Genomic DNA, 72,089 nt, shown 5'->3' with positions numbered 1-72,089 from the left:
CCCGATCTACGGAGATGTTTATTAGCCCCGATCTATGGAGATGTTTTATAGCCCCGACCTATGGAGATGTTTTATAGCCCCGACCTATGGAGATGTTTTATAGCTCCGATCTATGGAGATGTTTTATAGCCCCGACCTACGGAGATGTTTTATAGCCCCGATCTACGGAGATGTTTTATAGCCCCGACCTACGGAGATGCTTTATAGCCCCGAACTGCGGAGATGTTTTATAGCCCCGATCTACGGATATGTTTTATAGCCCCGATCTACGGAGATGTTTTTTAGCCCCGATCTACGAAGATGTTTTGTAGCCCCGACCTACGGAGATGTTTTATAGCCCCGACCTATGGAGATGTTTTATAGCCCCGATCGACGGAGATGTTTTATAGCCCCCATCTGCGGAGATGTTTTTTTGCCCCAATCTACGGAGATGTTTTATAGCCCCGATCTACGGAGATGTTTTATAGCCCCGACCTTAGGAGATGTTTTATAGCCCCGACCTACGGAGATGTTTTATAGCCCCGATCTACGGAGATGTTTTATAGCCCCGATCTACGGAGTTTTCTTATAGCCCCGATCTACGGAGATAATTTATAGCCCCTACCTATGGAGATGTTTTGTAGCCCCGACCTATGGAGATGTTTTATAGCCCCGACCTACGGAGATATTTTATAGCCCCGACCTACGGACATGTTTTATAGCACCGATCTACGGAGCTGTTTTATAACCCCGACCTAAGGAGATGTTTTATAGCCCCGATCTACGGAGATGTTTTATAGCCCCGATCTACGGAGATGTTTTATAGCCCCGATCTACGGAGATGTTTTATAGCCCCGATATACGGAGATGTTTTATAGCCCCGATCTACGGAGATGTTTTATAGCCCCGATCTACGGAGATGTTTTATTGCCCCGACCTAAGGAGATGTTTTATAGCTCCGATCTATGGAGATGTTTGAGAGCCCCCATCTGCGGAGATGTTTTTTTGCCCCGATCTACGGAGATGTTTTATAGCCCCGATCTACGGAGATGATTTATAGCCTCGATCTACGGAGATGTTTTATAGCCCCAAACTATGGAGATGTTTTATAGCCCCGATCTACGGAGTTTTCTTGAAGCCCCGATCTACGGAGATAATTTATAACCCCGAAATATGGAGATGTTTTGTAGCCCCGACCTATGGAGATGTTTTATAGCCCCGACCTACGGAGATATTTTATAGCCCCGACCTACGGACATGTTTTATAGCCCCGATCTACGGAGCTGTTTTATAGCCCCGACCTAAGGAGATGTTTTATAACCCCGATCTACGCAGATGTTTTATAGCCCCGATCGACGGAGATGTTTTATAGCCCCGATCTACGGAGATGTTTTATAGCCCCGATATACGGAGATGTTTTATAGCCCCAATCTACGGAGATGTTTTATTGCCCCGACCTAAGGAGATGTTTTATAGCTCCGATCTATGGAGATGTTTGAGAGCCCCGATCTACGGAGATGTTTTATAGCCTCGACCTACGGAGATGTTTTATAGACCCGACCTACGGAGATGTTTTATAGCCCCGACCTATGGAGATGTTTTAGTGCCCCGACCTACGGAGATGTTTTATAGCCCCGATCTACGGAGATGTTTTATAGCCCCGATCTATGGAGATGTTTTATAGCCCCGACCTATGCAGATGTTTTATAGCCCCGACCTATGGAGATGTTTTATAGCCCCGACCTATGGAGATGTTTTATAGACCCGATCTCCGGAGATGTTTTTTCGCCCCGATCTACAGAGATGTTTTATAGCCTCGATCTACGGAGATGTTTTATAGCCCCGACCTATGGAGATGTTTTGTAGCCCCGACCTACGGAGATGTTTTATAGCCCCGATCTACGGAGATGTTTTATAGCCCCGATCTACGGAGTTTTTTTATAGCCCTGATCTACGGAGATGTTTTATAGCCCCGATATACGGAGATGTTTTATATCCCCGAACTACGGAGATGTTTTATAGCCCCGATCTACGGAGATGTTTTATTGCCCCGACCTAAGGAGATGTTTTATAGCCCCGATCTACGGAGATGTTTTATAGCCCCGATCTACGCAGATGTTTTATAGCCCCGATCTACGGAGATGTTTTATAGCCCCGATCTACGGAGATGTTTTATAGCCCCGATATACGGAGATGTTTTATAGACCCGACCTACGGAGATGTTTTATAGCCCCTACCTATGGAGATGTTTTATAGCCCCGACCTATGGAGATGATTTATCGCCCCGACCTACGGAGATATTTTATAGCCCCGACCTACGGACAGGTTTTATAGCCCCGATCTACGGAGATGTTTTATAGCCCCGACCTACGGACATGTTTTATAGCCCCGATCTACGGAGATGTTTTATAGCCCCGATATATGGAGATGTTTTATAGGCCCGATCTACGGAGATGTTTTATAGCCCCGATCTACGGAGATGTTTTTTTGCCCCGACCTAAGGAGATGTTTTATAGCTCCGATCTATGGAGATGTTTGAGAGCCCCGATCTACGGAGATGTTTTATAGCCTCGACCTACGGAGATGTTTTATAGCCCCGACCTACGGAGATGTTTTATAGCCCCGACCTATGGAGATGTTTTATTGCCCCGACCTACGGAGATGTTTTATAGCCCCGATCTACGGAGATGTTTTATAGCCCCGATCTATGGAGATGTTTTATAGCCCCGACCTATGCAGATGTTTTATAGCCCCGACCTATGGAGATGTTTTATAGCCCCGACCTATGCAGATGTTTTATCGCCTCGATCTACGGAGATGTTTTATAGCCCCGATCAACGGAGATGTTTTATAGCCCCGATCTACGGAGATGTTTTATAGCCCCGATCTATGGAGATGTTTTATAGCCCCGATCTATGGAGATGTTTTATAGCCCCGACCTACGGAGATGTTTTATAGCCCCGATCTACGGAGATGTTTTATAGCCTCGAGCTATGGAGATGTTTTATAGAACCCGACCTACGGAGATGTTTTATAACCCCGACCTACAGAGATGTTTTATAGCCCCGATCTACGGAGATGTTTTATAGCCCCGATCTACGGAGATGTTTTATCGCCCCGATCTACGGAGATGTTTTATAGCCCCGATCAACGGAGATGTTTTATAGCTCCGATCTACGGAGATGTTTTATAGCCCCGATCTACGGAGATGTTTTATAGCCCCGACCTACGGAGATGTTTTATAGCCCCGATCTGCAGAGATGTTTTATAGCCTCGAGCTATGGAGATGTATTATAGCCCCGACCTACGGAGATGTTTTATAGCCCCGATCTACGGAGATGTTTTATAGCCCCGATCTACGGAGATGTTTTATAGCCCCGATCTACAGAGATGTTTTATAGCCCCGATTTACGGTGAAGTTTTATAGCCCCGACCTACGGAGATGTTTTATAGCCCCGATCTACGGAGATGTTTTATCGCCCCGATCTACGGAGATGTTTTTTGCCCCGATCTACGTAGATGTTTTATAGCCCCGATCTACGGAGATGTTTTATAGCCCCGATCTACGGAGATGTATTATAGCCCCGATCTATGGAGATGTTTTATAGCCCCGACCTACGGAGATGTTTTATAGCCCCGATCTACGGAGATGTTTTATAGCCCCGATCTATGGAGATGTTTTATAGCCCCGATCTACGGAGATGTTTTATAGCCCCGATCTACGGAGAAGTTTTATAGCCCCGACCGATGGAGATGTTTTATAGCCCCGATCTACGGAGATGTTTTATAGCCCCGATCTACGGAGATGTTTTATAGCCCCGATCTACGGAGATGTTTTATAGCCCCGATCTACTGAGATGTTTTATAGCCCAGATCTCTGGAGATGTTTTATAGCCCCGATCTACGGAGATGTTTTATAGCCCCGACCTATGGAGATGTTTTATAGCTCCGATCTATGGAGATGTTTTATAGCCCTGATCCAAGCAGATGTTTTATAGACCTGACCTACGGAGATGTTTTATAGCCCCGATCTACGGAGATGTTTTTTAGCCCCGATCTACGGAGATGTTTTATAGCCCCGATCTACGGAGATGTTTTTTAGCCCCGACCGATGCAGATGTTTTATAGCCCCGATCTACGGAGATGTTTTATAGTCCCGGCCTATGGAGATGTTTTATAGCCCCGACCTACGGAGATGTTTTAAAGCCCCGATCTATGGAGATGTTTTATAGCCCCGATCTACGGAGTTTTCTTGAAGCCCCGATCTACGGAGATAATTTATAGCCCCTACTTATGGAGATGTTTTGTAGCCCCGACCTATGGAGATGTTTTATAGCCCCGACCTACGGAGATATTTTATAGCCCCGACCTACGGACATGTTTTATAGCCCCGATCTACGGAGCTGTTTTATAGCCCCGACCTAAGGAGATGTTTTATAACCCCGATCTACGCAGATCTTTTATAGCCCCGATCTACGGAGATGTTTTATAGCCCCGATCTACGGAGATGTTTTATAGCCCCGATATACGGAGATGTTTTATAGCCCCAATCTACGGAGATGTTTTATAGCCCCGAGCTACGGAGATGTTTTATTGCCCCGACCTAAGGAGATGTTTTATAGCTCCGATCTATGGAGATGTTTGAGAGCCCCGATCTACGGAGATGTTTTATAGCCTCGACCTACGGAGATGTTTTATAGACCCGACCTACGGAGATGTTTTATAGCCCCGACCTACGGAGATGTTTTATTGCCCCGACCTACGGAGATGTTTTATAGCCCCGATCTACGGAGATGTTTTATAGCCCCGATCAATGGAGATGTTTTATAGCCCCGACCTATGCAGATGTTTTATAGCCCCGATCTACGGAGATGTTTTATAGCCCCGACCTATGGAGATGTTTTATAGCCCCGATCTACGGAGATGTTTTTTCGCCCCGATCTACAGAGATGTTTTATAGCCTCGATCTACGGAGATGTTTTATAGCCCCGACCTATGGAGATGTTTTGTGGCCCCGACCTACGGAGATGTTTTATAGCCCCGATCTACGGAGATGTTTTATTGCCCCGACCTAAGGAGATGTTTTATAGCTCCGATCTATGGAGATGTTTGAGAGCCCCGATCTACGGAGATGTTTTATAGCCTCGACCTACGGAGATGTTTTTTAGACCCGACCTACGGAGATGTTTTATTGCCCCTCCCTATGGAGATGTTTTTTTGCCCCGACCTAAGGAGATGTTTTATAGCTCCGATCTATGGAGATGTTTGAGAGCCCCGATCTACGGAGATGTTTTATAGCCTCGACCTGCGGAGATGTTTTATAGCCCCGACCTACGGAGATGTTTTATAGCCCCGACCTATGGAGATGTTTTATTGCCCCGACCTCCGGAGATGTTTTATAGCCCCGATCTACGGAGATGTTTTATAGCCCCGATCTATGGAGATGTTTTATAGCCCCGACCTATGCAGATGTTTTATAGCCCCGATCTACGGAGATGTTTTATAGCCCCGACCTATGGAGATGTTTTATAGCCCCGATCTACGGAGATGTTTTATAGCCCCGATCTATGGAGATGTTTTATAGCCCCGATGCACGGAGATGTTTTATAGTCCCGACCTATGGAGATGTTTTATAGCCCCGACCTATGGAGATGTTTTATAGCCCCGATCTATGGAGATGTTTTATAGCCCCGACCTACGGAGATGTTTTATAGCCCTGATCAACGGAGATGTTTTATAGAACCCGACCTACGGAGATGTTTTATAGCCCCGACCTACAGAGATGTTTTATAGCCCCGATCTACGGAGATGTTTTATAGCCCCGATCTATGGAGATGTTTATAGCCCCGACCTACGGAGATGTTTTATAGCCCCGATCTACGGAGATGTTTTATAGCCTCGAGCTATGGAGATGTTTTATAGAACCCGACCTACGGAGATGTTTTATAGCCCCGACCTACAGAGATGTTTTATAGCCCCGATCCACGGAGATGATTTATAGCCCCGATCTACGGAGATGTTTTATCGCCCCGATCTACGGAGATGTTTTATAGCCCCGATCAACGGAGATGTTTTATAGCCCCGATCTACGGAGATGTTTTATAGCCCCGATCTTCGGAGATGTTTTAAAGCCCCGATCTATGGAGATGTTTTATAGCCCCGACCTACGGAGATGTTTTATAGCCCCGATCTACGGAGATGTTTTATAGCCCCGATCTACGGAGATGTTTTATAGCAACGATTTACAGTGAAGTTTTATAGCCCCGACCTACGGAGATGTTTTATAGCCCCGATCTACGGAGATGTTTTATCGCCCCGATCTACGGAGATGTTTTATAGACCCGAGCTATGGAGATGTTTTATAGCCCCGACCTACGGAGATGTTTTATAGCCCCGATCTACGGAGATGTTTTTTGCCCCGATCTATGAGATGTTTTATAGCCCCGATCTATGGAGATGTTTTATAGCCCCGATCTACGGAGAAGTTTTATAGCCCCGACCGATGGAGATGTTTTATAGCCCCGATCGACGGAGATGTTTTATAGCCCCGATCTACGGAGATGTTTTATAGCCCCGATCTACGGAGATGTTTTATAGCCCCGATCTACGGAGATGTTTTATAGCCCCGATCTACGGAGATGTTTTATAGCCCCGATCTACTGAGATGTTTTATAGCCACGATCTACGGAGATGTTTTATAGCCCAGATCTCTGGAGATGTTTTATAGCCCCGATCTACGGAGATGTTTTATAGCCCCGACCTATGGAGATGTTTTATAGCTCCGATCTATGGAGATGTTTTATAGCCCTGATCCAAGCAGATGTTTTATAGACCTGACCGACGGAGATGTTTTATAGCCCCGATCTACGGAGATGTTTTATAGCCCCAATCTACGGAGATGTTTTTTAGCCCCGATCTACGGAGATGTTTTATAGCCCCGATCTACGGAGATGTTTTTTAGCCCCGACCGATGGAGATGTTTTATAGCCCCGATCTACGGAGATGTTTTATAGTCCCGGCCTATGGAGATGTTTTATAGCCCCGACCTACGGAGATGTTTTAAAGCCCCGATCTATGGAGATGTTTTATAGCCCCGATCTACGGAGTTTTCTTGAAGCCCCGATCTACGGAGATAATTTATAGCCCCTACCTATGGAGATGTTTTGTAGCCCCGACCCATGGAGATGTTTTATAGCCCCGACCTACGGAGATATTTTATAGCCCCGACCTACGGACATGTTTTATAGCCCCGATCTACGGAGCTGTTTTATAGCCCCGACCTAAGGAGATGTTTTATAACCCCGATCTACGCAGATGTTTTATAGCCCCGATCTACGGAGATGTTTTATAGCCCCGATCTACGGAGATGTTTTATAGCCCCGATATACGGAGATGTTTTATAGCCCCAATCTACGGAGATGTTTTATAGCCCCGATCTACGGAGATGTTGTATCGCCCCGACCTAAGGAGATGTTTTATAGCACCGATCTATGGAGATGTTGAGAGCCCCGATCTACGGAGATGTTTTATAGCCTCGACCTACGGAGATGTTTTATAGGCCCGACCTACGGAGATGTTTTATAGCCCCGACCTATGGAGATGTTTTATTGCCCCGACCTACGGAGATGTTTTATAGCCCCGATCTACGGAGATGTTTTATAGCCCCGATCTATGGAGATGTTTTATAGCCCCGACCTATGCAGATGTTTTATAGCCCCGATCTACGGAGATGTTTTTTCGCCCCGATCTACAGAGATGTTTTATAGCCTCGATCTACGAAGATGTTTTATAGCCCCGACCTATGGAGATGTTTTGTAGCCCCGACCTACGGAGATGTTTTATAGCCCCGATCTACGGAGATGTTTTATAGCCCCGATCTACGGAGTTTTTTTATAGCCCCGATCTACGGAGATGTTTTATAGCCCCGATATACGGAGATGTTTTATAGCCCCGAACTACGGAGATGTTTTATAGCCCCGATCTACGGAGATGTTTTATTGCCCCGACCTAAGGAGATGTTTTATAGCCCCGATCTACGGAGATGTTTTATAGCCCCGATCTACGCAGATGTTTTATAGCCCCGATCTACGGAGATGTTTTATAGCCCCGATCTACGGAGATGTTTTATAGCCCCGATATACGGAGATGTTTTATAGCCCCGATCTACGGAGATGTTTTATAGCCCCGATCTACGGAGATGTTTTATTGCCCCGACCTAAGGAGATGTTTTATAGCTCCGATCTATGGAGATGTTTGAGAGCCCCGATCGACGGAGATGTTTTATAGCCTCGACCTACGGAGATGTTTTATAGACCCGACCTACGGAGATGTTTTATAGTCCCTACCTATGGAGATGTTTTATAGCCCCGACCTATGGAGATGTTTTATCGCCCCGACCTACGGAGATATTTTATAGCCCCGATCTACGGAGATGTTTTATAGCCCCGATCTACGGAGATGTTTTATAGCCCCGATATATGGAGATGTTTTATAGGCCCGATCTACGGAGATGTTTTATAGCCCCGATCTACGGAGATGTTTTTTTGCCCCGACCTAAGGAGATGTTTTATAGCTCCGATCTATGGAGATGTTTGAGAGCCCCGATCTACGGAGATGTTTTATAGCCTCGACCTACGGAGATGTTTTATAGCCCCGACCTACGGAGATGTTTTATAGCCCCGACCTATGCAGATGTTTTATTGCCCCGACCTACGGAGATGTTTTATAGCCCCGATCTACGGAGATGTTTTATAGCCCCGATCTATGGAGATGTTTTATAGCCCCGACCTATGCAGATGTTTTATAGCCCCGATCTACGGAGATGTTTTATAGCCCCGACCTATGGAGATGTTTTATAGCCGCGATCTACGGAGATGTTTTATAGCCCCGATCTATGGAGATGTTTTATAGCCCCGATGCACGGAGATGTTTTATAGTCCCGACCTATGGAGATGTTTCATAGCCCCGACCTATGGAGATGTTTTATAGCCCCGATCTATGGAGATGTTTTATAGCCCCGACCTACGGAGATGTTTTATAGCCCCGATCAACGGAGATGTTTTATAGAACCCGACCTACGGAGATGTTTTATAGCCCCGACCTACAGAGATGTTTTATAGCCCCGATCTACGGAGATGCTTTATAGCCCCGATCTACGGAGATGTTTTTTAGCCCCGATCTGCGGTGATGTTTTATAGCCCCGATCTACGGAGATGTTTTATAGCCCCGACCTATGGAGATGTTTTATAGCCCCGACCTATGGAGATGTTTTATAGCCCCGATCTACGGAGATGTTTTATAGCCCCGATCTACGTAGATGTTTTATAGCCCCGATCTACGGAGATGTTTTATAGCCCCGATCTACGGAGATGTTTTATAGCCCCGATCTACGGAGATGTTTTATAGCCCCGATCTATGGAGATGTTTTATAGCCCCGACCTATGCAGATGTTTTATAGCCCCGATCTACGGAGATGTTTTATAGCCCTGACCTATGGAGATGTTTTATAGCCCCGATCGACGGAGATGTTTTATAGCCCCGATCTATGGAGATGTTTTATAGCCCCGATCTACGGAGATGTTTTTTAGCCCCGATCTACGGAGATGTTTTATACCCTCGACCTACGGAGATGTTTTATAGACCCGAACTACGGAGATGTTTTATAGCCCTTACCTATGGAGATGTTTTATAGCCCCAACCTATGGAGATGTTTTATCGCCCCGACCTACGGAGATATTTTATAGCCCCAACCTACGGACATGTTTTATAGCCCCGATCTACGGAGATGTTTTATAGCCCCGACCTACGGACATGTTTTATAGCCCCGATCTACGGAGATGTTTTATAGCCCCGATCTACGGAGATGTTTTATAGCCCCGATCTACGGAGATGTTTTTTTGCCCCGACCTAAGGAGATGTTTTATAGCTCCGATCTATGGAGATGTTTGAGAGCCCCGATCTACGGAGATGTTTTATAGCCTCGACCTACGGAGATGTTTTATAGCCCCGACCTACGGAGATGTTTTATAGCCCCGACCTACGGAGATGTTTTATAGCCCCGATCTATGGAGATGTTTTATTGCCCCGACCTACGGACATGTTTTATAGCCCCGATCTACGGAGATGTTTTATAGCCCCGATCTACGGAGATGTTTTATAGCCCCGATCTACGGAGATGTTTTTTTGCCCCGACCTAAGGAGATGTTTTATAGCTCCGATCTATGGAGATGTTTGAGAGCCCCGACCTACGGAGATGTTTTATAGCCCCGACCTACGGAGATGTTTTATAGCCCCGATCTATGGAGATGTTTTATTGCCCCGACCTACGGAGATGTTTTATAGCCCCGATCTACGGAGATGTTTTATAGCCCCGATCTATGGAGATGTTTTATAGCCCCGATCTACGGAGATGTTTTATAGCCCCGACCTATGCAGATGTTTTATAGCCCCGATCTACGGAGATGTTTTATAGCCCCGACCTATGGAGATGTTTTATAGCCCCGATCTACGGAGATGTTTTATAGCCCCGATCTATGGAGATGTTTTATAGCCCCGATGCACGGAGATGTTTTATAGACCCGACCTATGGAGAAGTTTTATAGTCCCGACCTATGGAGATGTTTTATAGCCCCGATCTATGGAGATGTTTTATAGCCCCGACCTACGGAGATGTTTTATAGCCCCGATCAACGGAGATGTTTTATAGAACCCGACCTACGGAGATGTTTTATAGCCCCGACCTACAGAGATGTTTTATAGCCCCGATCTGCGGAGATGTTTTATAGCCCCGATCTATGGAGATGTTTTTTAGCCCCGATCTACGGTGATGTTTTATAGCCCCGATCTACGGAGATGTTTTATAGCCCCGACCTATGGAGATGTTGTATAGCCCCGATCTACGTCGATGTTTTATAGCCCCGATCTACGGAGATGTTTTATAGCCCCGATCTACGGAGATGTTTTATAGCCCTGACCTATGGAGATGTTTTATAGCCCCGACCTATGGAGATGTTTTATAGCCCCGACCTATGGGGATGTTTTATAGCCCCGATCTACGGAGATGTTTTATAGCCCCGATCTACGTCGATGTTTTATAGCCCCGATCTACGGAGATGTTTTGTAGCCCCGATCTACGGAGATGTTTTATAGCCCTGACCTGCGGAGATGTTTTATAGCCCCGACCTATGGAGATGTTTTATAGCCCCGATCTACGGAGATGTTTTATAGCCCCGACCTATGTAGATGTTTTATTGCCCCAACCTATGGAGATGTTTTATAGCCCCGATCTCTGGAGATGTTTTATAGCCACGATCTACGTTGATATTTTATAGCCCCGATCTACGGAGATGTTTTATAGCCCTGATCTACGGAGATATTTTATAGCCCCGACCTACAGAGATGTTTTATAGCCCCGACCTACGGAGATGTTTTATAGCCCCGATCTACGGAGATGTTTTATAGCCCCGACCTACGGAGATGTTTTATAGCCCCGACCTACGGAGATGTTTTATAGCCCCGATCTACGGAGATGTTTTATAGCCCAGACCTATGGAGATTTTTTATAGCCCCGATCTACGGAGATGTTTTTTGCCCCGACCTATGGAGATGTTTTATAGCCCCGACCTATGGAGATGTTTTATAGCCCCGATCTACGGAGATGTTTTATAGCCCCGATCTATGGAGATGTTCTCTAACAGGTCGGTGTGGCCCACGATGTCCCAGGGCCCGGCGCTCCAGTCATGGGCAACCCCGACCTGTGTGCCTACATACATGACAAGATTGACTACACCTCAAAAAGCACTTCACGGCTTGTGATGGAGCAGCATAAGTTCACCAGTTGTCAGAGCATTTCAATTACAGCGGAGATTTGTTTGGTCCAAGGCTTTGGAGGCCACTGTCACTGCCTTCACTACCCACTGAATTCATGGGGAAATTAAACACAAGACCAACCAGCTTATGACTTGGACCTTTCCCCTTTTAGTTGTGAGTAGGGATGTGTATCAGTTGTCATGGGTTGTCCCAAGGCAATGGATGATGTGAGCTACCTATTGAACGAGTGCAGTGGAAGTTGCACAATTGAAGGGCAGCAGACACGAGACTCCGAAAGCAAGCACACTACTCAGAACTCCTTCACGGCAAGCAAGCCCCAGGTGGGCAGAGGAAACGTTACAAAGACACCCTCAAAGTCTCCCTGATAAAGTGCAACATCTCCACCGGCACCTGGGAGTCCCTGTCCTAAGTGGAGGAAGTGCATAGAAACATAGAAACATAGAAAATAGGTGCAGGATTAGGCCATTCGGCCCTTCTAGCCTGCACCGCCATTCAATGAGTTCATGGCTGAACATCTGGGAGGGTGCTGAGCACCTCGAGTCTCATCGCCGAGAGCATGCAGAAAACAAGCGCAGGCAGCGGAAAGAGCATGCAGCAAACCAGTCCCACCCACCCTTACCCTCAGCGACTATCTGTCCCACCTGTGGCAGGGACTGTGGTTCTCGTATTGGACTGTTCAGCCATCTAAGGACTCATTTTTAGAGTGGAAGCAAATCTTCCTTGATTCTGAGGGACTGTCTATGATGATGATGACAATATTGTGCACATACTGTGATCCATTTTGTGTAATATTAAATGCTCCCGCAACTCGTCTCTCATTAATCGGACAGCCCTTCAAGGCTACATGAATGCCATTGTATTAACGTAGGTATGTGTAATACTTTTAACTTCAGAGGAGAAACAAGGAACTCACGTTTCATGTTCTCAGCATGTCCCAAAGTACTTCATCGCCAATTAAGCATTTCTGACGTAGAGTCACTGTTATTTGGGAGGCAAATATTACAGCCAATTTGCAATCAGCAAGACCCGACAAACAGAAGCAAGATGAATGATCAGTTAATCTGTTTTTGGTGGTGTTGGTTGAGGACACCAGGCAAACTCCTCTGTTCTTCTTCAAATAGTTTCCTGGGATCTTTTAGGTTTGAGAGAGCAGACGAGGCCTCAGTTTAACGTCTCATCTGAAAGACGGCACCTCCAACAGTACAGCACTCCATCAGCACTGCACTGGAATGTCAGCATGGACTATGCGATCACGGATGAACCCACATCCTTCTGACCCAGAATTGAGAGTGTTGCTACTCAGCCAATTGAGAGCAATTAAACAGAGACAAAGCAAAACGGGTCAAATTTCCTCTGTTTGATGAGTGTAGCAAAAACAGAGTCCTCATAAAGGGGTTTACAATTTCGCAACACACACATGCACACAGCTCCGAGAGGGAATCTTCCCCAGTGTTGTCGAGATTGCAAAACACATCAGTGGATTCATCCAAATATTTACATCCTTTAGAACATTCCAGGCGTGACTCCTTCTGCCACATAATGAATCCTGTCTGCATCATTTCTGTTGCTATCCCTATATAGTTTGTATAAAATTTTGTTTTGTCTGAGCTCTAACAATTCAATGTTTCAGATTGCACCTCAGGTCATGTCGAACTCCAAGAGCTATTGGAGACCTAAAGGAGCTTCACCGATCACTGGTTGATTTAATTGCTTTTGGACGCTTAAGGCTGGATTTTCAGATGCGATCATCTTAGTGCATGGGCGATGCCTAAAACGAGTTGTTTGGTGCTAAACGAGGAAAAAGAAATTTAGCGCCGGGGTGGAATTTTCGACATTGTTTTTGTGGCGGCGCTAAAACTTAGCGCCCGCCCGATATTTTGAGCGGTTGGATGACGTCAATCATCGTGCAACACTGCGCTAGCGCCCCGGGTGGAACTTTCGAGCATCGCGCCCCATTTAGCATCCGCCCGGGAACCTGCCAGCAAAAAGCAGTCGGACCCTGGGCGCACCCGATGCTAACGCTGCCAACTTGAAAACCGAGGATATCGAGTTTAATGGTGTGTTGTAAGGATGTAAAGTTGATGAAGTTTAAAAAAAATATATAACTTTACTATAGAGGTGATCTTTTTTTCTGTAACTCAAAACCTGAGTAGATCCTTGGCATTTGGAAGGAATAGATAATGTCACTTTTTACCTTGACTAATGACATGTGGTTAAATGTTCTGTTCTGAGCCAAGCTTTTCTTGTGTTTATGGATCACACTGTCAAACAGTTGCTTTTCTGGGCTATTTTCGTCTCTTCAAAGCCAGTTATGGCTCACCACATCCTGGCCGAGATCAGCAAATGTCACGCAGGCAATTGGGCTCAGCCTAAGATCTTGATGATCTGCAGACACCGACTGTTCCATTTCCTTCACCTAGTGAAAGTGAGTGGAGGGGTAGGGAAAGGCACGTCCAGGCACAGCCTGTTCTCACTCATTATCCACACGTGTGCAATTTCTAGAAGGTTCACTAAACCTGTCACTGTCTTGGGACATATGTTGGCCATTGCTGTCTTGACTAATTCAGTATCGAAAAGGATTCGGAGAAACAGGCTGCGTAAATGATATGAAGTTAATAGTTTACCGTTTACAATTGTCAGGTTATAGTTCATTGTAAAGGACATTTTAAAAGATGGGGGCTATACTATGTCAACCATTATTCCTGGCTGCAATATTTATACAGCATCGAGCTGGAAGAAGGCTTATTGATGATCATTTTGAACGTAATCGAAGAGGTCGCAGATGTAGGGGGAGGAGTCTTACCCCCAACGAGTTTATAGGGAACAGTGCTCATACCTGCAGCTTTCTGAGGCACAGTGTGTTAGAAGGCTGCACTTCCGAAAAGAAGTGCTGACAGAGATTTTCCAGCTCACAAATGCAGAGCTACAGCTTACCAGCAGCAACAGGACTGCACTGCCCATCGAGGTGACGGTGACTGTGGCACTTGCCTTCTATGCCTCCAGCTCCTTCCAAGCATCAGTGGGGGACATATGCTCCATCTCGCAGCATGCTACACATTGCTGCGTTCGCCAGGTGGCTACTGCACTGTACGCATGCAGGATGGACTTCATAAACTTCTCAATGACCAAGGAGGCCTAAAATGAGAGGCCTGTAGTTTTTGGATGATTTGCTGCCTTCTCCAAGGTTCACATGTACATCGCCCTGTGAGCACCTTTACACAATCAACATGTTTACCAAAACTGAAAGGGATTCCACTCCCTGAACGTACAGATTGTCTGTGACCACTTAGCACATCATGGCAGTCAATGCCCAATATTCAGGGAGCATCTATGATGCTTTCATTTTGTGTGAGAGCAATGTCTCATGCATGTTCCAGCACCAACCACAAGGCCAGAGCTGGATGCTGAGGGACAAAGGTTACGGCCTTGCCACCTCGTTTATGACCCCTCTCCGGAACCCTGACAGAAGCCAAGCATCGCTGTAATGAGAGCCATGCAGCCACACGCAACATCATCGAACAGACAATTGGAGGTGCTGAAGCAGCACTTCCGATGCCTGGATCACTCTGGAGGCAGCCTGCAATACTCCCCTCAGCAGGTGTCCGAGTTCATTGTGGTGTGCTGCATGCTACAAAACTTAGCCATCATGTGGGGACAGGAATTTCCAATGGGGATTGCAGAACCAATTGAGGAGAGGGGGGGAGGAGGAGGAGGAAGATAAGGAAGAGGAGCCTGGCGAGGAAGCCATGCCACCACAGCCAAGGGGAGGCATCGTGGATATTTTGCGCTGCAAAAGCCTTACGTTGGCAATTGATAATTGAACGCTTTGCTTGAAGAGTGAACGGCAGGTTTGAGCGTTGCCTGCCCACTCTATCCCACCACGTTGACTATTCCCCCTCCTTTTCTGCAAATGAGACACTACACAGGAATGGTTAAGTAAAGAACAGATTTTCTGAAAAATCTAAACTTTTCCAACTTTTAAACTTTAAAACAAACTTTAATAAATATTGAAAACTTTGATAACTTAACATTAAGATAATTTGAAAACTTTAAAAACTTTAATAAATCAACAACAACAACACCAACAACACAACAACCCTTACCCCAATGTCTTTTAGCACCAGGTCTTCCACACCTTACCCTTACCTTTACCCCGGGCTCAGCACCCCCATGGGCAGTTGCCCGACCATCGGCGCTGATGAGGCCTGCCACTCACTGTTCTACGTGCGTGAATGGCAGGGTGTGAACCCGACCACCACCTGTGCATCACTGCTCCCGCTGATTGTACGCCCTCTTTGCTTGTGGAGATGAAAATGGGAATGTTTACCAGATGGACAGCAAAGCATTTATACCATATTGTCTGAATGTAATAGAGTCATCTGTTTAATGGCCTTGGAAGTTGCACGTGGTTCATCAGGAGGACATCGAAGTGCGGAAACATCTTATGAGATCACAGAAAACAATCTTAATAATTTGTAAAGATCGTTCATGGCAAATAGGGTGCTGAACTAAGCCTACCTTAGTCCGGGCAATGAGCTGAGACCCAGCAACAGCATCAGAACAAATAGTGTGTCAGATTAATAATTTCAGTAATGAAGGAGTGTATGAATGAAAATGGTACTCACTCTGACGATGCTCGTGAGATCGTTAATTTTTTTTCTACATTGTTCGGCTAGCTGTGGCACATTTCCTGAGGCAGAGACCTCCTCAGGGATCTCCCCCCAGTTTCTGCTAAATGATGCTTGAAGGGATCAACTTCCCCCCCCCCGCACCTCTACATAGATCTCCCCATCGACTCTCCGCTGCAGTGATCAGTGTGTCATTCCCTTCCAAAGTAAACCTTCTGGCCCATTGCCTCTCTTCCTCCAACTCTCTCTGCTGCTCCATTGTCAAAATCAAAAGTGAAATAGCTGATTCAGCCTCGGGTGTTGGAAGGTGTAGAGGGGATTTGAGGGGGGGCTTCTTTACGCAGAGTGTTGTGGGGATCTGGAACTCACTGCCTGGAAAAGTGGTGGATGCAGAAACCCTCACCATTTTTATGGTTGGATGGGCACTTATAGTGCCGTAACCTGCAGGGTTATGGACCTAGAGCTGGTAATTGGGATTAGACTGGATGACCTTTTGTTGGCCGGCGCAGATACGATGGTAAGTACTGCTGGGAATAGAATACGGCCAGGGTGATCTCCTGGACTAATTTCGATCGCCTGGATGGGTCGGAGAGGAATTTTCCCAGATTTTTTTCTCCCTAATTTGACCTGGGTTTTTATCTGGTTTTGCCTCTCCCAGGAGATCAGATGGCTCCGGTTAGGGTGGAGTGTAGAATGTTTCGGTGCAAGGGGTGTCGCAGTTGTGTGGGGCAGACTGGTTGGGCCGGGTGCTCTTTACCTTTCCGCCATTGTTCATAGTTCATAGGTTTATATATAACCTTCAGGGCTGCTGACCGAGGGCCGTGTGGCTCTATGTCGGCCGGCACGGACACAATGGGCCGAAATGGCCTCCTTCTGCGCTGTAAATTTCTATCTTTCTATGTTTCGGGTGTACTGCACATGCGCGCGGGCACTCCCTGCCTGCATTAGCGTTTGCAATTGGGCAGCTGACCACAAGTTCAGGAAGAAGAAGAAAAAGTTTTGCGCATGCGCAGAAGGGCCAATTTTTTTTCGCCAGCAGAACTTTCTGCTCCGGCGTGCAAAATCTCTTGTGTAACACCGGAGTTAGCGATAATGCTAACGCTCATTGCTGTTTGGCAAAAGTTGCGCGATCCAGCACGAATGCTAGCCCGCCGCTAAAAAAATGTTTTTTCCCGCAATTTGTGCCCAAAAATGGGCGAAATCGCAAATACCCGAAAATCCAGTCGATTGTGCTCATAGACAGCACTCCCCCTGCCCCTGCCCTAAGACTGCCAGTTGTTAGCAATCTTGCCTGTAGATCTAACGTGGGTTGGTGGCCATTGGGGGTTGCAAGTGTTTAGTGAATGAGCAGGGGATGGGCAGATAAGAGCCAATGACTCTGAACCATGGCTCAGTGGGTAGCACTCTTAGTCAGAAGGTCAAGGGCTTAAATCCCCCTCTGGGCACTTGAGCACATAATCTAGGCTGACATTTTAATGCAGTATGGAGGGAGTGCTGCATTGTCAGAAGTTCTGACTTTCGGATGAGACATTAAACTGAAGCCCCGTCGGCCCTCTCAGATGGACGTAAAAGAACTCACAGCACTATTTTGAGGAAGAGGGGTTCTCCTGCTGCCCTGGCCAATGTTTTTTCCCCCAACCCACACCATTAAAAACAGGTCATCTGGTCATTATCTCATTGCTGTTTGTCATTGCTGTGCGCAAATTGGCTGCCTCATTTCTAACATTATAACAGTGACTGCACTCCAAAAGTACTTCATTGGCTCCAAAGTGCTTTGGGACATCCTGAGGTCATGAAAGGCACTATATCAATGCAAGTTTTCTCCCCATATTGACTGCGAGATGTGTTGCACAGGATCGAGTTGAGCAGGAGCCCTGCAGTCAGGAGTCCAGCCTGATTGGATCGGTGCTTTCTTCTCGGAGTAATTGTTTGCATGAAAGCAAGTTCAGAAATGAATGAAGCTAAATTGGCTAGCCCCCAAAAACTGGTGCAAGGATCGCGAAGTGCGATTCACCCGCACTAGTTGTTTCAAATACAGGCAGCACGCCAACTTCATGCTGTCTGCTCATTGCAATGATTTCTGCGAGCAGCCAGTGACAACTGTGCTGTTCATTGGCTTGAAGCATCAACAGGGGGCCAATATCGTAATTGACTAGCACCAGTTAAAGCTAGCTTGCACTGCTTAAAGCTAGTCTGCACTTCTTAAAGGGGAGGCGCATTGTGGCTGGGAGTTGTGCAGGGAGTGAATCTGACTTGGGAAATAGTGAAGAATGGCACAACATGGGAGAGCGCGGGTTCCAAGTTTTTCGCACACTGCACCAGAGGCCTTGGTGGAGGATGTGGAAAGTAGGAGGGATGTGCTGTATCCACAGAGGGCCAGGAGGTCCTCCAGACACTTGCTCAGAAGGCAGTGGGAGCAGATAGCCGTGGAGGGCAATGCCAGGAGTCAAGCCCTGAGATCTTGAATGCAGTGTCGCAAGAAGTTCAATGACCTCACAGGGATGGTCAAGGTCAGTAAATGCATCTTCAAAGGTAATATCCCACCTACCACACCAGTAGCTACAGCCATTGTTCAAAAAAAAAAGGCCTACACAACCAACGGATATCTCAAAGCGCTTTACAGCCAATTAAGTACTTTTGGAGCAGAGTCACTGTTGTAATGTGGGAAACGCATGTGGGCAGCCAATTTGCGCACAGCAAGCTCCCACAAACAGTGATATGATAACGACCAGATAATCTGTTCTTGTTATGTTGAGCGATAAATATGGACCAGGACACTGGGGATAACTCCCTTACTCTTCTTCGAAATAGTGCCAGGGGTTTTTTATGTCCACCTGAGAGAGCAGATGTCTCATCTGAAAGTTGGCACTCCAACAGTGCAGCAGTCCCTCAGCACTGCACTGGGAGTGTCAGCCTAGATTTATGTGCTCCAGTCCCTGGAGTGGGACTTGAACTCACAAACTTCAGACTCAGAGGTGAGGGTACTATCCATCGATCTACAACTGACGCTGTTCAATTAACCACACCCCATCACTAACCTACCAACACTCTCTATCAATCAGGACTCACACACTCAGCACTGCAGCAAGCCTCACACCCACATCTCATACCTTGCACACACTTCCAGCTATTCAACCATGACAACCACATCACACAGACAGATTGCATGACACTCACTGACACAGTTCCCTCTCTCTTGCAGAACAAATTGCCGCACAACCGGAGATAACCAGAGAGGTCAAGCACGGTTGCATGTTTTAATCCCCATGGAGGAGACAGTGCTGGCCATTATTGGGATGGCCATTGCTGTGCCTGTGGCCAGTAGCAGGGCTGAAACCATCAAAGATGACGGCATCCTCATACCTACTCCGCCTTCTCGCAACCCACTCTGCCCTCATTCCACGTGATTTACAAGCTGTAGATGATGTAAGCATGCACCTCTTTCTTCCCCACCCCCCCGCCTCCCCTCACCACAACCCTACCCTTGAGCCTTTCTATGTTCAGATACCCAAGAACTGCAACCTGCCCAGCCAGTGGTGCAGGGGTAAGAAGGCAATGCTGATGAAGACACAGCGACACTCGGTTTCACATACACAGATGAGGATTTCGATGGGGCAGGCTACAACAACAACCTGTATTTATATAGCACCTTTAAAGTAAAAAAATAATTCCAGGGTGCTTCACAGACGCATTATAAAACAAAATTTAACATCAAGCCATGTAAGGAGATATTAGGGCTGATGACCAAATGTTTCGTCAAAGAGGTAGGTTTTAAAGAGAATCTTAATGAGGTGGAGAGGTTCAGGGAGAGAATTCTAGAGCTTAGGGCCGAGGAAACATAGAAACATAGAAAATAGGTGCAAGAGTCGGACATTCGGCCCTTCGAGCCTGCATCACCATTCAATAAGATCATGGCTGATCATTCACCTCAGTACCCCTTTCACGCTTTCTCTACATACCCCTCGATCCATTTAGCCATAAGTGCCATATCTAACTCCCTCTTGAATATATCCAATGAACTGGCATCAACAACTCTCTGCGGCAGGGAATTCCACAGGTTAACAACTCTCTGAGTGAAGAAGTTTCTCCTCATCTCAGTCCGAAATGGCCTACCCCTTATCCTTAGACTGTGTCCCCTGGTTCTGGGCTTCCCCAACATCGGGAACATTCTTCCTGCATCTAACCTGTCCACTTTCATCAGAATATTATAGGTTTCTATGAGATCCACTCTCATCCTTCTAAACTCCAGTGAATACAGGTCCAGTCGATCCAGTAGCTCCTCATATGTCAGTCCTGCCATGCCGGCAATCAGTCTGGTGAACCTTTGCTGCATTCCCTCAATAGCAAGAACGTCCTTCCTCAGATTAGGAGACCAAAACTGAACACAATATTCCAGATGAGGCCTCACTAAGGCCCTGTACAACTGCAGTAAGACCTCCCTGCTCCTATACTCAAATCCCCTAGCTACGAAGGCCAACATACCATTTGCCTTCTTCACCGCCTGCTGTACCTGCATGCCAACTTTCAATGACTGATGTACCATGACACCCAGGTCTCGTTGCACCTCCCCTTTTCCTAATCTGCCGCCATTCAGATAATATTCTGCCTTCGTGTTTTTGCCACCAAACTGGATAACCTCACATTTATCCACATTATGCTGCATCTGCCATGCGTTTGCCCACTCACCTAACCTGTAAGTCACCCTGCAGCCTTTTAGCATCCTCCTCACAGCTCACACTGCCACCCAGCTTAGTGTCATCTGCAAACTTGGAGATATTACACTCAATTCCCGCATCCAAATCATTAATGTATATTGTAAATAGCTGGGGTCCCAGCACTGAGCCCTGCAGCACCTCACTAGTCACTGCCTGCCATTCTGAAAAGGACCCGTTTATCCCGACTCTCTGCTTCCTGTCTGACAACCAGTTCTCTATCCGCATCAGTACACTACCCCCAATATCATGTGCTTTAATTTTGCACACCAATATCTTATGCGGGATCTTGTCAAAAGCCTTTTGAAAGTCCAAATACACCACATCCACTGGTTCTCCCTTGTCCACTCTACCAGTTACATCCTCAAAAAATTCCAGAAGATTTGTCAAGCAGGATTTCCCTTTCATAAAGCCATGTTGACTTGGGCCAATCCCGTCACTGCTTTCCAAATGTGCTGCTATTTCATCTTTAATAATTAATTCCAACATTTTCCCCATTACTGATGTCAGGCTAACCAGTCTATAATTACCCGTTTTCTCTCTCCCTCCTTTCTTAAAAAGTGGTGTTACATTAGCTATCCTCCAGTCCATAAGAACTGATCCCGAGTCGATAGACTGTTGGAAAATGATCACCAATGCATCCACTATTTCAAGGTCTACTTCCTTAAGTACTCTGGGATGCAGACCATCAGGCCCCGGGGATTTATTGGCCTTCAATCCCATCAATTTCCCTAACACAATTACCTGCCTAATAAGGATTTCCTTCAGTTTTGCCTTCTCACTAGACTTTTCGGGAGGTTATTTGTGTCTTCCTTCGTGAAGACAGAACCAAAATATTTGTTTAACTGGTCTGCCATTTCTTCTTTCTCCATTATAAATTCACCTGAATCTGACTGCAAGGGACCTACGTTTGTTTGCACTAATCTTTTTCTCTTCAGTGAAAACAAATATAGGTCCATAGAAACATATAAAATTCTAACGGGACGGGACAGGTTAGATGCAGGAAGAATGTTCCCGATGTTGGGAAAGTCCAGAACCAGGGTACATAGTCTAAGGATAAGGGGTAAGCCATTTAGGACTAAAATGAGAAGAAACGTCTTCACTCAGAGAGTTGTTAACCTGTGGAATTCCCTACCGCAGAGAGTTGTTGATGCCAGTTCATTGGATGTATTCAAGGGGGAGTTAGATAAGACCCGTATGGCTAAAGGGATCAAGGGGTATGGAGAGAAAGCAGGAAAGGGATACTGAGGTGAATGATCAGCCATGATCTTATTGAATGGTGGTGCAGGCTCGAAGGGCCGAATGGCCTGCTCCTGCACCTATTTTCTATGTTTCTATGTTTCTATGTCCCTTGCAGTCAAATTCAGCTGAATGCACGGCCACCAGCGTCAGCACAATTAAAATCAGGGATGCTCAACAGGCCAGAATTATAAGAGCGCAGATATTTTGGAGGGTTTTGGGGTTGGAGGAGATTACAGAGATAGGGAGGGGTGAGGCCATGCAATGATTTGAAAATAAGGATGAGAATTTTAAAATCAAAGTGTTGCTTAACTGGGAGCCAAATGTAGGTTAGTGAGCACCGGGGTGATGGGTGAGTGGGACTTGGTGCGTGTTCGGACACAGCAGAGTTTTGGATGACCTCAAGTTTACGGAGGGTAGAATGTGGGAGGCCAGCCAGGAGTGGGGTGGAATAGTCCAGTCTAGAGGTAACAAAGGCACGGATGGGGTTTCAGCAGCAGATGAGCTGACGCAGGGGCCTAGTCAAGCAATGTTCCGAAGATGGTAATCGGCGGTCTTAATGGTGGCACGGAAATGTGGTCGGTAGCTCATCATGTGGTCAAACAAATGTTCCCTTTGCGCTGATCCAGTTAGCGCTGCTGACTGCACTAATGGAGCATGGACTGTGACACGGCACGTCCGCGCCATGCTGATGTGCTGAGCGCCGTGCGAACACTCCGTTAGCACAACAAACATTTTTTTCTCATAGAGGCCAATTCCGCACCGGGGCGGCGCTTCCAGCTCCGGCGCAAAAAAACATCCCATTCAAATTCTGCGTCCCAAACCTGGCGCGGGGCAACTTCGGCCCCCCAGGTTTGTGGACAGTCTAGTTCAGCCTCAGACAGGGCCCAGTGAGAGGGATGGCGGCGGGGGCCAAGGGAACGGAGCTTATGGGCGGGGACCAAAAACAATGGCTTCGGTCTTCCCAATATTTAGGTATAGAAGAAGACTGATGGGTATGCACAGTTAAATGTTTGATGTTTTGGAAGGCCTACAAGAAAGTCTGCGTTCAAAGTCAAGGAGCATGGGAGAGTCGGGGACCAAGTTGGTACAGGGCTTTGCACAAAGCTTGGAGCCCGTCCTTTCCAGCATGGAAGTGATGGCCAATTCCATGAGCGCACTTGTGGACCCAACCACGATACAGCGCCTGATGGCCGATGTCTCAGCTTCCGTTGCACCGCAAACAGCAGCCAGCCAATGCCGGATGGCTGTAGTGGAAGTTCAAAATTGCTGCCATCATGGCTGGGGATTCCAGTGTTCAAAGGGGTTTGCAGGGTATCACAGCAGACCAGCAATCTGTCCTTCAACAGATTACCAGGATTGCTGAGGTGAGGGAGTGACAGTGGGCCCATGGAGCACGAACCTGCTGTCCTCTCTCAGGATAACAGCATTCGTCCTCCCACTCCTGCCACTATCTGCTGCCCGTCAGCCAGCCCAGGCTGCAGCTGCCCAGGCCAAGGTGGTGCAGTCTGAAGCCGAGCCTTCTCAACCCAGAACTGCTCGCGGTCATCTTGCAAGGCCATCTGCAGTGTCCCCCACTGAAAGTCAGCATCCTTCCACCAGCCACATTGCAGCCAGTGGGGTAGCACTGGGACAGGCAAAGGCAAACAGCAGATAGGCGCTCATCACCATGATTGTCAGTCCCTCGCAGTCGAGGATGACTTGCTTCCACACTAAAAATTAGTTCTCAGGTGTCTGATGAGTCCAATGTGGAACCTATAGTCTCTGGTGGGACAGACGGTGGTTGGAGGGACGGGTGTGTGGGGAGCCTGGGTTGTCACACGCTCCTTCCACTGTCGACGCTTGGCTTCAGCTTGATCTCAGAGAAGAGACTCAAGGTGTTCAGCGCCTTCCTGGATTCTTTTCCTCCACTTTGGGCGATCTTGGGCCAGGGATTCCCAGGTGTCGGTGGGGATGTTGCACTTTATCGAGGAGGCTTTGAGGGTGTCCTTGAAGCATTTCCTCTGCCCACCTGGGGGTCATTTGCCATGTTGTAGCTCTGAGTTTTGGGAGTCTTGTGTCAGGCATGCGGACAATGTGGTCCACCCAATGGAGCTGATCGAGTGTGGTCAATGCTTCAATGCTGGGGATGTTGACCTGAGCGAGAACTCTGATGTTGATGCGCCTTTCCTGCCAATGGATTTGCAGAATCTTGTGGAGGCAGCGTTGGTGGTACTTCTCCAGTGTTTTGAGGCGCCTGCTGTACATAGTCCACGTCTCTGAGCCATACAGGAGGGCAGGTATCACCACTGCTCTGTAGACCATGAACATGGTGCCGGGTTTGAGGTCTTGGTCTTCAAACACTCTCTTCATCAGGCGACCGAAGGCTGCGCTGGCACACTGTAGGCGGTGTTGGACCTCGTCGTCAATGTCTGTCCTTGCTGGTAGTAGGCTCCCGAGGTATGGAAAGTGGTCCACGTTGTCCAAGGCTTCATCATGGATCTTGAAAAGGGGAGGGGCAGTGCTATGTGGCAGGGGATGGTTGGTGGGGGATCTTTGTCTTACTGATGTTTAGTGTAAGGCCCAGCCTCTATGTATACCTCAGTGAAAATGTTGACGATGGCTTGGAGTTCCACCTCCGAGTGTGCGCAGACGCAAGCGTCGTCTGCATTCTGTAGTTCGATGACAGCGGATGGGACGGTCTTAGATCTAACCTGGAGGTGGTGAAGGTTGAACAGGTTCCCACTGGTTCTGTAATTTAGCTCCACTCCAGCGGGAAGCTTGTTGAATGTGAGGTGGAGCTTTGCAGCGAGGAAGATCGGGAAAAGTGTTGGTGCGATGATGCAACCCTGCTTGACCCCGGTCCGAATGTAGAATGGGTCTGTGATGGATCTGTGGTCAGGATCACAGCTTGCATGTCATCGTGGAACAGGCGGAGGATGGTGACAAATTTTTGAGGACAGCCGAATCTGAGGAGGACGTTTCATAATCCCTCACAGTTGACAGTGTTGAAGGCCTTTGTGGGATCGAAAAAGGCCATGTACAAGGGTTGGTGCTGCTCCCTGCATTTCTCTTGTATCTGCTGCGCGGTGATGATCATGTCCATTGTGCCCCTTAGTGGGCGGAATCTGCATTGCAACTCTAGGAGGAGCTCTTCAGCCACAGGAAGAAGGCGATTGAGGAGTCTTGCGATGACTTTCCCGGTGGTCGACAGCAGGGTGATTCCTCTGTAGTTACCGCAGTCGGACCTTTCACCTTTCTTGAAGATGGTCATGATTACAGTGTCTCTGAGATCTCCTGGCATGCTCTCCTCCTTCCAGATAAGAGAGATGAGGTCATGGAACCACGCCAGTAGTGCTTCTCCGCTATGTTTTAGTGCTTCGGCGGGGATTGCATCTGCTCCTGATGACTTGTTGTTCTTCAGTTGTCGGATGGCCTTTTCAACCTCGTGCCAGGCTGGGATTGTGCCAAGGTGGTGGCGGGTAGCATGCTGTGGGATGGAGTCGAGGACACTGGCATTGAAGACAGAGTCCTTGACAGAGAGGCAGTCAGTGCCCGCTGGAAGGAACACTTCGAGGATCTCCTTAACCAACATTTGCCAGTTCTGACGAAGGGCCATCAACCTGAAACGTTAACTGTGTTTTTCTCTCCACAGATCTGCCTGACCCGCTGAGATTTACAGCATTCTCTGTTTTTATTTCCAATTCCAGCTTCCGCAGTATTTTGCTTTTGGATTTTGACACTTGCTCTGCCGAGTACTGCAGGGCTCCTTCAGAGCAGTCCAGGCAGTGGAAGCTTTGTTTTAGTACGCCAAAGGCCTGCTCTATCACATTTCATGGTTTGTGTTGTATAAATTATGCCCATCTGTGCGTGGGTTGCACGCTGGAGTCATGAGCCATTTCAGCGGCAGATATCCCTTGTCGCCCAGTAACCACAGCATATGGCCACACACCAGCTGGGCAGTGAGAGAACGGAATCCCATGTGGTTGCGGTACATGTCAGGGTTGACATGCGGTGCCTGCAAAGCAATGTGCGTGCAGTCAATGACACCATGCACCATGGAGAAGCCTGCAATCCGAGCAAAGCCATGCGTTCTCTCGTCCTGCTGCTCTCTGGCAAGAGAGAATTAAGTGCAGTCAGCTCTCTTGGAATACAGACCCTCAGGGACCTCCCTTACACAACAGTGGACTGCAAACTGCGAGGTGTTGCAAATATCTCCAGCTCCTGCCTGGAAGGAGCCTGACGCATAAAAGTTCGTGGCCACGGTCACCTCCACAGCCACTGGTGATGTGGTCCCCATCCTGCTCCGAGGTTGCTGCCGTGCCTGTAGCAGGTACTAGACTTCAGTCGTGATGTCCTTACTGAAGCATAGACATCTCACACATTATTCCTCTGTGAGGTTCAGGTTGGAAAATTGCTCCCTGAACACCCAGGGTGGATTTGGCCCCGTACTGAGAACAGTTCTCCCCCTTCTCCTCCTCCTCCTCCCTGTTCCAGCACCTTGTCCTGCTCTGTGTGGCCTCTGTTCACTCTCCAAGTCATGCTCTATCTAAAGGTGAACTCCTACTAGTTGCCCCCAGGTCTGGCAGCAAGTGGTTTGTGCAGAAGCCTTGAACCTAGAGGTGGCTGGTGTGCAACGGCCACCACACGTTAAAACAATCCACGCACAGGCACCTTCCACCCTTCAGCATGTAGTTCAGGATCCGGAATATCATTGAAACACCTGTGAACTCATCTGTTTTCGGCGTGGAATCAAGTCATCCTCGTTTTGAGGGACTGCCTATAATGAACCCAACAAAAGGTCGTTCAGCAACTGCCACGCTACTCGCTGTAGAATGTCACGACTTCAAATACCTGCAGAATACACTTGTAGAATTGTGGCAACAGCCAGCCTAAATCACCTGGCAACTAACCTGGAAACAAGTGATGATCCCTTCAACCGTTGGTGGTGGGGGGCTGAACGTGTGTTGAGCTGTACGAGGTTAAAGGGGACGGTTGTTCTGTTCCTGGTGCTGAACGTGTGTTCAGCTGTACGAGGTTAAGGGGATGGTTCCTGGTGCTGAACATATGTTGAGCTGTATGAGGTTAAGGGGACAGTTGTTCTGTTCCTGGTGCTGAACGTATGTTGAGCTGTACGAGGTTAAGGGGACAGTTGTTCTGTTCCTGGTGCTGAACGTATGTTGAGCTGTACGAGGTTAAGGGGACAGTTGTTCTGTTCCTGGTGCTGAACGTATGTTGAGCTGTACGAGGTTAAGAGAGGGCATGAGCTAGAGCGATGTGTAAATCAGTGTTGCACGCACGCTATGCACACTCCCGTCGGATGGTCACTGCACGCACGCTAACTCCTTTGTTAATCTAGCGTCTGCCACAATTAGCCTGACGAGTGTGCACACTTGCCACGGACACAATTTTGGAATTGAAGGGCACTTGTAGCGCCGAAAATACGGGCGCTAGTGATCCCAATTTTGTGCCCGTCGATATGTTTTCATAGAATGCAGCACAGTTCTACAGTACTTGGCGAATAGATTAGAAACACATGTGTTAATGAGGAATCTTTAAACAGGAACAAAGCTTTCATTTTGGCAAGGGAACCAATTGCTTCGACGTAACATTCTGTCTGTTTATCTTCCACAAAGTTACTCTGCCCGTAATTCTTTCCCATCTATCTCCCGCCCCTCGATTACAAATGTCCTGAATTGAACCTAATTCAGATTTCTACCCAAAAGAAAGTAAAAGTAAATCATTTTGAGGGAAGCAAATAACTCGGCATCTTCCCGCCTCCTCTCCTGACACAGAGCAGGCTGAAATGATTTGTTTGCAAATTGTAATTGGTGCATTTTTTCCCCCTTGCCAACCTCCGCTGTTTGTTTACTAAAAACCAGTAAATACTCTGTGAGAGAATAAAAGGAGAATTGTTATTGCTCTTGTAATGGATGGTAAACACGTCCTTTATCACTAGTCAGAGCAGATGTCTCACTAATCGATTCCATCACCTCCAGCCTGCCTGCACCCCTCACCAGGTGACTTACAGCTTCAGATATATAAAATATAGACATTACTCGTTCCGCTCACTGATGCTCATGACATCTTACTGTGTGTGATATGGCAAGTTGCCTAAATAGCAACAACACCAGCACTTCACAATAATCACTGTATATAAAGCTGTATGGGACGTCCTGAAAATGTCATCACATGCTCCATAAGGCCAAGGTCTTCCTCTCTGTTTTCTTTTCAATTTTGGCCCAAATTCTCCCCCCTCCCCTGAAGGTGCTGACTCTCCCCCCTCCCCTGAAGATGCTGACTCTCCCCCCTCCCCTGACTCACTCCCCGTCCCCTGAAGGTGCTGACCCTCCCCCCTCCCCTAAAGGTGCTGACTCTCCCCCCTCACCTGAAGATGTTGACTCTCACCCCCTCCCCTGAAGATGCTGACTCTCCCTCCTCCCCTGAAGGTGCTGACTCTCCCTCCTCCCCTGAAGGTGCTGACTCTCCCCCCTCCCTTGAAGGTGCTGACTCTCCCCCCTCCCTTGAAGATGCTGACTCTCCCCCCTCCCCTGAAGATGCTGATTCTCCCCCATCCCCTGAAGATGCTGACTCTCCCTCCTCCCCTGAAGGTGCTGACTCTCCCCCATCCCCTGAAGATGCTGACTCTCCCTCCTCCCCTGAAGGTGCTGACTCTCCCCCCTCCCCTGAAGATGCTGACGCTCCCCCCTCCCCTGAAGATGCTGACTCTCGCTCCTCCCCTGAAGGTGCTGACTCTCCCCCCTCCCCTGAAGATGCTGACTCTCGCTCCTCCCCTGAAGGTGCTGACTCTCCCCTCTCCCCTGAAGATGCTGACTCTCCCCCCTCCCCTGAGAGTGGGGACAGTGTCCCCCCCAGCCAGAGAGTGGGGACAGTGCCCCCCCCCCCCAGCCAGAGAGTGGGGACAGTCCTCCCCCCCAGCCAGAGAGTGGGGACAGTGCCCCCCCAGCCAGGGAGTGAGGGCAGTGCCCCCCCCCCAGCCAGAGAGTGGGGACAGTGCCCCCCCCAGCCAGAGAGTGGGGACAGTGCCCCCCCCCCATCCAGAGAGTGGGGACAGTGCCCCCCCAGCCAGGGAGTGAGGGCAGTGCCCCCCCCCAGCCAGAGAGTGGGGACAGTGCCCCCCCCAGCCAGAGAGTGGGGACAGTGCCCCCCCCCCAGCCAGAGAGTGGGGACAGTGCCCCCCCCAGCCAGAGAGTGGGGACAGTGCCCCCCCCACAGCCAGAGAGTGGGGACAGTGTCCCCCCTAGCCAGAGAGTGAGGATCATTCCCCCCCAGCCAGAGAGTGAGGACCATTCCCCCCCAGCCAGAGAGTGGGGACAGTGCCCCCCCCAGCCAGAGAGTGGGGACAGTGCCCCCCCCAGCCAGAGAGTGGGGACAGTGCCCCCCCCCAGCCAGAGAGTTGGGACAGTCTCCCCCCCAGCCAAAGAGTGGGGACAAGGCCATGAAGGGACTTTAAACAGAACCAATTGAATTTTAAACTTAAGGTGTTCCTTTAACAAATCCCCGAAGAAAATGCAGACCGTGATGCGCAGAGTCGCTGAATATGATCCTAAAAGATCAATCAAATTCCTGGAATCCCTTGTAAAAAAAGAAAGACTTGAATTTATATAGCGCCTTTCATGACTACCAGATGCCTCAAAATGCTTTGCAGCCAATGAAGTACTTTTGGAGTGTAGTCACTGTTGTAATGTAGGAATCCAATTTCCACTCAGCAAACTCCCACAAACAGCAATGTGATAATGGCCAGATCATCTGTTTCTCTGATGTTGACTGAGGGATAAATATTGGCCAGGACACCAGGGGAACTCTCCAAATCTTCTTCGAAATAGCGCCATGGGATATTTTATGTCCATCTGAGAGAGCAGTTGGTTTAACGTCTCATCCGAAATAAACAGAGTGTTACCCATCCAGCCATAAAGCAGTGGTCCTGGTTATAATGGTGAGACATCCGCTTTAAAGGAAGCAGGTCAAGTTGGCACCATTTACTTCTCATTCAGTTTTATGGGGCCAATCTTTGGTTATCCAGCCATTAGCGCCACAGAGAGGTGGCATGGCACCGTGAATGGCTTAGTGCCCGTGTTCGGCTGCAAACTTCAGTTGATATTTTGCGGTGGCACAAAGAAGTACCGCTTCGCCTTCTACCGCCAGATAGATCATGGCATTAGTACGCGGGCAATGTCTCGCTACGTCGGTGTCGCGAACTTCAGGGTTTGCGTCTCACTTACCGGCTGCAGTGAACTCGGCGCAGGAAGCTGGCGTTCACAACTCACGGTTTCAGTGCCGGGCGGTATATAATGGGAGTGGTAACCGGGGCACAGAGGTGGCGGTGAGTGCTGCATATTCTGCTGGCAGAGTGCGGAGGTGTCAGTGTGCTGCAGCTGCTGGGTACGTACCGTAACGACGACCATTTGGGCTCCAATGCCGAGCACCATCTCGTTCTGACCTTTGGCACATTGATGGGCCAGTGCGGCACATTTTGTCATGCTGCGGCCACGACTGCGAAGGCGCCGGCTACACAGATGGGATATGGCCAATGTGGTGTCCTCGCCTGAGGAGAGGCCGCAGACGTCGGTGCAGGAGGCCTTACCCGCCAGGGTTTACCGTGCGCATTCTTCATACCTTGCTTTGTCCGAGGAGCAGTGCATGAGGAGGCTGCGGTTCCATGAGGAGGTGGTCACAAAGCTGTGCCATCTCCTGCACACAGACCTTGAAGCTGAAATCGGCACCAGGACCTCGCTGTCAGTGCCAGTGAAAGTGACCGTAGCGCTGAATGTCTACGCTACTGGGTCCTTCCGGGCTCCTGTAGGCAAGATATGCAACATCTCGCACTTTGCAGTACATTGCTGCTTTTGCCAGGTGACCGACGCTCTCTACAGCTGACGCATGGACTACATCAAGTTCAGCATGTTCAGGGAGAGCCAGGATCAGCGCTCCCGTGGCTTCGCCAGGATAGTGGGCTTCCTAAGGGTTCAGGGGGCCATTGACTGTACGCATGTGGCGATGACAACAGAGAGGTGTTTCACAATCTACGACTCCCTCAACGTCCAGTTGGTGTGCGACCACAGGTTGATGATCTTCGCTGTCAATGCCCGATATCCTGGCAGCAGCCACGATTCCTTCATCCTGCGGGAGAGCAGTGGGCTGCGACTGTCCCAGCCACTGCATGCGGGGCGTGGCTGACTGTTCGGCGACAAAGGATATGGCCTCACCACCTGACTGCCACTCCTCCGCAACCCCACCACCCCTGCTCAGCAGCGCTACAACACCAGCCATATCACAGCCAGAACCATAATTGAGCAAACTATCCGGCTTCTGAAGCAGCGTTTCCACTGCCTTGACCGCTCTGGAGGGACATTTCAGTACTCACCTGACAGAGTGGCCCATTTTCACTGCTGTGTGCTGCATGCTGCACAACCTGGCCATCATGAGGGGCCAGCCATTGCCACCAGGGATGGCAGCTGCACCTTAGGAGGACGAGGACGATGAGGAGGAAAACGAGGAGCATCAGTCACGGAGGAGGCAACCCGGGACTGTTACCGCTGTAAGGGCTGCTCGTCAGAGACTCATCGCGCAGCGATTCCAGCGACACAACACAGGCTGAGTGGCCAGCCTATTCACCAGTCAATTTGCTGCAGACATCGCACCCCATACTCCAAGCCTCCGAGTGTATTAATCACACCACAATAATGTAAAGTCGCAAAAGATACTTTATTCACATCACCAAGAGTGTGCCGTAAACCAGAACAACACAGAACCATCAGCAGCAGATTATAATGCAACAATACCCCTGTAAACATAATCACCCACAAGCAATTACATCTATATGCAAAAAAACTAACCCTCCCGTTTGATGTAATAACGCAACGGGCATGAACTAACTTGATGAAATCAGTCTTCCACACACAATAACGATTAAACAGCATCGACTATATTCCAATAAGGTCCCCAGATTTGGCCATCATGCTATCAGTCCTTAGTGGGTCTTCGGTCCATATTTCCCACCTTTCGCCCCTCCCACGCCTATTGCTCCTCCTTTTTCTCTCTCTTTTTTTTTCTTGCTTTAAATTAAGGGCCTTAAATTAGGGGCCAGGATTAAAAACAGAATCTACTTAAATATATAAGAGATGGCAGGGCAGGCAACGTGTCACTGCTGCAACACGTGGGAGCTGGTGGGCACCATTGAGGTCCCCGTCGATCACATCTGCAGCAAATGTCTGCAGCTGGAGGAACTTCGGCTCCGCGTTGATGAGCTGGAGTCCAAGCTGCGGACACAGCGACACATCAGGGAGGGGGAGACTTACCTGGACACCATGATCCAGGAGCTAGTCACACCAATTAGAGTAATTCATTCAAATTCGATCCGTGGTCAGGGACAGGAGGGTGTGACTATGAGTGAGGAAGATATGGGGACTCAGGATGGAGTGATGGAGGAGCCTCAATCCTTGCTCTTGTCCAATAGGTTCGAGGCTCTTACTCCCTGTGTGGACGAGGGCAGCGACTGGAGGGAGGATGAGAAAACGTACCACAGCACCGTGGTACAGGAGGCCATTCAAGTGGGGGGAGTAAAAAGAAACATTGTAGTGGGAGGGGACAGTATAGTTTGGGGAATGCAGAGAGGATATTTCCACTCATAGGAGAAACTAAAACTAGGGAACATAGTCTCAGAATAAGGGGCCGCCCATTTCAAACTGAGATGAGGAGGAATTTCTTCTCTCAGAGGGTTGTAAATCTGTGGAATTCTCTGCCCCAGAGAGCTGTGGAGGCTGGGTCACTGAATATATTTAAGGTGGAGATAGACAGATTTATGAGCGCTAAGGGACTAAAGGGTTATGGGGAGCGGGCAGGGAAGTGGAGCTGAGTCCATGATCAGATCAGCCATGATCTTATTAAATGGCGGAGCAGGCTCGAGGGGCCAAATGGCCTACTCCTGCTCCTATTTCTTATGTTCTTATGTTCTCCTTAATGGGGTCACAGTGCCTGCAGCAAGGCTGGTTGAAGGCTGCTCTGTCTGTGATGCAGACACTAATGATGGTCTCGCAGGACGTCCCTGACCAGCTCCGGCCCTGGAAGGTCTGGCTGTGGACTGTACCATCTCACAATTGGCAGCAGCAGTCTCGGCTGGATAGGTTGCCAACAGCGGCAAGTGCAAAGGTGAAGTGGCACCGGTGGGAGGCGGTATGATGTCATCCTGAGAGAGGACATCACGTTCCAACTCGACCGACATGCTGCCACTCCCCCGGGGCAGAGCCTGAGCATCCGGAGCAATCTGGGGAGCGCAGATTGCTGGCCTGCTTCGGCATCGTGAGCTCCCTGTTGGACTGATGGGGACCCAGACACGATGGCAGTAGTCAGTGCTTGCGTTGCATTGATGTTACTCAGATCAGAGTGAGTCTGTATCAAAGCAGGCAGCGCATTGATGCCACCGCGCACTGACAACATGGCAGCATGCAGGCCTATCGTGGCTTCGGCCTGGTGTTCAATGGCTACTTTCACATCAGCCATGGCCCGTGCCATCATGTCTGGGATCCCATGGTCACTTGTGGCTTTTAATGTGCATTTGTATCTCCCAAGGATGGCCTCGATGGGCAGCTGAGACGCAAGTGCAAAGATTGAGGGGGACTCCTCCATCCTCACAGCAAGTGCATTGATGCTTACAGGCACCCTTGCCAAGGCACCCGACAGATCGCTGTGTATCTGCAATTCTTGTCTTGTGACAACCTCTGCTGAGCATCACTCTGACACGCAATCATCCTCCGGGGAGCTGGGCCCCGGGCTTCTCGTCCCCTCTGGCATGGCTGCAGGCCAATGGGTCCAGGAGCATCACCCACCTCCAACTCCCGACCTCGCCCTCATACATCATCATCATAGGCGGTCCCTCGAACGAGGATGACTTGCTTCCGCATGAGTTCACAGATTTTTCAATGATGGACCCGATGTTCCAGTCCTGAACTCCAATTGAAGGGGTGGAAGATGCCTGTGCGTGGATTTTTATAACGCGTGGTGACCGTTGCACATCAGCCACCACACGGGCTTGACAGAGCTAGGTCTTGGTCCAGTGGCAAGTGTTAACCAGGACGACTGGAGACCTGCTCTGCTGCGTGGACCTAGTGCGCACACGTATTGCAGTGCGGGCTGGCCCGTGCTGCTCCTGAGCCCTCGCCTCTTCTGGGCCCCGCACCCTCATTTGCTGCACTTGCACCACGATCTCTCGCCGCTCATCCGCCACAATCACTCATAGCAAGTCCGCCACAAAAACACTTGCCGCTCCTCCAGCACAAACATTCGCCGCAACTCCGCCCAAATCACTTGTAGCAAGTCCGCCACGACCTTCCCGCTCCTCTGCTGTGCCAGTGCCCCGCCGATGGACCTGCCCATGCTCCAAACAGCGACCTGGGTACTGATGACATCACCCACCTCGAAGCCATTGCACATTCATGTCGGCTCGTGCAGGAATCTGCAGTGGCATGCCCCAGCACTTTTGGAAGCCCTGATCTGTGGAGATGTTCTCATCCACTGCGATGCTGTCCCCACTCGCTGAGGACGCTGACTCCTCGGTGACTGGGAGAGGAATGTCCTCCTCTTCATCCTCGTCTCCACCATCGCCAGCAGTCGAGGGCTCATGGACAGGCTCCTGGACCTCTGGTTCATTATGTGGAAGCACAAAGCTAGAGAAGTGTGGTTACCTGCAGGGCAGAGGGCCAGGACTGGGAAAGGGGTTCTGAAAAGCCAATTTCCTGGAAAATGTGGAAAGATTGTGGAGCCAGGGCTAGGTGGCCTGATAGAAAATGCAAAGGTCCTCAACATACCGTCACTGTCCCCAGGAGGATCGGCCTCACCCGCCGCCAGCTCACCCACTTGTGCGCCCACGAGGGCGGAAACGCGTTCCTCCATCTCACTGGGGGCCTGGAGATCGGGGTCCCTGCCTCCGGGCAACATTTGCCGCATGCGCTAGCTTGGGCTGCAAGAAGAAACAGAATGTCTGAGTCAGTATGCTTCTATCTATCTGTCCAAAGTGCCTTGCATAATTGACTAGATGTTACTGTATTTTCATTGTCACTCGGAATAGCTGTACGCACGAGGCGTGTAAGGTGGGATGTGGTCTCAATGAAGGTGTCAGGTTCCCTTCTGACCAACTTGAGCGGTTTGAATCGCTCCCACTCCCTTGGGTTCTGGACTCTGGATTTATTTGGGGGCGTGTGACAAAAGTGCAAAGGACACTGGTTTAATGCAAAAGAACTTTGTTTTTATTACAGTCAATATAATACAGGCTTATTACTCTAGTAAGAAAATACAAGGCCAAACTTACAATCACTCTACTAAAGAACAATACAAGGAAAGGTACAAGGTCAAACTTATAATCACTCTAATAAAGAACCATACACTACACATTCAAAGGGGGTTACAGTAGGATTACACCTCCCACCTCCCAATAACTAATTCTAGCTAGGTTGGACTCCAGGGCAGGCAGGAACTATGCTTACCAATCTTTTTGACAGTTAACGGTAGATCACAGTTTCGGGGTTTGCTGGATGTGGTTGGGTCTGCTTGCTGTACGCCGAACGTCGGAGAAGACTTCTAGCTGCGCAATCTTCAGTTGGGTTGAGTCCGTTGATGCGGTAAGGTGCGTTTTGGATCTATGGGGTAAGTACCTGGTTTTCTTCGTTAGAAATAGGTTTCTACAGTCTTTTAGGTAATGTTTTACCCGTTGGTAGGTCAGGATTAGATTGTAGAGTGGTAACTTTTCGATGCTTCGTTTTTTTCCCGTTGGAGTTTTGTTCGAGTTTGGTCGATCGCGGTGGTTTTTCTGTTGATACCACGTTGACTGTGGTCGGTTGCTGCCACGATGGTGATGTTATTCCTTCCTTCAGGACTTCAGGACTTCGAGGCTGGAGAAGTTAGTTTACAACTGTCGCGTTGGTTTCTCTCCTTGTCTTGATGACACAAGCATGGTCTCAGTTGTATACCCAAGTATGTCACTCAGGTGTGTCATGCCCTCTGTTGAAAACAGGGGCCAGTTATATGATCTCGGTGTTTCTAATCTTGGCGCCAAATCTGTTCAAAATCCTTTGTATAATTTTGGCGGGCTTGGTTCGTCTTCGTAATATTTTGGCGGGCTTGTTTAAAGTTGATATGTTTTGGGTGAGTTGATGTTCGAAAACTGTTTCCTGATGGAAATATTAGTTGGTAATTGCAATGTCTTTTTGTGCTTAGTCCTTCGCATACAGGCTGGATTGGGCCTCTTTGTGATGTATATGCTGAAATGGTTGTCCAGACCCATGTTGATGGGTAGCTACCTCTGGGTGATTTTGTGATGTAAATGTTTCTTGTGGGGGAAGGATTTTGGAATACTGATTCTTCCAGACAGGTTAACTTAGTCCTCACACCCAGGTAGCTTCACTTAATCAGACTGTCTCCTGCTAGTTCCTTAGGCCCGCCCACAGCCTTGAATTTGTCTGTTAAAATCCAAAATTCTATTAAAGTTCGTAGTTTCTTTCATAAGCACTTTAGGCAATGCTAGGAGTTGGGGGCCCCACCTAATGGTTAAGGTGAGGCTACTGTCTTCCACATGCTTCTGAAGACTGAGGAGGCAACAAGACTAGGGGTGGATCTCAACAACGGAGCAGGAAGGTAAACTGCACATGCAGGCCCTGGGTGTGGCTGAGGCTGCAAATATGAAGTTTGCATCTGTGCTCACCCACAAAGAGCATGGGGTCTGACACATACTGATTAAAGAGAGACCTGCACACATGATGCATTGTTCTCAGAGCGCGGCATGCTGAGGTTAATGTCAAAGATACTCACCCTGACGAACCACGTCAGGTTGTTGAACTTTTTCCTGCACTGTGTGGCTGTCCTGGGCACCGTGTTCCTCGCTGACATGTGCTGTGTCATCTCCTTCTATAAACACTGAAAGGCTGTGGCCTCCTGCCAGTGTCTGACCTCAGTGATTCCCGTCGCCTCTCTGCTGCGTCCACGTTTGCCTCCACGGCGGTTTTGGAGAACCGGTGAGCATGCTGACGACCACTTGCCTCTGTCACCTTCCCCCTCTAAGTAAGAGTGCGCAGGCAGTGATGATAAGCATGAGGCTGTGCCGCCTCAATTGAATCCAGGTGACACGAGTACGTCTGTTGTACAGCTGATAATGCAGAATACCGCTCTGATGTTACCGCCCCACTTACCGCCATTTAACGCCACATGTAATGCCAGTAGACACCTCAAATCACTGGAGAAATACCACCAATGATGCCTCTGCACGATTCTGCAAATCCCCTGGGAGGACAGGCGCACCAACGTTAGCATCCTCGATCAGGCCAACATCCCCAGCATTGAAGCACTGAGCACACTTGACCAGCTCTGCTGGGCAGGCCACATTGTTTGCATGCCCGACACAAGACTCCCAAAGCAAGTGCTCTACTCAGAACTCCTACACAGCAAGCGAGCTCAAGGTGGGCAGAGGAAATATTTCAAGGACACCCTCAAAGCCCCCTTGATAAAATACAACATTCCCACTGACACCTGGGAGTCCCTGGCCAAAGACTGCCCTAAGTGGAGGAAGTGCATCCAGGAGGGCACTGAACACCTCAAGTCTCATCGCCGAGAGCATGCAGAAATCAAGCGTAGGCAGCGGAAAGAGCATGTGGCAAACCAGACTCCCCACCCACCCTTTCCTTTAACCACTGTCTGTCCCACCTGTGACAGAGACTGTAATTCCCGTATTGGACTGTTTAGTCACCTGAGAACTCACTTTTAGAGTGGAAGCAAGTCTTCCTCGATTTTGAGGGACTGCCTGTGATGATGATGGTAATGCCTGATATACCACTCCATTTCCCTCTTTAGGCGGTAAAACTTACTTTTGCGGTAGACGGCGTAAAATGCAAGCAGATGGTAAAATTACCGACCAGGCGGGGTTACCACCTCTAAATGGGCGTTACCAAATTTCGTCCCCATAAGGAGGCAGTTATAGCCGAGTAGAGACCTTGTACTTGTGTGGCCTGGCAGGGCATGGACTTTGCTGGATCCGAGCTTCGGTATAGGCACCTTTCTGTAAACTCTGACCTGACCCAAGTGCTCGCTTTAGCTCCAAGATCCAGGAACAAACCACCACCTTTCGTAATTCACGTTGAGAGTTTTAGGCCAGTCGGTCACCGCTATGAACAACCTCCGCTTTAATGAACCTTGGTGTAGGGTGTAAGTATTGTAGGGGCCCTGTGCATTCCCACGATCAAACACCACCCCCGCCCACCCCCGATTTATTAATACACAGACCTGTAGTAAAATGCATAACGAACTAGGCCCATAGAATGTTTATACACTTCATTAATAGGCATCGCATTCAAACACGACAACGGCACACCCAGCCCAGACAGCCCTGCAAAGTCCTCCTCACCAACATCTGGGGACTCGTGCCAAAATTGGGAGAGCTGTCCCACAGATTAATCAAGCAACAGCCTGACACAGTCATACTCACAGAATCATACTTTTCAGCCAATATTCCAGACCCCTCCATCACCATCACTGGGTATGTCCTGTCCCATTGGTAGGACAGATCTACCCGAGGTGGTGGCACAGTGGTATACAGTCGGGAGGGAGTGGCCCTGGGTGTCCTCAACATTGATTCTAGACCCCATGAAGTCTCATGTCATCAGGTCAAACGTAAGAACATAAGAAATAGGAGCAGGAGTCAGCCGTTCGGCCCCTCAAGCCTGCTTCGCCATTCAATAAGATCATGGCTGATCTTCAACTTCAACTCCACTTTCCTGCACTATCCCCATATCCCTTGATTCTCTTAATATCCAAAAATCGATCACAATCTGTCTTGAATATACTCAAAGACTGAGCTTCCACAGCCCTCTGGGGCAGAGAATTCCAAAGATTCACACCCCTCTGAGTGAAGAAATTTCTCCTTATCTCAGTCCTAAATGGCCGACCCCTTATTTTGAGACTGAGACCCCTGGTTCTAGACTCCCCAGCCAGAGGGAAACATCCTCCCTGCATCTACCCTGTCAAGCCCTGTAAGAATTTTGTATGTTTCAATGAGATCACCTCTCATTCTTCTAAACTTTGGAGAATATAGGGCAAGTCTACTCAATCTCTCCTCATAGGACAATCCCCCCATCCCAGGAATCAGTCTGGTGAACCTTCGTTGCAGTCCCTCTATGGCAAGTATAACCTTCCTTAGGTAAGGAGACCAAAACTATACACAATACTCCAGGTGTGGTCTCACCAGGTCCCTATATAATTGCAGTAAGACGTCTTTACTCTTATACTCAAATCCTCTTGTAATAATGGTCAACATACCATTTTCTTTCTTAATCGCTTGCTGTACCTGCATATTAACTTTCAGTGATTCGTGTACAAGGACACCCAGGTCCCTCTGAACACCAACATTTCCCAATCTCTCACCATTTAAAAAATACTCTGCTTTTTTATTTTTTGTACAAAAGTGGATAATTTCACATTTCTCCACATTAGGGCTCAAGTTTCGGCCTGAGTTGCTCCTATTTTTTTGGAGCAACTAGTTTAGAATGGAATATCTTAGAAATTGCAATTCTCGGCATTTAGTTTGCTCCAGTTTTAGTGAGTTAGAATAGTTCTGGGGGAAGGGAAGTTAGAGGAAAGTTAGGGGATTTTACAAGCATTAAACACTTCACTTTTACAAATAAAGAGCCATCATCAATAATAAATGATAAATAAATCAAATAAAAAATAAATTACGTTTTTCTACCTCTCTGAAGCAGCAGCAGCAAGCACCGAGCTGTGAGACATTGGCCGTTCGGCCAGGGGATAGGGGCGGCGTGAGGTGAGGGAGAGCTACGTCAGCAGAGCCCGGCAGCATCAGGGACTGAGCTGTGGAGAGAAATTCGGTTGTTCGGCCAGGGGATATGGGAGGTGTGCAAAGCACCGGGAGGGAGGGAGGGAGCGAGAGCCAGCCAGCCAGCCAGCAAGTTTGAAAGTTTAAACATTTAATTTGTACTTCAAGTATGGGTGCTGCAAGACCACGGATTATGCAATGGTTCTCCATCTATTCACTGCATAGGTGAGAATTGATTAGAGCTCACCGCACCAGGAACGTCGTAGCCCGTAGACTGATGGGCAGGAGACCTTACCCACATCGGCAATATCGAGCCAGGCGTTCGTACCTGGACATGAGTGAGGCTGATTGTGTCAAAAGGCTGCGTTTCCACAGAGAAGTTGTTGTTGAGATCTGTGATATGCTGAGAGAAGATTTACAGCCGCGAAGCAGAACGCCGACTGCCTGGTCTGTTGAAGTGAAGGTTACAGCTGCACTTGCCTTCTTTGCCTCGGGATCATTACAAGCTACATCTGGAGATGTGTGCGCCATCTCTCAACGTGCAATACCTGCCTGCGTTTACCAGGTCACGGCTGCACTGTATGAGTGGAGGAATGACTTCATCAAGTTCCCAATGACCGGCCAAGCAATGCATGACAGGGCTGTGGGCTTCTCCAGGATTGTTGGCTTCCCAAAGGTACAGGGCTGCATTGATTGTACCCACTTCGCCTTGCAAGCACCTTTGAAGGATTCCAAGCAATACAGGAATAGAAAAGGTTTTCACTCCATTAATGTGACGACAAGCAGCGCATCATGTCAGTCGATGCGAGATACCCTGGCAGCACCCATGATGTGTTCATCCTACGCGACAGCGTTATATCTAACATGTTTCAGCAGCAGCCAGAAGGGCAGAGCTGGCTACTGGGAGACAAAGGGTATGGCCTCGCCACCTGGCTCATGACGTCCCTACGCGTAACACGTACGGAAGCTGACCATCAGTACAACATGTCGCACATTGCGACGCGCAGCATCATAGAGAGGACCATTGGCATCTTGAAACAGCGTTTCCGATGCCTGGACCATTCCGGAGGCCACTTGCAATACTCCCCTGAGATTGTTGGTCAGTTCACTGTTGTGTGCTGCATGCTGCATAACTTAGCCATCATGAGGCAGCAGGAACTGGGAGTGGAACCAGAAGACCCACATGAGGGGCCAGTGCCTGATGATAGTAATTTGGAAGAGCAGGATGAGGATGATGACGATGATCAGGAAAGCATGCAAGTGCCTGATGCCAGAGCACGAGGTCGGAGGAGGGCCGTCCATCGTGCTCCTTTAATGATTGTTCGAGCCCTGCGTCAGCAGCTCATCCGTGAACGCTTCAATTACTGATGCCTGAGGGCTCTGTGACAACTGTTGCGCATGGACATGTTTATTTTTTGGAGTTGTTCCTATGTTGTGTTGTGTTAATGGAACATGATTCAGTTTTAATGAAAAAATATTTTACTGAAAAGTTCACGTTAGTGCAATAAAATATTTGTTGTATCAAACTTTACTTTTTAATATGTCTCTTTAAGATCACTTAAAACATTTAAGATCACTTATAAACTTGTAAAGTTACAAAAATTACAAAACAATTTCAATGTGAAAAATCTTACACTCTTAAGATCACTGAAACTTCAAGATCACTTTTTAGGTGCAAAATTAAATAAGTTACAAAATGTGAGAGCATTTAAGAACATAAGAACATAAGAACATAAGAATTAGGAACAGGAGTAGGCTATCTCGCCCCTCGAGCCTGCTCTGCCATTCAATAAGATCATGGCTGATCTGGCCGTGGACTCAGCTCTACTTACCCGCCCTCTCCCCGTAACCTAAGCTGGGTGGCAGTGTGAGCTGTGAGGAGGATGCTAAAAGGCTGCAGGGTGACTTGGACAGGTTAGGTGAGTGGGCAAACGAGTGGCAAATGCAGTATAATGTGGATAAATGTGAGGTTATCCACTTTGGGGGGAAAAACACGAAGGCAGAATATTATCTGAATGGCGGCAGATTAGGAAAAGGGGAGGTGCAACGAGACCTGGGTGTCATGGTACATCAGTCATTGAAAGTTGGCATGCAGGTACAGCAGGCAGTGAAGAAGGCAAATGGTATGTTGGCCTTCATAGCTAGGGGATTTGAGCATAGGAACAGGGAGGCCTTACTCCAGTAGTACAGGGCCTTAGTGAGGCCTCACCTGGAATATTGTGTTCAGTTTTGGTCTCCTAATCTGAGGAAGGACGTTTTTGCTATTGAGGGAGTGCAGCGAATGTTCACCAGACTAATTCCCGGGATGGCGGGACTGACATATGAGGAGAGACTGTATCAACTGGGCCTTTATACACTGGAGTTTAGAAGGATGAGAGGGGATCTCATAGAAACATATAAAATTATGACGAGACTGGACAGGTTAGATGCAGGAAGAATGTTCCTGATGTTGGGGAAGTCCAGAACCAGGCGACATAGTCTAAGGATAAGGGGTAAGCCATTTAGGACTGAGATGAGAAGAAACTTCTTCACTCAGAGAGTTGTTAACCTGTGAAATTCCCTACCGCAGAGAGTTGTTGATGCCAGTTCATTGGATATATTCAAGAGGGAGTTAGATATGGCCCTTATGGCTAAAGGGATCAAGGGGTATGGAGAGAAAGCAGGAAAGGGGTACTGAGGTGAATGATCAGCCATGATCTTATTGAATGGTGGTGCAGGCTCGAAGGACCGAATGGCCTACTCCTGCATGTATTTTCTATATTTCTATGTTTCGATGTTTCTCAGATCACTTAAAAACCCTAAGATCAATTATAAGTTATAAAGTTACAAAAGTTACAAAACAATTTCAATGTGAAAAATCTTACATTATTAAGATCACTGAAACTTCAAGATCACTTTTTAGGTGCAAAAATAAATAAGTTACAAAATGTGAGAGCATTTACACTATAAGATCACTTAAAAACCCTAAGATCACTTCTAAGTTGTAAAGTTACAAAACTTACAAAGCAATTTCAATTTGAAAAAAGTGACTACAGTTACATCAAAACAAGAACAAAAGCAGCAAAGAAGGGCTGCAACCATCTCTCATCCACATCTCGGTGAATGTTCACTTCTTCATGGGGGTGTCATTTGATTGGCCGGGCTGTGTGCCCTTATTGCAGCAGCTACCTCACCCAGGCCCTCCCTGATGGCCTGTGCCGTCACTTGCACTCCCTCTGACATTCCCTCCCTCATTTCCCGTGTCATTACTGCTATTTCTCCTGTCAGTACCGTTACCTCTTCACCCAGTGCACTGCCCATGAGTGATCGGGTAAGATCATTGCTCTCCACACCTAATGCCACAACCTGAGCCACATCTGTTGCATGCTGCATCTCAAGAGAGCGTGTTTCCAATCTCCTTCTCTTCTGCCTGGGTCTGCCTCATGGCACCATTCCACTGGGAGTCATGGGCTGGGACGGTGGGACGCTCGGTGTTCTAAACGGCAGCTCTCGAGTGGGAGCCGTGGGCTGGGATGGTGCGGCCATGGGTCTTGCATCCGGCTCCACTCCAGTGGGCGGCGCGGGCTGGGACGGTGGGGCAGTGGGTTTAAACTGCTGCATTACACCACCAGCACCACTGGGACCCGCAACACCACAATCTGTGAAACCATAGAATATGGAACCAGAACCTATGTAAGGGTTTGAAACACTGATATCCGCTAATGTGGGATCATAAATATTAAGTTTGAAGGTCTCCCCTGAAGACATTTCAGTCACACCTGCAGCCACCCTTGGTCTGGATCGTCTGCATCTGGTTCTTCTGGTTCTTCTTCTGGATCTTCAGGATCTTCAGGATTGGCATCATCTTCTGCAAAATATAATAGAACAGCAGCACAGGAGGGGCAGGATGGGTGGCATGAGTACTCTCACACATAGCAGACCAGACAGCAGGTTGATTTGAATGACCACGATGCATTTTCAGGACTTACCCTCTCCCTCGCGTGCGGGCTCAGCTTGTGCTGTACTGATTGCTTTTCTCCATGTACGACTCATCAAAGCAGCGACCCTCTGTTCCAAGGGTGTCAGTGGATGCAGATTTGGCACGCCTCCTCCTGTTCGAGTTGTTTCCCTTTTGTTGTGCAAAGATTAAAATATAACTTTTTACGGAGTGCGTCACATTTACAATTAAGATTCCATTGAAAAATGAAAATATTACTTACACTAATTACTTGACCAAGGTCGTGCCATTTCTTTTTACACTGGCTTCCAGATCTCCTGGTATGCACCACTGCGCAGTAACCTTCTGCAACTTGGTTCCAGCGTTTCTTCATTTCTTTTGTGGCACTTTTGTGACCTCTGTTGCTGGTATCCAGCTCCTGCCATCTCTGCTCAATGACATTAACTAATGGCTCCACTTGCTCATGCAAGAAATTCTTTGTTCTTGGTGGACGTTGTTCCATTGCTGTATTGAATTGACACTCTGATTTTTCAAAACACGCAGTCCTTATTTTGCATGCACTTATGCAGCACTTGTTCTGGAGGTTTAGCAGCAACAAACAGCACTCACTAATTTCAGCAGGTGATTTCTTCCAAAGTGCTGCTAAAAGCACTCCTTCAGGCACAAAAAATAATTCAGAAACCTTTACACAGCTCCACAAAACAAAAATCACTCTTCTGCATGTACCTTTAAAACTGGCCGAGTGCCAATGTTTGTGTGCCACTGCGCATATGCACACGCTCCAGCGCGTATGTGCAAGGCTGCCGGCATTAAAAATGATGCTGGGCCATAGCCCCGCCCCCTGTCGGCAGTTCTTTGGCGCAACGCCTTGGCCCCGCCCCCAGCAGTTCCTGCTGCGCCGCGCCGACTTGAAAAGGGCCCAAAAAATATCGGAAAATACAGAGGTTGGTAATAGCCGCACTTTATGTTCTAAGAAATAAGTATGCCTCTCGGAGCTGCGCCGTACTGCGGGAAAGCCAAAACTTGGGCTCTATATTCCATTTGTCATGTTCTTGCCCATTCACGTAACCTGTCTATATCCCCTTGAAGCCTCCTTGTGTCCTCCTCACAACTTGCATTCCCACCTAGCTTTGTAGGCAAGTAAACCTCCTGCTGATGACCACTGACCGCCCTCCCTCAGCTGATGAATCAGTACTCCTCCATGGTGAACACCACTTGGAAGAAGCACGGAGGGTAGCAAAGGCACAGAATGGGATACATCAATGTCCATCACCAAGAGTAGCTCGGCGCCATTACTACTGGGCGAGCTGGCCGAGTCCTGAAGAACATAGCTGCCAGACTGGGCCTGCAGCAGGTGGTGAGAGAACCAGCACAAGGGAAAAACCTACTTGACCTTGTCCTCACCAATCTACCTGTCGCAGATGCATCGGTCCATGACAGTATTGGTAGCGGTGACCAAAGCATGGTCCTTGTGGAGACAAAGTCCCATCTTCACACTGGGGACACCCTCCAATGTGTTTAGGGCACTATCACCATGCTAAATGGGATAGATTCAGAATAGAGTAAGAAGTTAAAAACTGGGCATCCATGCGGTGCTGTGGACCATTAGCAGCAGAAGAATGTATTCTGTAACAAACTGGCAAAAGGCTAAAATGTTCACAACCATCTTCAGCCCATGGGTTATCCAGCTCGGCCTCCTCCTGAGGTGCCCACCATCACATAAGCCAGTCTTCAGCCAATTCGATTCACTCCATGTGATTTCAAGAAACGGCTCAGCGTAATGGATACAGCAAAGGTATTGGGCCCCAACAACATCCCGGCTGTCGTGCTGAAGACTTGTGCTCCAGAGCTAGCCGCTTCTCTAACCAAGCTGTTGATTTAGCGTCTCATCCGAAAGACAGCATTCCCTCAACATTGCACTGGAGTGTCAGCCTAGATATTTGTGCTCAAGTCTCTGGAGTGGGACTTGAACCCAACGTTCTGACTCAGAGGCGAGGGCGCTACCAACTAAGCCACTGGCTGACAAGTGGAAAATTGTCCAGGTATGTCCTGTCCACAAAACAGGTCAAATCCAATCAGGCCCAACCACCTTCAGCTACTTCATCAATGCCCTTCCCTTTGTCTGTGCCCACATGCAGCAAGACCCAGACAACATTCAGGCTTGGGCTGATAAGTAGCAAATAACACTCACGCCACACAAGTGCCAGGCAATGACCATCTCCAACAAGCGAGAGTCTGACCATCTTCCCTGGACATTCAACGACATTACCATCACGAATCCCTCATCATCAACATCCTGGGGGTCACAATTGGCCAGAAATTTAACTGGACCAGCCACATAATAACTGTGGCAACAAGACTGGGTATTCTGCGGCAGGTGTCTCCTGACTACCCAAAAGCTTTCCACAAGGCACAAGTCAGGAGTGTGATAGAATACTCTGCACTTGCCTGGATGAGTGCAGCTCCAATAACACTCAAGAATCTTGATACCATCCAGGACAAAGCAGCCCATCCACCACCATAAACATTCACTCCATCCCCCACCGGCCCACTGTGGCTGCAGTGTGTACCATCTACAAGATGCACTGCAGCAACTTGTGAAGGCTTCTTCGGCAGCACCTCCCAAACGCTCGACCTCTACCACCTAAAACGACAAGGGCAGCAGGCACATGGGAACACCATCACCTCCACATTCCCCTCCGAGTCACATACAATCCTGACTTAGAAATATATCGGCCGTTCCTTCATTGTCGTTGGGTCAAAATCCTGGAACTCCCTCCCTAACAGCACTGTGGGAGCACCTTCACCACACGGACTTCAGCGGTTCAAGAAGGCGGCTCACCAGCACCTTCTCAAGGGGCAATTATGGATGGGCAATAACTGCCGGTCTTGCCAGCGATGCCCACATCCTGTGAATGAATAAATAAATGAAAATTAATAATACGGTGAATCATATCACAATAGACTTTGATTAAAAGCAGCATTTATGAATGGGAACTCTGGGCACGGACCCCATAGACCCATGTGGTAATCCACCTCTGTGCGGAAGGACTTCATCTGATTTATATTGTTTCAAAACCTCAGGATGTCTCAAAGCGTTTTACAGCCAATGAAGCACTTTTTAAGTGTCATCACTGTAGTAATGTAGGAAACGCCACAGCCAGTTTGAACAAGGCAAGATCCTACACACTGGAATTTAATAATGACCAGATAATCTGTTTTAGTGATGTTGATTGAGGGAGCAAACTTGGCCAGGAAATTGAGGAGAACTCACTGACTCTTCCTTGAGCAGTGTCTTGGGATCAGTTACATCCCTCAGAGGGTAAATGGGGCCTCGGTTTAATGTCTCATCTGAAAGACGTCACCTCCGATAGTGCAGCCCTCCCTCAGCACTGCACTGGACTGTTGGCTGAGATGATGTGTTCAAGTCTCTGGAGTGGGACAGAAATATTTCAACACAGTGCGGACTTACGCTCGTGTTTTACAGGCCATGTTTAGCTTCCACTCCACTTGGCATCATCATCATAGGCAGACCGTTGTAATATGTCCTTACTATACAGTATAAATGCGCACGAGGCCCATGCTTGAGAGAAGGTCACTCTGTGACCAGTAACCTTTATTTGCGAGCACTCAAGTGATGAAGGTGGGTGGAGCTTCCCCTTTAATACCTGAAAGTCCAGGTTAGGAGTGTCTCCCACAAGTTCACCACCTAGGGCCATTGTTCTCACAGTGTATAACTTAGGTCAGTTTATACATGGGTTACAATGATGGTTGAATACATGACATCACCTCCCCTCCAAAGTCTTATTGGGATCACAGGTTGAGTCTCTGGTGGTTTACACTCCCTTGTAGAGCGCCTGAATTGGGGCTCTGGTTGTTGGGCACTGGCCTGAGTGTCTGCTGTTTGCGGTGCCTCAGGCCTGTCCGGACTGCCCACTGTGACTGGACTCTCCTCCACTCAGTTCTGGTGTTCAGTCATCTGTGGTGGAGTGAGCTCTACATCGTGTTCTTCCTCTGCTTCTTCTATGGGATTGCTGAACCTCCTTTTTGTTTGATCCACATGCTTGCGGCAGATTTGTCCAATGGTAAGTTTAACTACCAGAATCCTACTCTCCTCTTTGCAATCACAGTGCCTGTGAACTATTTGGGCTCTGCAGCGTAATTGAGGACAAATACAGGGTCATTGACATCGATACCCTGCGTCCTCGCATTCCTGTTATGGTAATCGCATTGTGACTGGCGCCTGCTCTCGACAATTTCTTTTATGGTGGGGTGTATAAGGGATAACCTGGTTTTGAGCGTCCTTTTCATCAGCAACTCTGCGGGTGGAACCCCTGTGAGCGAGTGTGGTCGGGAACTGTAGGCCAACAGGAGGCCTGATAAGCGGCTTTGTAGGAAATCCTCTTGGATTCTGAGCACCCCTGTTTGATTATCTGCACTGCTCGTTCTGCCTGGCCATTTGAGGCCGGCTTGAAAGGTGCCATTCTGACATGGCTAATTCCATTGCCTGCCATGAAGTCCTGGAATTCAGTGTTTGTGAAGCACGGGCCATTGTCACTGACCAAGACATCCGGTCGACCATGGGCGGAGAACATTGCCCATAGCCTTTCTGCCGTGGCAGAGGATGTGCTTGAATTTAAAATGTCACACTCGATCCATTTGGAGTAGGCGCCTACTACAATCAAAAACATTTTTCCCATGAAAGGACTTGCGTAGTCCACATGGATGCGTGACCATGGCTTGGCGGGCCAGGACCAGAGGCTAAGGGGAGCTTCCCTGGGCGCATTGCCCAGCTGGGCACACGTGTTGCACCTGCGAACACAAAGTTCCAGGTCTGCGTCTATCCCTGGCCACCAAACATGTGACCTGGCAATTACCTTCATCATGACAATGCCCGGGAGCTCAGTGGAGTTCTGTGATGAACACCTCTCTGCCCATCTGGGGTAGGACTGCACGGTTTCCCTATAGTAGGCAATCGGCCTGAATCGAGAGTTCATCCCTGCGCCTGTGAAATGGTTTAAATTCCTCAGGGCATGCCCCGTATGTGGCTGCCCAGTCCCCATTCAGGACACATTTCTTGACTAAAGACAGTAGCGGGTCTCTATTTGTCCATATTTTAATATGGTGGGCTGTCACGCGTGAACCTTCGCTTTCGAAAGCTTCAACAGCCATGACAATCTCAGCAGCATGCTCGGTAGTCCCCTCAGTAGTGGCTAGTGGGAGCCTGCTGAGTGCAGTTTTCGGGGCCTGGTCTGTGCCGAATTGTGTAGTCATAGGCAGCTAACGTAAGTGCCCACCTCTGTATGCAGGCCGATGCGTTTGCATTTATGGCCTTGTTGTTGGCCAAAAGGGACGTTAGGGGTTTGTGATCTGTCTCCAGCTCAAATTTCCTGCCAAACAGGTACTGGTGCATTTTTTTTACTGCATATACACATGCAAGCGCCTCCTTTTCTACCATCCCATAGCCCCTTTCTGCTTGGAGCAGGCTTCTGGAGGCATAAGTTATGGGCTGTAACTGACTTTTGGCATTAACATGCTGCAACACACACCCGACATCATAGGATGATGCATCGCATGTTAAAACAAGTTTCTTACATGGATCATATAGCGTTAACAGATTGTTGGAGCATAACAAATTGCGTGCTCTATAAAAAGCCCTTTCCTGGCTGTCCCCCCAGACCCATTCGCGACCTTTGCTTGGGAGCACGTGTAGCGGCTCTAACGCCGTGCTCAATTTGGGAAGTAAGTTACCAAAATAGTTCAGGAGCCCCAGGAACGAATGCAGCTCCGTCATGTTACGGGGTCTGGGTACTCTCTGGATCGCTTCCGTCTTGGACGCAGTAGGTCTGATCCCGTCTGCTGCTACCCTCATTCCCAGGACTTCTACCTCTGGAGATAGGAAGACTCAATTCGCCTTTTTCAGTCGCAGACCTACCCGGTCCAGTCTGCGTAGCACCTCCTCCAGATTGTGGAGGTGTTCTTCAGTATCGCGACCCGTGATGAGGATGTTGTCTTGAAAAACTACCGTCCTTGGAATCGACTTGAGGAGGCTTTCCATATTTCGTTGAAAGATCGTGGCGTCCAAACGAATCCTGAATGGGCATCTGTTGTACTCAAACAACCTCTTGTGTGTCGTGATGGTGGTCAGCTTCTTTGACTCACTCGCCAGCTCCTGGGTCATGTAAGCTGAGGTCAGGTCCAATTTTGAAAAAAGGTTACCACTGGGTAGCGTCACAAAGAGGTCCTCCGCTCTCGGTAGCGGGTACTGGTCTTGGAGTGACACCCGATTGATGGTGGCCTTGTAATCACCACATATCCTGACCGACCCATCCGCCTTGAGCACCGGCACAATCGGGCTCACCCAGTCACTGAATTCGACTGGCGAGATGATGCCTTCCCTCAGCAGGCGATCCAATTCGCCTTCTATCTTTTCCCGCATCACGTACGGCACCGCTCTGGCCTTGTGGTGTACTGGCCTGGCGTCCGGGTTTATGTGAATCACTACCTTGGTCCCCATGAAAGTGCCGATGCCGGGTTGAAATAATGAATCAAATTTGTCCAGGACCTATGAGCATGATACTCGCTCCACAGAAGAAATTGCATTGGCATTGCCCCATTTCCAGTTCATGACAGCAAGCCAACTCCTCCCCAGTAGTGTGGGACCGTCCCCCGGGACAATCCAGAGTGGCAGCCTGTTCTCCGAATCTTTGTGGGTCACACTACCATGGCACTGCCGAATGATCTCCTTTGGATATGTCCGTAGCTGTGCATCAATCGGCGATAATTTTGGTCTCCTGGCCTTGGACGCCCAAAACTTTTTGAACTGTTTGATACTCATCAGGGACTGGCTGGCCCCCGTGTCTAGCTCCATTGATACTGGGATGCCATTGAGGAGCATTTTCATCATTATCGGTGGCGTCTTGGTGTATGAACTGTATATGTGCTCCACATAAACTCGCTGAACTTCAGCTTCCAGCGAATTCCCCCAGTGTACATTTGGCCTCGTAGGGCTTACATCGGACCCGTCCTCCTCCTACATCAGCCTGGCTGCAGGCTTCCTGCACATACGCGCCAAGTGACTGCTGACGTTGCAGTTTCTGCAGGTATATTGCTGATACCTGAAAACTCTGGCTGGGTGTGTGCCTCCACACCTCCAACATGAGCCGCTGTTGGAAACAAAAGGTCCATTACCAGTCGAACTTCTCTGACTGTCTCTGTGACTGTCCTTAAGTACACCATTAACAGGTGTTGATGGCCCCATTACTGGCCACATTGTCCCTTGCGATGGCGTGAACCGCCATTCAGTTAGCCATTGTCTCTGTTGAATTCCCGCTCTGGGTTCGACTACATGTTGGGGCATGTCCGATTGTCCTTGTCTGCCTGGAGAACTGTGTGCCGCTTTAACAATGTTGACTCCCTGTCCATTTGCTGCATTTGAGCCCAGATTTTTGTCAAACATCATTCTGGTCTCTTCCTCCCCGAGATAAAAGTCTGGGCCATCAAGGCCACCGTTTCCAAGGTGAAGTCTTTGGCCTCAATCAGTTTCCTGAAAACCCCAGCGTGCCCAATGCCCTCAATAAAAAAGTCTTGCAGCATCTCCGCTCTGCATGCATTTGGGAACTTACATAGGCTCGCAAGTTGCCGGAGATCTGACACGAAGTCTGGAATGCTTTGCCCTTCTCGCCACTGGTGCGTATAAAACTGGTGTCTCGCCATGTGCATGCTACTCGCCAGTTTAAGGTGTTCCCCGATCAACTTACTTAGCTCTTCAAATGTCTTGTCCACCGGCTTCTCTGGCGCTAGAAGGCCCTTCATCAGGGAGTACATCCTGGATCCACAAACCGTCAGGAGATGAGCCCTGCGTTTGTCGGCCGACTGCTGTCCCAACCATTCCTTAGTGATGAAACTTTGCTGTAGTCTCTCAATAAAATCGTCCCAATCATCCCCAACACAGTACCTCTCTTCTGTGCTGCTAGTGGCCATGCTCGCGTGGTTTAAATCCCAGTTTCTCATCGCTAATAATATGTCCTTACTATACAGTATATATGCATACGAGACCAATGCTTGAGAGAAGGTCACTCTGTGACCAGTAACCTTTATTTGCTTGCACTCAAGTGATGAAGGTGGGTGGAGCTTCCCCTTTTATACCTGAAAGTCCAGGTTAGGAGTGTCTCCCACAAGTTCACCACCTAGTGGTCATTGTTCTCACAGTGTATAACTTAGGTCAGTTTATACATGGATTACAATGATCGTTGAATACATGACACTTTGAAATCGAGGAACACTTGCTTCCACTCTTAAGGTGAGTTCTCAGGTGACTGTACAGTCCAATATGGGAATTACAGTCTCTGTCACAGGTGGGACAGATAGTCGCTGAGGGAAAGGGTGGGTGGGACTGGTTTGCCGCACGCTCCTTCCGTTGCCTGCGCTTGTTTTCTGCATGCTCTCGGCGACGAGACTCGAGGTGCTCAGCGCCCTCCCGGATGCTCTTCCTCCACTTAGGGTGGTCTTTGGCCAAGGACTCCCAGGTGTCGGTGAGGATGTTGCATTTTATCAAGGAGCTTTGAGGGTGTCCTTAAAACATTTCTGGGCTGAAGTTAGGCAGGGCTGCGTCATCACGCCAACCCTCTTCTCGATCTTCCTCGCTGCATCTCATGCTCAACAAGTTCCCCGCTGGAGTGGAACAAAACTATAGAAACAATGTGAACCTGTTCAACCTTCGTCGCCTCCAGGCTAGATCCAAGACCGTCCCATCCTCTGTCGCAGAACTACAGGAGGCGGACGACACTTGCATCTGCGCACATTCAGAGGCTGAACTCCAAGCCAACGTCAACATCTCCATTTGTACTGATCACAAAGCAACATCTCTCCATTTCTTATGTGGCTCTGTGGCAATTTTTTTTTTATTGATAACTCTCCTGTGAAGCACCAAGGGATATTTTATTTTGTTAAAGGCACTGGATAAATATTTGCTGTTGCTTATTTTAAGCAATTTCCTCCAACTCTTTATGGCTGCTGTTGCGTACTCTGCCTGCGTATTGTTAGCTGATGGGAGTAAGAACACTGCAGGAATTACACTCCAGGATCTACTCTTCTTTGGATAGAAGGTTCCAGAGTCTGAAACCATTATTTTGCCAAACTAGTTTGAGTAGTTATTGAGATATAACAGTTGTGATTCTCTCCATCCATAGCCCTGTTGGGGAATATCGTGCGATCTGTCCCATTCTACCTCAGACTCTTTGTTTGGGCCTTTCATTTGTCTGTGTCTACCTCTGACACCTCCATTCTGTGAAGAGTTAACTCAGCTCATCCCAGGGATCGGGGACCTTCCTGAACAGTAATGCTCAGTGCCCCAGAGTAAGGTGCATTTAAGATCATTGGCGAAAGATCCCGAGGGGAGCTGGGGAGACATTCTTAGTACACACTGAATTATTGTGATCGGGAACGCGCTGTGTGAAAGGGCGGTAGAAGCAGATTCCATAGTAACTTTCCAAAGGCAATTGGATATATAGTTGACGGGGAAATATGTGCAGGGCTATGGGGAAAGCGCAGGGGAGTGGCACCAATTGGTTTGCTCTCTCAAAGAGCCTGCATTGCCACAATGGGCCGAATTGCCTCTTTCTGTGCCGTGAGATCCTATGGTTCTATGATGCCCAATGAGCCGTATGGAGATTAGGCAACTATTTAGTGAATTTTTGTGCTGATAAAGATGAGAGACCTCAGCACTGGGCATGCATCATCGTTTCAAACAGCCATTGTCTGCAGCAAGCAGCTTAGCGTCTTGCTTCACAATCAAGCCCACTGTGACAATCAGCCCACACACAAACTCAGCTTTAATGTGATGGAAGTTGTAACATTTCCAATGAAGTACATTTATTTTTCTTATTATTTTTAATTCATTCTCAGAATGTGGGTGTCACGGGCAAGGCCGAACTTGATTTATATACTGCCTTTCTTTTTTTATATTCATTCCCGGGATGTGGGAGTCGCAGGCAAAGCCGGCATTTATTGCCCATCCCTAATCGCCCTCGGGAAGGAGGTGGTGAGCCACCGCCCTGAACCGCTGCAGTCCGTCCGCTCCATTGGTGCCTGAAGAGGAGTGTGGAACACTTCTCTTAATGCTCCACTCTCCTCTTGGGGGCGGTACAACTGAATACCCCACTTTGAGGCGGTAGACATCGCCCGGCGCTAAATGTGGGCGATACTGAATTTCGAACCCAAAGTCTGGTTTTCATCTGCTCTACCAAGAATTATAATGTGCTAACAGCCCTCAATTTACCAGTGACGGTGATTTGCATAACTATTCCTAGCTCAGGGTGCAGATTTGGGTGGGTGGAGGGAGCACGCTATTGGTGGGAGCAGTAACCTGCATGGAAGTGAAATTTAAAGCGATGCAGACTGTTAACATTTTGGATCTTTGGACCTTTTTCAGTCAGGATTTAATTTTGGTTTCTGTGTCTCAGCTTGCTCTAAGGGAGCAGGGGCGCTTCATGTCCTGCAGTGTTTGCACATACGCTGATGTCTAAACAAGTATGATCGTAAGTCCAGAATTATAAGTGGAAAACCTTTCCTTATATTGCTTTGGCTATTCTGTGCTGACACGGGATCTTTGAGACTATGCTAAAATTGCGGTCGGAGGCTTCCCGCGGAAGAATGCCTCCGACCTGAAACAGTTCTACGAAATTACCTGAGAGGAGCGTGGAATTCTGGTGAGGAGCATTCTCTTCCCCCGCTGCGAAACGCGCTTCCGTCCTCCAGGTTCCCATACAGACGGTGCAGTCATGTGTGACTACTCAACCAATCAGGTACTGTATTCCACAGCTTTCTCATTAATAGCATTAATAGTATCTACCAATTCTCATTGCTATTAATGAGAAAAAACAAACCAAGACACTAAACATCATGATAAAAAATAAAAAACACATCTCACATAATTAAAATTAAAGTTAATAAATATCTTAGAGAAAAAAAATATTCTGGTTTTTTAAAAAGCTTTTTTAATTACGGTTAAAAATAAATGTAATGTGGTGGGCAGGGTTTTTAAAAATAGTGTATTTTTAATTTAATATATTTTTGTATGTTTTTAAACACTTATGCCTGTAACAGTAGGCTAGGTGCCTGCTTTAATCAGGCACAAGATTTTGAGGACATTTGCTGGGCAATATATGGGTAAATACCGCAATCTTGTCCGTGCGAATGTTCTCGCTCCCAAGGTACGGAGGACCTGACAAGCTTCAGCTTGACGGATCGAAAAGCTGGTTTTCAGCACATGCGATGCCTCCCTGGGTCGGTACACATTCCGTACACACCCTGTACACACTCCGTACATACCCCGTACACACCCCGTACACACCCCGTACACACTCCGTACACATCCCGTACACACTCCGTACACACCCCATACGCACCCCGTACGTACCCGAGGAGGCCAGGATTTCTGCACCAATGTTTTTAGGCCTCAGCAGTGGCTCATGGGTAATACCTCTGCAGCCCACTCCAGAGACATGAGCACCTAATCTAGGTTCTCACTCTTTAGGTGTGAGCCATGGCTCAGTGAGTATCGCTCTTGCCTCTGAGCCAGAAGGTCTTAGATTCAAGTCCCACTCCAGGGATTGGAACTCAAAAATCTAGGCTGACACTCCACTGCAATACTGAGGGAGTGCTGCACTGTTGGAGGTGCCATCTTTTGGATGAGACATTAAATCGAGGTCCCGTCTGCTCTCTCAGGTGGATGTAAAAGATCCCATGGCCAGGAGAGTGGCATTCTCCCTGGTTATTAGGTTGTACTGTCCACAGATCCCATTGGACCTTCTTGTGCATGTTACAGGAGACTTAATGATGGAGGCTGCTCTCCAGATCAGGAATGAATCACCAAGCTGGCATCTGGATGCACGTCTCTGCCCCTGCCTCAGCTCATCTGCTGCTGAAACCCTCACCCATGCCGCTTTCCCCTCCAGTGCTTTCTTGGCTGGCCTCCCACCTTCCATCCTCCATAAGTAGGCACTCATCCAAAACTCTGCTGCCCGTATCCTGAATCACACCAAATGCCGGTTACCCATCGCCCCTGTGCTCGCTGACCTGCATTAGTTCCTGGTCCCCCATTGCCCTAAATGTTAAATTCTAGTGTATAAAACGGGGCCCTGTGGAATCTCGAGGTCGAGACACCGCCACTGCCTATCTCAGCCTGTTCCGATACGGCCCTCCCTACATTTATGTGTATCCGCTCCAGCGGTGGTTCAATTAGCAATCATAGGCAGTCCCTCGGAATCGAGGAAGACTTGCTTCCACTCTAAAAATGAGTCCTTAGGTGGCTGAACAGTCCAATACGAGAGCCACAGTCTCTGTCACAGGTGGGACAAATAGTCATTGAGGGAAGGGGTGGGTGGGACTGGTTTGCCACACGCTCTTTCTGCTGCCTGCGCTTGATTTCTGCATACTCTCGGCGACGAGACTCGAGGTGCTCAATGCCCCCCCCCGGATGCACTTCCTCCACTTAGGGCAGTCTTTGGCCAGGGATTTTCAGTGGGATGTTGCATTTTATCCGGGAGGCTTTGCGGGTGTCCTTGTAAAGTTTCTGCTGCCCACCTTTGGCTCATTTGCCATGAAGGAGTTCTGAATAGAGCGCTTGCTTTGGGAGTCTAGTATCTGGCATGCGAACAATGTGGCCCGCCCAGCGGAGCTGATCAAGTGTGGTCAGTGCTTCAATGCTGGGGATGTTGGCCTGGTCGAGGATGCAAATGTTGGTGCATCTGTCCTCCCAGGGGATGTGTAGGATCTTGCGGAGACATCGTTGGTGGTATTTCTCCAGTGACTTGAGGTGTCTACTGTACATGGTCTATGTCTCTGGGCCATACAGGAGGACGGGTATCACTACAGCCCTGTAGACCTTGAGCGTGGTGGCAGATTTGAGGGCCTGGTCTTCAAACACTCTTTTTGTTCTATATGTAAACCTGTAAATACCTTGTTTAACCACCAGAGGGCTTATCCCCTGGAGTCCCAAGGGATCCCACAATCCCTTCAGAGCACCTGTACATAAGGAGGCCTCACAGGCTGAAGAGGCACTCTGGAGACCTGTAATAAAGGACTACGGTCACACCTTACTTTGAGCTCACAGTATCTGGTCAGACTCTTTATTCAATACATAACAACTGGCGACGAGATACAGATGACGAACCCGACCGCAACGATGCACAGACCAGTGGGCATCCTGGAGAAATTTTCGGAGGGAGATGATTGGGAAACTTTCGGGGAGCGACTTGACCAATACTTCATGGCCAACGAGCTGGAAGGAGAAGCGAATGCTGCCAAATGAAAGGCGATCCTCCTCACCGTTTGCGGGGCACCAACGTATGGCCTCATGAAAAATCTGCTTGCTCCAGTGAAACCCACAGAGATGTCATATGATGATTTGTGCACACTGGTCCGGGAGCATCTAAACCCGAAGGAAAGCATTCTGATGACGAGGTACAGGTTCTACACGTACAAGAGGTCTGAAGACCAGGAAGTGGCGAGCTACGTCACTGAGCTAAGACGCCTTGCAGGACATTGTGAATTTGAAGGACACTGGAGCACATGCTCAAGGACTTCCTTGTACTTGGCATTAGCTATGAAATAATACTTTGCAAACTTTTGACTGTAGATACCTCAACCATGAGTAAAGCCATAGCGATAGCCCAGGCATTCAACGCCACCAGTAACAATACTAAACAAGTCTCTCAGCACATGAGTGCTGCAGCAAGTACTGCGAACAAAGTGATATTGTTTTCGAATCGTAAAGTACAGGACAGGCCCCACATGCCTGCAGCTGTACGTTCGCAGATGTCTCAGAGTCTGCCATCAAGGGTGATGAATGCAAGGCCATTAACACCTTTTTTGGTGCTGCGGGGGTGATCATTGTTTCCATTCATGCTGCTTCAAAGGATACGTTTGCAAGGGCTGTGGAACAATGGGACACCTCCAACGTATGTGCAGCCGAGCTGCAAATCCTGCTAATCCTGCAAATCACCATGTTGCAGAGGAGGACAGATCCACGGTGGATCACGACGAACCAGAGCCTCAAACTGAGGAGGCAGAGGTATATGGGATGCACACATTTACCATAAAGTGTCCCCCGATAATGCTGAAAGTTGAATTAAATGGACACTCGGTGTCAATGGAACTGGACACGGGCACGAGCAAGTACATAATGAGCAAAAAGACTTTCGATAAATTGTGGTGCAGCAAGGCCTCAAGGCCAGTCCTGACTCCCATTATTACTAAACCGAGAACTTACACAAGGTATCTTGCTGGGAAAGATACGCTGGAACTGGGACGACGTCCAAGCGCTTTCGTCCGTCAAAGACACTGCATATGCCCAGGTCCTAAACAAGTTCCCCTCGGTGTTCGAACCAGGCATCAGGAAGTTCCAAGGAGCAAAAGTGCCGATCCACCTGATTCTGGGGGCGCGACCCATCCATCACAAGACGAGAGCGGTACATGATGAGAGAGAGGGTGGAGATCGAGCTGGACCGGCTGCAACAAGAGGGCATCATTTCGCCGATTAAATTCAATGAGTGGGCCAGTCCGATTGTTCCAGTCCTCAAGGAAGACGGCACCGTCAGAATCTACGGTGATTACAAAGTAACTATCAATCGTTTCTCCCCTCAGGATCAATACCTGCTACCAAAGGCAGACGACCTATTTGAGACACTGGCAGGAGGGAAAACGTTCACGAAGCTTGACTTGACCTCGGCCTACATGACGCAGGAGCTGGAGGAATCATCAATTGGCCTCACTGGCATCAATACACACAAAGGTCTCTTCATTTACAACAGATGCCCGTTTGGGATTCGATCAGCCTCGGCGATATTCCAGAGGAACATGGAAAGTTTACTGAAGTCGGTCCCGTGCACCGTGGTCTTCCAGGACGACATCTTGGTTACAGGTCGGGACACCGTCGAGCACCTGCAGAACCTGGAGGAGGTTCTTAGCCGGCTTAATCATGTGGGGTTCAGGTTAAAACACTCGAAGTGCGTTTTTTTGGCACCTGAAGTGGAGTTCCTGGGGAGAAGAATCACGGTGGAAGGCATAAGGCCCACCGATTCGAAAACGGAAGTAATCGAGAACGCACCGAGACCACAGAATGTGACGGAGCTGCGGTCGTTTCTCGGACTCCTGAACTACTTTGGTAACTTCTTACCAGGTCTCAGCACACTGTTAGAACCACTGCACTCTTTACTGCATAAAGGAGATGAATGGGTATGGAGTAAAAGCTAAGAAAATGCCTTTGAGAAAGCTATAAAGCTGTTATGTTCAAACAAATTGCTTGTGTTGTATGATCCATGTAAGTGTTTGGTACGAGCATTTGATGCGTCGTCATACGGTGTCGGGTGTATATTGCAACAAGCTAATAAATCTGGGAAATTGCAACCAATAGCTTATGCATCCAGAAGTCTGTCTAAGATGAAAGAGCCTACAGCTTGATCGAAAAAGAAGCGTTAGCGTGTGTTTAAGGGGTAAAGAAAAGGCATCAATATCTGTTTGGGCTCAAATTTGAATTGGAAACCGACCATAAGCCACTGATATCACTCTTTTCTGAAAGTAAGGGGATAAATACGAATGCATCGGCCCGCATCCAGAGATGGCTGCTCACGTCGTCCGCATACAACTACGCCATCCGCCAGAGGCCAGGCGCAGAAAACTGTGCCGATGCTCTCAGAAGGCTGCCATTGCCCATCACAGGGGTGGAGATGGCACAGCCCGCAGATTTAGTTATGGTAATGGAAGCATTCAAGAGTGAGCAATCACCTGTTACCGCCCGACAGATTAGAACCTCGATGAGCCAGGACCCCTTACTGTCCTTAGTAAAAAACTGTGTGCTCCACGGGAGTTGGTCTAGTGTCCCGTTAGAAATGCAGGAAGAAATAAAGCCGTACCAGCGGCGCAAAGATGAAATGTCTATACAGGCAGACTGCCTTCTATGGGGTAATCGGGCAGTGGTACCAAAGAAGGGCAGGGACACTTTCATTAGTGATCTCCACAGTGCTCACCCAGGCATTGTAATGATGAAAGCGATAGCCAGATCCCACGTGTGGTGGCCCGGTATCGGTGCAGACTGAGAGTCCTAAGTGTACAAATGTAACACATGTTCACAGTTAAGCAATGCACCCAGGGAGGCGCCAATAAGTTTGTGGTCTTGGCCTTCCAAACCATGGTCTAGGGTCCTTGTCAACTTTGCAGGCCCGTTCTTGGGAAAAATGTTCCTAGTGGTTGTAGATGCATATTCCAAATGGATTGAATTTTAGATAATGTCGGCAAGCACGTCCGCTGCCACCTTTGAAAGCCTGCAGGCCATGTTTGCCACGCACGGCCTGCCTGACGTCCTTGTGAGTGACAATGGGCCGTGCTTCACCAGTGCCGAGTTCAAAGAATTCATGACCTGTAATGGGATCAAACATGTCACATCTGCAAGGGCTGTGGAACAATGGGACAGCGTCCAATGGCCAGGCAGAGAGAGCAGTGCAAGCAATCAAGCAGAGCTTGAAGAGGGTAACTGAAGACTCACTGCAGACTCGCCTATCCCGCGTCCTGCTTAGTTCCCGCACAAGACCCCACTCACTCACTGGGGTTCCCTCTACTGAACTGTTCATGAAAAGGGCACTTAAGACTAGGCTCTCGTTAGTCCACCCTGATCTTCACAAACGGGTAGAGAGCAGGCGGCTTCAACAGAATACATAGAAACATAGAAACATAGAAAATAGGTGCAGGAGTAGGCCATTTGGCCCATCGAGCCTGCACCGCCATTCAATAAGATCATGGCTGATCACTACCTCAGTACCCCTTTCCTGCTTTCTCTCCATACCCCTTGATCCCCTGAGCCGTAAGGGCCATATCTAACTCCCTCTTGAATATATCCAATGAACTGGCATCAACAACTCTCTGCGGCAGAGAATTCCACAGGTTAACAACTCTCTGAGTGAAGAAGTTTCTCCTCATCTCAGTCCTAAATGGCCTTCCCCTCATCCTAAGACTATGTCCCCTGGTTCTGGACTTCCCCAACATCGGGAACATTCTTCCCGCATCTAACCTGTCCAGTCCCGTCAGAATCTTATACATTTCTATGAGATTCCCTCTCATCCATCGAAACTCCAGTGAATAACGGCCCAGGTGATCCAGTCTCTCCTCATATGACAGTCCAGCCATCTCTAGAATCAGTCTGGTGAACCTTCACTGCACTCCCTCAATAGCAAGAACATCCTTCCTCAGATTAGGAGACCAAAACTGAACACAATATTCCAGGTGAGGCCTCACTAAGGCCCTGTACAACTGCAGTAAGACCTCCCTGCTCCTATACTCAAATCCCCTAGCTATGAAGGCCAACATATCATTTGCCTTCTTCACCGCCTGCTGTACCTGCATGCCAACTTTCAATGACCGATCAACCATGACAACAGGTCTCGTTGCACCTCCCCTTTTCCTAATCTGCTGCCATTCAGATAATATTCTGCCTTCGTGTTTTTTCCTCCAAAATGGATAACCTCACATTTATCCACATTATACTACATCTGCCACTCATTTGCCCACTCACCTAACCTGTCCAAGTCACCCTGCAGCCTTTTAGCATCCTCCTTACAGCTTACACCGCCACCCAGCTTAGTGTCATCTGCAAATTTGGAGATATTACACTCAATTCCTTCGTCTAAATCATTAATGAATATTGTAAATAGCTGGGGTCCCAGCACTGAGCCCTGCGGCACTCCACCAGTCACTGCCTGCCATTTTGAAAAGGACCTGTTTATCCTGACTCTCTGCTTCCTGTCTGCCAACCAGTTCTCTATCCACGTCAGTACATTGCCCCCAATACCATGCGCTTTGATTTTGCACACCAATCTCTTGTGCGGGACCTTGTCAAAAGCCTTTTGAAAATCCAAATACACCACATCCACTGGTTCTCCCTTGTTCACTCTGCTAGTTACATCCTCAAAAAATTCCAGAAGATTCGTCAAGCATGATTTCCCTTTCATAAATCCATGCTGACTTGGACCGATTCTGTCACTGCTTTCCAAATGCGCTGCAATTTCACCCTTAATGATTGATTCTAACATTTTCCCCACTACTGATGTTAGGCTAACCGGTCTATAATTACCTGTTTTCTCTCTCCCTTCTTTTTTAAAAAGTGGTGTTACATTAGCTACCCTCCAGTCCAAAGGAACTGATCCAGAGTCGATCGACTGTTGGAAATTGATCACCAATGCTTCCACTATTTCTAGGGCCACTTCCTTAAGTACTCTGGAATGCAGACTATCAGGCCCCAGAGACTTATCGGCCTTCAATCCCATCAATTTACCGAACACAATTTCCTGCCTAATAAGGATATCCTTCAGTTCCTGCTTCTCACTGTCCCCTAGCACATTCGGAAGGTTATTTGTGTCTTTCTTCATGAAGACAGAACCAAAGTATTTGTTCAATCGGTCTGCCATTTCTTTGTTTCCCATTATAAATTCATCTGAATCCGACTGCAAGAGACCTACATTTGTCTTCATTAATCTTTTTCTCTTCACATATTTATAGAAGCTTTTGCAGTCAGTTTTTATGTTCCCTGCAAGCTTCCTGTCGTACTCTATTTTCCCCCTCTTAATTAAACCCTTACTCCTCCTCTGTTGAATTCTAAATTTCTCTCAGTCCTCAGGTTTGTTGCTTTTTCTAGCCAATTTATATGTATCTTCCTTGGTTTTAACACTATCCTTAATTTCCCTTGTTAGCCACGGTTGAGCCACCTTCCCAGTTTTATTTTTACTCCAGACAAGGATGTACAATTGCTGAAGTTCATCCATGTGATCTTTAAATGTTTGCCATTGCTTATCCACCGTCAACCCGTTAAGTATCCTTTGCCAGTCTATTCTAGCCAATTCACACCTCATACGTTGAAGTTACCTTTCCTTAAGTTCAGGACCGTAGTTTCTGAATTAACTGTGTCACTCTCCATCTTAATAAAGAATTCTACCATATTATGGTCACTCTTCCCCAAGGGGCCTCGCACAACAAGATTTCTAATTGGTCCCTTCTCATTACACGTCACCCAGTCTAGGATGGCCAGCTCTCTAGTTGGTTCCCCGACATATTGGTCTTGAAAACTATCCTTAATACTCTCCAGGAAATCCTCCTCCACGGCATTGCTACCAGTTTGGTTAGCCCAATCAATATGTAGATTAAAGTCACCCATGATAACTGCTGTAGCTTTATTGCACACATCCATTATTTCTTTTTTGATGCTGTCCCCAACCTCACTACTACTGTTTGGTGGTCTGTACACAACTCCCACTAGCGTTTTCTGCCCTTTGGTAATCCGCAGCTCCACCCATACCGATTCCACATCATCCAGGCTAATGTCCCTCCTTACTATTGCATTAATTTCCTCTTTAACCAGCAACGCCACCCCGCCTCCTTTTCTTCTCTGCCTATCCTTCCTAAATGTTGAATACCCCTGGATGTTGAGTTCCCAGCCTTGGTCACCCTGGAGCCATGTCTCCGTGATGCCAATTACATTATTATCCGTTAACTGCTCTCTGCGCAGTTAATTTGTCCACCTTATTCCGAATACTCCTCGCATTGAGGCACAGAGCCTTCAGGCTTGTCTTTTTAACGCACTTTGCCCCTTTAGAATTTTGCTGTAATGTGACCCATTTTGTCTTTTGCCTTGGATTTCTCTGCCCTCCACTTTTACTATTCTCCTTTCTATCTTTTGCTTCTGCCTCCATTTTATTTCCCTCTGTCTCCTTGCATAAGTTCGCATATCACATCACGTGAAATCGAGATTAATGTTCCTGTATTTGTGTTGAACTATAGACAAGGTCCCAAGTGGCTTCCCGGCACTGTCGTGGCCAAAGAGGGAGTAGGGTGTTTCGGGTCAAACTTTCAAATGGACTCACCTACAGGAAACACTTGGACCAAACCAAACTCAGATTCACGGACTATCCAGAGCAACCCACAATAGACTCTACCTTCTTTGACCCTCCAACACACACACCAGTGGCAACCAACCCAGTGAATGACCACGAAGCAGAACCCATCACCTGCAGCAGCCCAGCAGGACTCACCACACCAGGCAGCCCAGCAAGGCCAGCTGCACAGCAGCCCAGCGAGGGCCCAACAAATGACTCACCAAAACCAGCATTTGCACCGAGACGATCAACCAGGGAAAGGAATGCCCCATATCGATGCACATTGTAACTAGTTACACTATTGACTTTGGGGGGGGCGGGGTGGGGGGCGGTGGGGGCAGTGTTGTTATATATGTAAACCTGTAAATACCTTGTTTAACCACCAGAGAGCTCATCCCCTGGAGTTCCAAGAGATCCCACAATCCCTTAGAATCACCTGTACATAAGGAGGCTCACAGGCTGGAGAGGCACTCTGGAGACCTGTAATAAAGGACTACGGTCACACCTTACTTTGAGCTCACAGTGTCTGGTCAGGCTCTTTATTCAATACCTAACACTTTTCCTCAGACGGCCGAAGGCTGCACCGGCGCACTGAAGGCGGTGTTGGATCTCGTCGTCATTCTCGACGATATCTCAACGAGATTCAATTAGCAAATGCTTCTGCTGAGTTGGCTGATGTCAGCTGGGGTGGTCCATGGGGGTGTTACAATTAACCTCGTCTACCTTGGATTGGGGGTGCAGAAAAAGCATCCAGGGATTCCTTTTACTGCTGCAAAGTAGACGTGCATGGATGTCTGGAGCAGGCAGCACTGGCTGCCATGTCCTCCCGGCCCACCCTCCCCAACAAATGAAGAGGCGGAGCCCACTGTTTGGGACTCAGCTTCACACAGATCGGAGAGTGAGGAGGAAGGAATTGGAGGGTGGCTGGTGAGATCCACATTCAGCGAGGAGACCACGCCTTCTGTGGGGGTTGTGTCGTTAGAGGGGTGGGGGGGAGGATGGCATAATGTGTCACTAAATACTAGATAGATAATAGGAAAGGTTTTACACGTGCAGAAACAGAGGATGGATCTTATCCCCCGTGTTCAAACACTTTCATTCTGCTGGGGGAAAAGAAGCAGCCTATGAAGCAAAGGATTGCTGTGCCTGGGGCGAGTTGCTAATTCATAGGAACAAATTGTATATGGAAGTAGTGCTGCAAACAGGAAGTACTCTATGATTAACAGTGTGCCTTGAATGCACAGTTCCTGTCATTACCGACATACCCTTAATCAGAAAAGATTGTTTAAATCTGCACGAGCCATTGGCTGCCGAGCTGGTTTGCCAGATGTCGAAGGAGGCCCCTGCTCGAGATGTATTACAGCTACTTTCGGACAAAGCCTCACATTATTATCACCATCTATCTGCTCGAGTGCTCGTACATCAAGACAGTGCATGTGAAAGGCTCTCGCACACATGTACCCCCCCGCCTAATGCCAGTCACCATAGTATTCTCAAAATGATTTATTGCATGGGTCGGATTGACTGCAGAACTCCATGTTCGGGGTTTGTGACTTCTCCTAAAGCACTTTCCCACAGTTTAAATTACTAACAGCAAACGTTTCCAATTGGGATCATTAATGGATCCCTTATTCAGATTGGAATGCTCCAGGTTTTTTTGTTCCTGAATGCATACCTTTTTATTCACTTGTAAAATGTGTTTGGTTCCCTCCCAATTGCCTATTCCACTCAGTATCTCTTCAATCCCTGCCGCCTTCCAGTGGAGAGGTTTGCACGAATTGGGGAAAGGGAATGGTGATTCTGGTAATTTGTTTAAAGATCCCTGTTAGGTTTATCCAATTAACTGATGGATTGAAAATGTCCCAGTTAGAGAAATACCCAAGCTGTGTCAATCTAAAGATGATTGGCGCAGTGGCGATTGCCTGTCACATGGTAGAACTGACAAAGTATGGCAAATGGTATCTTTACTTACTGGAGACACCTGAAGGGAGAACATGATACAAGACAGTTTGCCATGGAATGATCATTCCTCTCCCTATCATCTAATCCTTCTTCAATTTACTCTCATAAAAACATAGGGCCAGAAATTCATCAGCTCACTGTCCGCTGCCACCGACATTGCTCTGGAAGATCTGCGCAGTGCCACTCTCGGGGTGGCCTGGAGCGTACGGGAGGGGCGAGCCGCCAGGAACCGCCCACTGACATCAGTGAATGGCCGAGTGGCGCAACTGAGCTCCCGCCCGCCGAGCTCCCAGATTCCTGCGGGCGGGAGTCGGCGGGAGAAGGGGGCGGGCCACTGGCTGGAGGCTGGTCTGTCCCCGACGGTGAGCATGAAGAAACTGAAAAAAAGGTAAGTAGATATTTAAAACATTTTGCACAGTGACTTACCTGCCTGGGGTCCCCTGAAGGTCTTCCGACAGGTTTTTATTTTTTACTGATGATTTTTATTTCCAGCTCTTCGACGGCCCAACTCCATCCTTGGCGGCACTTGGGCGGCAAGCACCTCTACCGCCGAGAATAAGACCTCCCGCCCGCTGCCACCCAGATTGGCGGCATACGTCATCCATTTGTCGCCCGCCAACCTTCGAGGGACCTCGGCCATGAATATCCCACCCAAAATACCATCCGGTACATCGGTGGCCATCGGCGGCACTTTGGGCGGCACTTGGGCGGGCAGGGGTCTTGCTGAAAATCGGCCCCAGAGGTATGGGTGGAGCTGCAAGGTAAGTTGCTGTGAGTAAGGATGTGCAGGGATGGGCTTAACAAGGCCCACACACCTTTCCCAATGTTGGGTCTGTCAGCGCTCAGCAGACCCAACAGTGGTTTCCCAATTAATGTAATTAACATCTAGGTCTAAGATCATTAACGAGCTTTTTTAACTTACCTTTTCATTTTAACTTCATGGCCACAGGAACCACGCTGTTTGGCTGTCAACCTAAGTCGAGAGTTCAGCGGCCATTACTCCAGCGGACAGCTTCAAATGTACAGTACAAGCTCCCACCTGACAGATCATCACTTTCCTGAGCCACAAACTGTTAATCAGTCCATTTCCAGCAAAGATTCTGCAGCAATTCCACTTTCCACTTTCCATCCAGTGTCACCTCATTGGAAGAACTCTCTCACCATTGACAGATCGCTTCTATCATCTCAACTTCGCCTGCAATCTATTCCATCAACATGGGTGCCCTTGAAACGCTCTCACCTTACTCCTCAGAACCCCACCACGATCAGCCCCAACACCATCAGCACCAACAACAACACCATTTCTTTCACACTCATCACCATTGCGGGGGGTACCGTTATGTCTGACCATTCATTGCAACTCATTAAGCCACTTCCAAAGGTGCACACAAATCTGTCCAAGAACATAAAGTGTTGAAAATAAAGGTTTCAGTTTTTGACAACATTTTAACAGAAACTTTACATGAACATTGAATGAAACATCTAAGTGCCTAGCCTTGTGTGTTGTCAGTTGGTATGATTGGACTAGGATGAGGCTGAGTGTGAGAGGTGGCTAGTGAGATGGGGATGTGATTATGTAGATAGAGACAGAGGGGCTGACATTCATCACTCACCGTCCGCTGCTGCCGACATTCCTCCTGCAGATCCGTCCAGTGCCTGGAGCATACGGGAGGGGCGAGCTGCCAGGAACCGCCCACTGACATCAGCGGACGGCAAGTGGTGCAACTGAGCTCCCGCCCACCGAGCTCCCAGATTCCTGCGGGTGGGAGTCGGCGGGAGTTGGCGGCAGAACTGAGGAGGGACCGCTGGCTGGAGGCTGGTTGGTCCCCGATGGTGAGTAGGAAGACCCTGAAAAAAAGGTTAGTGGTGAACATTTAAAAAAAGGTTTTCAACAGCGATTACCTGGATGGGGTCCCCTGAAGGTGTTCCGATAGTTTTTTTATTTTTTGGTGTTGATTTTTTAGCTCTTCGACCCTCCATGGGCCCAGCTTCATCCTCGGCGGCACTTGGGCGGCAAGCTCCTCTGCCGCCGAGAATAAGACCTCCCGCCCGCTGCCGCCCAGATTGGCGGTGTACGTCGTCCATTTGCCACCGGCTGACCTTCGAGGGACCTCTGCGATGAATATCCCGCCCAAAGTACCGTCCGGCACCTCGGCGGCCATCGGCGGCACTTGGGCGGGCGGGGGCCTTGATGAAAATTGGCTCCTTAGAGTCATAGAATCATAGAATGGTTACAGCACAGAAGGAGGCCATTAGGCCCGTTAAGCCCATGCTGGCTCTCTATAAGAGCACTTCAGCCCGTCTGACTCCCCCTGCCCTTTCTCCGTAGCCCTTCAGGTACTTATCCAATTCCCTTTTGAAAGCCGTGATTGAATCTACCTCCACCACCCTTTCAGGCCGTGCATTCCAGATCCTAACCACTCGCTGAGTAAATAGTTTTTTCTTATGTCGCCTTTGGTTCTTCTGCCAATCACCTTAAATCTCTATTCTCTGGTTCTCGACCCTTCCACCAATGGAAACAGTTTCTCTCGATCTACTCTGTCCAGACCCCTCAAGATTTTGAACACCTCGATCAAATCTCTTCTCAATTTTCTCTGCTCTAAGGAGAACAACCCCAGCTTCTCCTGTCTGTTGTGTATGCAATAACTCAATAGACTGAATACGTAAACTCCGAACAGTTACAAACCTGGCTCTACTTTATTCTGGCCCAAAGTGATTACATTACAAGATGGCTGGCCTTTTATACTTGGGCCACACACAGCCCAATGACCTCTGACAGTGGCGCCACCTGGTGGCTAGTAAACCCAAGCATACATACATGACAATATCCCCCTTTAAGATATTAGTAAGGGTCTTTTTACAAATTGAGACACTCCGGGGTTTTCCGTTCCCAAATTGATCGCCTCAGTTCAACTCCAGCCTTGGGCGAGCGTTATGAGCCTGTTATGACTGGGGGCTGGATAGCCGATCTGATGGGAGTGGCAATGACCACATCAGGGATTGAAAGTCCAGATTCATTGACCATATCATGGATTGAAAGTCCAGATTCATTGATGACAGCGGAGTCCTCTGATGACTGAGGGTAGGTTGGTTGGTCACTGATTGTGTCTTCCTCAGACTGTTCCGGTTCATCCATGTGCCACAGCTTTATCTGATCAACATGTTTCCTGCATGTTTGCTCATTCTTGAGCTTAATGATAAACACTCTGTTACCCTCCTTGGCCGTAACAGTACCGGCAATCCATTTGGGACCTTGACCATAATTCAGTACATGCACAGGATTGTTAACAGAAATGTCGCGTGACACAGTAGCGTGATCATGATACACTTGCTGACTTTGAGATCTGTATTCGACACAATTATTCAAGTCAGGGTGGACAAGAGAGAGCCTGGTCTTGAGACCTCGCTTCATCAATAGTTCAGCAGGGGAGACCCTGATAAGCGTATGGGGTCTTGTCCTGTAATTAAGCAATATGCGTGACAAGCGAGTTTGCAGTGAACCTTGAGTTACATACTTTGTTACATACCTTGAGTTTCATACTCCGCTTGATGGTTTGGACCGCACGCTTTGCTTGTCCATTGGATGCGGGTTTGAATGGCGCTGACCTCACATGTTTGATACCATTGAGTTTCATGAACTCTTGAAACTCCATACTGGTGAAGCAAGATCCGTTGTCGCTTACAACGATATCAGGCAGACCATACGTAGCAAACATGACACAAAGGCTCTCAATGGTAGCTGTGGATGTCTGGATGACATGATTGTGCACTCTATCCACTTGGAATAAACATCTGCCACAACTAAGAACACCTTTCCCAGGAAGAGACCTGCAAAGTCGATGTGGATCCTGGACCATGGTTGCGATGGCCACGACCACAGACTCAGTGGTGATTCCGCTGGTGCTTTACTAAGCTGCATGCAAATGTTGCACTGATGCACACATGATTCCAGATCAGAGTCAATTCCAGGCCACCATACATGAGACCTGGCAATGGCTTTCATCATATCAATACCGGAATGCGTGCTATGTAGATCATGCACAAATTCTCTCTGTCTTTCTTGGGCATAACAACATGATTACCTCACAGTATACAATCTGCTTGAATGGATAGTTCGTCTTTGCGATGGATGTAAGGTTTGGTCTCCTCACACATTAAGGATACAACGTTTCACAACAGATAATATCGGGTCCTGGCTGATCCAGATCTTAACTTGTTGGGCCATGACAGGGGTTCCTTCACTTTCAAAAGCATCCATGACAAACAGTAGGTCTACCGGTTGTGGCATTTCCACCTCCGGTGTGGGCAATGGAGACGGTTCAATGCATCGGCACAATTCACAGTGCCAGGTCTATGGTGAATGACATAATCATAGGCAGATAATGTCAGCGCCCACCTCTGGATGCGGGATGATGCATTGGTATTGATACGTTTGTTTTCTGAAAACAATGAAATGAATGGCTTGTGATCTGTTTCCAGTTCAAACCGAAGACCAAACAGGTACTGATGCATCTTTTTAACCCCATGCACATAGGCTAGTGCTTCTTTCTCTACCATGCTGTAGGATCTTTCCGCCTTTGACAAACTTTTTGAAGCATATGCAACAGGTTGTAATTTGTCCGACTCATTAGCTTGTTGGAGCACGCAACCAACTCCATATGACGAAGCATCACAGGCCAATACTAGACGCTTACACGGATCATAATGTACCAGCAGCTTGTTAGAGCAAAGCAGATTAGTGGCTTTCTCAAAAGCTCTATCTTGAGACGCACCCCAAACCCAGTTGTCGCCTTTTTTTAGCAGCATGTGATGTGGCTTTATTAAGGCACTCAATCTTAGGTAAGAAATTACCGAATTAGTTGAGTAGACCAAGGAACGAACGCAGCTCCATCACATTCTGAGGCTTGGGTGCATTTTCGAGTCTGTGGGCCTGATACCGTAAGCAGCAATTTTCCTCCCCAAGAATTCGACTTCCGATGCTATGAAGTCGCACTTTGAGCGTTTAAGTCTGAGTCCCACTTTGTGCAGATGATGTCGAATCTCTTCCAGGTTGTTTCGATGTTCGGCGGAATCACGACCTGTGACCAGTATGTCATCTTGGAACATGACGGTTCCGGGGACGGACTTCAGTAGACTCTCCATGTTCCTCTGAAATATGGCTGCAGCCGAGCAAATTCCGAAAGGGCACCTGTTGTAGATAGACAGTCCTTTATGAGTGTTGATGCACGTAAGTTTCTTCAATGTGTCGACCAGCTCCTGTGACATGTAGGCTGACGTCAGATCCAGTTTTGTGAATGACTTCTCCCCGGCTAGCATTGCAAACAGGTCATCAGCCTTTGGTAATGGGTATTGATCCTGTTTCGAAACTTGGTTGATCGTAACCTTGTAGTCTCCACAAATCCTGACAGTGCCATCACTTTTCAACACGGGAACAATGGGACTGGCCCATTCATTAAATTCGACCAGTGATATGATCCCTTCACGCTGAAGTCTGTCCAGTTCGATTTCGACCTTCTCCCTCATCATGTACGGAACTGCCCGAGCTTTATGATGGATGGGTCTTGTATCCGAGTCCACGTGGATCTGCACTTTGGCTCCCGTGAAATTGCCGATGCCTGGTTCAAACAGCGAGGGGAACTTGTTCAGCATTTGAGCACATGGAGTATCCTCCTCCGCCGACAATGCTTTGATATCGTTCCAATTCCATTTGATTTTTTCTAACCAGTTCCTGCCGAACAGCGTTGGACCATTGCCTGGAACAATCCATAAGGGTAAATCGTGAACCGCAACATCATACACCACCTTGATTATTGCACTGCCAATCACCATTATGAGTTCTTTAGATTACGTATGTAACTGGCCTCACAGCCTTGGTATCCCACAGCCTGTCGAATGTCCTCTGGCTCATTATTGATTGACTCACACCGTGTCCAATTCCATCGATACCGGCACGCCATTAAGTTTTACATTGATCATTATCGGTTGGATCTTTGTTAGGAACGAATACAGCCGATACACTTCCTCCTCTGGTATCTCGGATTGCATATCCAGATCCCCGCTAGACTGGTCATCATC

This window comes from Pristiophorus japonicus, chromosome 12 (assembly GCF_044704955.1).
Source record: "Pristiophorus japonicus isolate sPriJap1 chromosome 12, sPriJap1.hap1, whole genome shotgun sequence".
Taxonomy (NCBI): Eukaryota; Metazoa; Chordata; class Chondrichthyes; family Pristiophoridae; genus Pristiophorus; species Pristiophorus japonicus.
Note: the sequence above shows the minus strand (reverse complement) of the source record.